This window comes from Mirounga leonina, unplaced genomic scaffold, assembly GCF_011800145.1.
Source record: "Mirounga leonina isolate KUSES-001 unplaced genomic scaffold, KU_Mleo_1.0 Mir_173, whole genome shotgun sequence".
NCBI classification, from domain to species: Eukaryota; Metazoa; Chordata; class Mammalia; order Carnivora; family Phocidae; genus Mirounga; species Mirounga leonina.
This window is the reverse complement of record NW_023270447.1, coordinates 87,720,763-87,791,935: the sequence shown is the minus strand read 5'-3', so window position 1 is coordinate 87,791,935 and position 71,173 is coordinate 87,720,763. Positions and strand designations below refer to the sequence as shown.

Here is a 71,173-nt window from a genome sequence, read left to right as displayed (position 1 = left end):
CAGGACGTAGACTGAAACTAAGTCACATGTACAAATGGCGCTGAAGGATTTTAGAGTAAATGGCAGGCACTCGAACACCCTTTTGAAACCCTTCGCTCTTTTTTTTTTTTTTTTTAAAGATTTTATTTATTTGACAGAGAGAGACACAGTGAGAGAGGGAACACAAGCAGGGGGAGTGGGAGAGGGAGAAGCAGGCTTCCTGCAGAGGAGGGAGCCCGATGTGGGGCTCCATCCCAGGACCCTGGGATCATGACCTGAGCCGAAGGCAGACGCTTAACGACTGAGCCACCCAGGCGCCCCCAGAATCTTCTGTTTAAGAAGACAGGAAATCGAGTGCTGTTTTAGAAAGCATTTCATCCAAAATGGTTAACGTATTTATAATGGGGGCTTACGGGAACATTCATTTACGCCAAGCAGCTCTTTCTCCACTGTTGTTAAGTCAAGAATATTTTACCGTAGAGGGCGCCAAATACATCCCCTCATTGTTTTCTCCTTTTAAAGAAAACATGACAAATTAGTGACCCGGAAGATTTGAATAAAAAACACACCAGGGAAATCATTGTTTTGAGAGTTATTTTCAGCTTAATTAATTCACTTTGGCTGTCCAAACTCATTTTAGGTCTGCAGGCTATTTTCGAACAAAATGTTATGACAGAGCTCATACGAAAGATTTGGGGCAAGGATTTCCGTTTGCTGAACTGTCACCTCAAGCTAAACAAATGTCAACAGAGTATCCTTAGGCAAATTAACTTTCCCCTGAATGGGTTCTTTTATCTCATCCATCTGCATTCATTCCCGTGGGTACTTTCAGGCTGGGCTAACGTCTTTAGAAACAAATGAATGATGGAAACTTAAAAAAAAAAAAAAAAAATCAGTGGGTCATTTGGGAAAAGTTGGTCCTGGTTTAAATAAATAAAATTCTTCCTCTATCAATTTCAAAGAGTCTAAAAAATCTATTTCAATTTCTTCTATTGATTTCAAGGATTCTAAAATTTTTTTCTTCCAAGAGTTAATTAGAATGACCATGTGACCTAGGGATTCCACTCCTAGGTCTATGCCTCAAAGAATGGAAATCAGGTGTTGAAACAAATACTCACACACAGATGTTCACAGCAGCACCATGAGCAGTGGCCGAATGGTGGGAACAGTTGAAATGTCCATCAACAGATGAATTTGATAAATATACCAAATGTGATATATTTATGTAATAGACTATTACTCAGGCATAAAAAGGAATGAAATGCTAATACAATGCTATAAATGGATGAACCTCCAAAAATTATGCTAAGTGAAAGAAGCCAGACAAAAAAGTCAAATATAGGATGGTTCCATGTATATGAAATAAGCAGAATGGGTAAATCCACAGAGAGAGAAAGCAGACTGGTGGTTGCCAGGGAGTGAAGGAAGGAGGGGTGGGGAATGACTGATTAATGCGTACAGGATTTTCTCGGGGGTGATGAAAATGTTTTGGAACTAGACAGAGGTTGGTGGCTCCACAACATTGTGAATATACTAAATGCCACTGAATTGTACTCTTCAAAAAGGTTAACTTTATGTTATGTAAATTTCACCTCAATTTTAAAAAATTAAAAAAAGTTTTTCACTCTTTCTGTAACCGCGTATTGGATGGTGTGGGGAATGGAATTTTCTTTTTTTTTTTTTTTTTTTAAGATTTTATTTTATTTATTTGACAGAGAGAGAGAGGAGGGAACACAAGCAGGGGGAGTGGGAGAGGGAGAAGCAGGCTCCCGGCCGAGCAGAGAGCCCGATGCCGGGCTCGATCCCAGGACCCTGGGATCATGACCTGAGCCGAAGGCAGATGCTTAACGACTGAGCCACCCAGGCGCCAGGGCAATGGAATTTTCTAAATAGCCAAAAGACCTTTTATGGGCATCCGTCAAATAGGTTTCCCGGGTCAGCCTGGACTCTTGCTAACCTTGCAGCAGGGAGACAACAAACTCATTCCTCTTTCATTGTGGATCCTTTATTCCTCTACAGAGCAACTGTTTGCAATTGCACTGAGGATCGTGTATGAAACTAAGATAAATAAATAAAAATTCTGCACAGTATTTTTCTGACCACTGGATGTCATGAGCGCACAGTATATACCTCAGCTAGAAAAACTGCCCTCGGAGGAACTCAGCTTCATTCAACATGGCGGTGGTCGTCCTCCGTATGTCTGAGCAGAGGGCATGGGGCAAGGGATGAGCTGTAAAAGTTTTGTTTGTGCAAGCATGACATTGAGAGGCATTAAGAGTACCTTTTGGCCTTAGACGGTACGAGCTTCACTCATTTAGCAAATTAAAATAAGGACAAGTAGATGCTTGTCACTATCTTATTTCCCATTGAATGGTCTTTAAAATTTTTTAAACTTTATTCTTTTTAAGTAGGCTCCATGCCCACCACAGGGTTCAACCTCACGACCCTGAAATCAAGAGTGGCATGCTCTACTGAGTGCGCCAGCCAGGTCCCCCGCGCCCACCCCGGCCTCCCCACTGAATAGTCTTTAATTCCTCTAGAGAGTAACTTCTGTGTAAATCATCCCGAGTGCAGTTGATCCCACTTCAGAATCGGACAGCTATGGAATGTTCAGATATACCCACCTTTGATATCAGTATTTCCTCATTTATGAAAGTACTCTTGTTCCCTCTCGAAGCTGGGGCAGTTAGGGAGGCCCGAGTGTGCCAACCAGCAGCTCTAATTATTCCTCTTGGTTGTGGGAAATCATCTGTGTCAATAACATTGCTAACTTTTTTTTTTTTAATTAGGAAGGAAGGTCAATGAATTGAGTAGGAAATAAATTTGGGCTCTTGATAGTTTAAATCTCATACTTCCAAGGACACCAGGTTTCTCCGCCCCCTCCACAGGTGGGTCTGTCTGCAAGTTATAAGGATTTGAATGGTTTGTTAAAAGCCAATTCAGGTTCATGAAGATGGAAGTGTTGAAATCTGGGCTTAGAGAAATTGGAAACAGGGGGCTGGAAACAAACAATATATCCACAAAATTAGATAAGACATCTAAAAAATACATTTTTCTTCCTTTCTTGTTTTAAAGATTATTTATTTGAGAGAGAGAGAGAGAGAGAGACACTCCTAAGCAGACTCCCTGCTGAGCGAGGAGCTGGATACGGGGCTCAATCCCACGACCCATGAGCTCATGACCTGAGCAGAAACCATGAGTTGGATGCTTAACCGACTGAGCCACCCAGGCACCCCTACATTTTTATTTCTATGAGGTATTCAATAGTAGGTGATGTAAAGTAGCAGCCCAGCACCTGAGCAAACCCAGGATGAAGGAAGGGAAGCTTATACTTTAAAAATGCACTTAAATTCTCCCCATCCTTCACACTAACAACTTCTAGTATGGAATAAAGATCAGATTCGGAACTTAAAAAGAAAATCTGATCATTCTTTAGAATGATGGTGCAAGAAGAAATAGGAAGGACCGGGAGTGACAGGTGTATGTTTTGGGATGAGTGGCCAGAGTTACCTTCTCTTAAGAGTAACCTGTAACCACCAGTAACCTGAATGGGATGAGGGAGGAGTCATATGAATATTTAGGGAAAGAGCCTTCCAAGCAGAGAAACAGCAGGTGCAAAGGCCCTGTGGTGAGAGCACATTTTATAGGAGAAGAGCAGGAAAGGGGGGCAGAAGGTGGTAGGAGATGGTGTTACCCTGAGTGAGACCAGAGCCACTGGATGGCTTTGAGCAAGGATTGCCCTGAGCTGGTTCATGTTTTAGAAGGTTCTCTATGGCCACTTGGAGAATAGACTATAAGGGAGGACCTGAGTAGAAGTAGGAGACTGGGTGGAGACCACTACAGGTGTCCAAGCAAGGGAGCTGGGACACTCAACAGACTGAGCCACCCAGGAGCCCCTAAGATTTTATTTCTAAGTAATCTCTACACCCAATGTGGGCTTGAACCCACAACCCTGAGATCAAGAGTGGCATGCTCTACCGACTGAGCCAGCCAGGCGCCCCAATTTTTTAAAATTTATTTTCTATTTATTTATTTAAAGTTTTTTAAATATTGGCTTCCTCCAACCAGAATGTAAGCTCTGTGAAAGCATAGCTTAGAAAAGTGACAGAAATATTGCATATTTGTGGATGTATCTCTTCGGAATGCTTTCATATGCACGTGACGGAACTCCCAACTACCAGAGACTCAGAAAAAAGGGGTTATTTCCTCGGATAACAAGAAGTCCAGAGGCAGTTTCTGGCAGTGCCTTAGCTGCTCTATGAAGCCGTTGAGGACCCAGATTCTTCCTCTCATTCTGCTCTGCTGTCATTAACATGCTGGCTTTTTACCTTCGTGGTCGCAAGATAGCTGCCACAGCTCCATGCATCAGACCTGAATTTTAGTGCCAAAGAAAGAGGAAGAAACAATGTTGGCAAGCTCTGCTCTCTTCTTGCCTGTTTTTGTAAGAAAGCAAGAGCTTTGGGGCACCTGGGTGACTCAGTTGGTTAAGCGGCTGCCTTCGGCTCAGGTCATGATCCCGGGGTCCTGGAATCGAGCCCCGCATCGGGCTCCCTGCTGAGCAGGGAGCCCGCTTCTCTCTCTCCCTCTGCCACTCCCCCTGCCTGTGCTCTCACTCTCTCTCTGTCAAATAAATAAAATCTTAAAAAAAAAAAAAAAAGAAACTGTTATAAAAAAAAAAAAGAAAACAAGAGCTTTCCTAGAAGTCTCCCCAGCTGATTTCCCTTTATGTCTCATTGGCCAAAAGTGAGTGGTGTGGCCACTATTAGCCACAAGAGGGGCTGGGACGTGGGCGAAGGAAAAGGGACAGTTAGTCAGCAATGGTGCCTTCCACGGTTGAGTAAATGAACTAAGAGATTGATCAATAACAAAATGACACTCCCATAAGGAACCAAACAGGCCCAGGGAATGCAGACTGAAAACTCAGAAAGTCTTTTTTTTTTTAAAGATTTATTTATTTGACAGAGAGAGACACAGCGAGAGAGGGAACACAAGCAGGGGGAGTGGGAGAGGGAGAAGCAGGCTTCCCGCGGAGCAGGGAGCCCGATGTGGGGCTCGATCCCAGGACCCTGGGATCATGACCTGAGCCAAAGGCAGTCACTTAACCAACTGAGCCACCCAGGCGCCCAAAAACTCAGAAAGTCTTAGGAAGCTTGTTTGTTCACTCGTTAGTTCGTTCGTTCTTTCATTCATTCATTCATTCACTCATTCATTCATTCCTGTTTTGTTTCGGGTTTTTGTATCTAAATTCATGAGTGATATTATAATTTTTCCTTATTATGCTGTCCTTGTTAGATTTTGGTGCCAAGGATATACTAACCTTATAAATGAGTCAGAGAGAGTTCTCTTTTATTGGCAAATGTTTTCTGTAAAGGGCCAGATAGTAAACACACTAGGCTTTGCAGATTCTATGGTCTCTGGCGCAACTGCTCAGCATGCTAGTTAGTGTTTGTGGCCACAGACGACGGGTAGAACAGACAGGGCCAAATTCAGCCTGCAAACTGTGGTTTACCTATCCCCGCTCTGGGCTATGTTTTGCGTAAGTTTAGAATTACTTGTGTCTTAAAATGGTTGAGAAAACAGTCTTGTGATACCTCATGGACCTGCTTTTGATTTGTGAAGATGTGTTTAAACTGTTGATTCAATTTCTTATATAAATTATATTTATATAATTATATCTAAATTATATAATTATATCTAAATTATAAGATAATTCTGCTTGTCTCTTTCTAAGAGACATTACATTATATTCTTGTAGAGAGTTGCCCATTTGATCTGTTTTCACACCAATGGACAAACAATTGTTCATAATTAACTTGTTTTTTTAATTTATTCATGAAAGTCAGAGAGAGAGAAAGAGAGGCAGAAGGAGAAGCAGCCTCCCTGCCTAGCAGGGATCCCAATGTGGGACTCGATCCTAGGACCCTGGGATCATGACCTGAGCCGAAGGCAGACGCTTAACCATCTGAGCCACCCAGGAGCCCATAATTAACTTGTTAAATTGTGGTTATAAATATATATATATAATATTATTATACACGTAAATTTTACTATATCTTACTACTCTCTATAGAGTAAAATTTACCATTCTAACCACCAAAAAGTAAAAAAATTTAATTGTGGTAAAATATTCATGACATAAAACTTACCATCTTAGCCATTTTAATTTTTAAATTTTATTTATTTTTTTAAAAGATTTTATTTATTTATTTGAGAGAGAGAGCGAGCACAAACAGGGGGGAGGGGCAGAGGGAGAGGGAGACGCAGACTCCCTGATGAGCCGGGAACCCGACGCGGGACTCTATCCCAAGACCCATGAGATCATGACCTGAGCTGAAGGTGCAGAACTGACCACTGGAACCATTTTTAAGTGTACAGTTTGGTGGCATTAAGCACATTTACATTGTTGGGCAACTACCACTACCATCCATCTCCAGAAGTTTTTTCTCCAGAAGTTTTCCATCTTCCCAAGTAGAAACTGGACCTACTCAACAGGCCCTGGTAACTTCTATTCTACTTTCTGTGTCTATGAATCTGTCTACTCCAGGTACCTCACGTAAGTGGAATCATACAGTACGTGTCCCTTTGTGTCTGGCTTCTTTCACTTGGCACGCTTTCCGGGTTCATCCTGGTTGTAGTGTGTATCTGTCAGAATTTCATTCCTAGCTCCCACTATGGTGGTGATGATTTTGTGATACATACATATATCAAGTTAATATACTGTCCACCTTAAATTTACACAATGTTAGATGTCAGTTTTATCTCAATAAAGCTGGAAAAAATAAATAAATAAAAATACTTTCATTCCTTTTAAAGGCTGAATAAATAATATGACATTGTATATATATATGCCACATTTAGTTTATCCATTCATCTGTCAAAGGACATTTGGGCTGTTTGCACTTTTTGGTTATGATGAATATCGCTGCTGTGAACATGGGTGTGCAAGTATCTGTCTGAGTCCCAGCTTTCAATTTTTTGGGCTGTGTATCAAGAAGTGGAGGGGCTCTTGGCTCAGTCAGAAGAGCATGAGACGCTTGGTCTCCGGGTGGTGAGTTCGAGCCCCACGTTGGGTGTAGAGATTATTTGAATGAATAAATAAATAAAAACTTAAAAAAAAAAGGAATTGCTGGATCAGACAGTAATTCTATGTTTAGCTTTTTGAGGAATTGCCAAATGGTTTTCCGTCATTATTAACTGTTTAATTGAAGTTTTACGCATCGGTGATCGCATAAATCAGACATGCACACTTCACTCAATCATCTCAAATCAATGCCCAGGTCAGAATCCTTACTGGCTCTCCAGGAGGCTCCTTGTGTTCCCTTCCAGTCACCCCCACCACCGGAGATGAGTTTTGCTTGCTTTGGAACTTTATATAAATAGAATCATTTTTCATTTATTCTTCTGTGATTACCTTCTTTCATCTAACATATTGTGAGCTTCCTCCATGTAGTTGCCTGTAACCGTAGCTAATTCATTCCCCTGTATAAATATACCACCACTGGGGCGCCTGGCTGGCTCATTCGGAGGAGTGTGCAACTCTCCATCTCAGGGTTGTGAGTTTGAGCCCCAGGTTGGGTGTGGAGTTTACTTAAAAATTTTTTTAAAGTTTCATTTTCTGTTTGTTGCTGTTATATAGAAATATAATTGCATTCTGTAGACTGTCCTTGTATACATCAACTTTGTATACTCCCTTATTAACTGTAATAATATATTTGTTGATATTTTGGATTTTCTATGTACTCAGTTATGTCATCTGTGAATAAGACAGTTGTATTTCTGCCTTTCTAATCCCGAAAACTTTCCCTCCTTTATTTATTTATTTTTTTAAGATTTTATTTATTTATTTGAGAGAGAGAGAATGAGAGACAGAGAGCACGAGAGGGAAGAGGATCAGAGGGAGAAGCAGACTCCCCGCTGAGTAGGGAGCCCAATGTGGGACTCGATCCTGGGACTCCAGGACCATGACCTGAGCTGAAGGCAGTCGCTTAACCAACTGAGCCACCCAGGCGCCCTCCCTCCTTTATTGCGCTGGCCTGGAGTTCCAGGTAAATTTTAAATTTTAAGTTGGGGTAGCAAGTATCCTAGTCTGTTTCCTAACGTCAGAGGAAAACTTCCAATGTTTCACCATTAAGTATGATGCTTGCTGTAGAATTTTTTGCAGATATTCTCAATCAGATTGAGAAAATTCCCCCTTTCCCCTAGCTTCCTAAGAGGCTTTTTAAAAAAATCATAAGTGGATTTTGATTTTCTCTTTTGGATGGTGAATTTTATTGATTGATTTTCTCTGCATACGCTGAAATGCTTTTAATATCTTTTTCTCCTATTTTTTGTTACGTTGATTTTCGGTTGTTAAACTCACCTTGCATTCCTGGGACAAACCCAACCTCTGGTGACGTATTATCCTGTTTATATATCCCTGTCTTGGTGAGCTCTGATGTTTTCCAAGAGGTTTTTAAAAAAACGAATTTGCCCTTGGGGTGCCTGGCTGGCTCAGTCGGAGGAATGCATGGCTCTTGATCTTGGGGTTGTGAGTTCCAGCCCCTCATTGGGGGCAGAAATTACTTAAAAATAAAATATTAAAAAAAAAACAAACTCGAGGCACCTGGGTGGCACAGTCGTTAAGCGTCTGCCTTCGGCTCAGGTCATGATCCCAGGGTCCTGGGATCGAGCCCCGCATCGGGCTCCCTGCTCCACTGGAAGCCTGCTTCTCCCTCTCCCACTCCCCCTGCTTGTGTTCCCTCTCTCGCTGTGTCTCTCTGTCAAATAAATAAATAAAATCTTAAAAAAAAAACCCAAAAACTAATTTGTCCGGCATTTCTAGTTTTCCTGGTGGAAGTATTGGTAAAAAAATAAGTTGGGCTTCCTTTGCTGAAGCAGAAAAACCTTAAAGATTTTAAATTTCAGTCTACCCGTTACACTCTCCTTTTCACGCTTCGATCGATATCGCAGAGGTGTGTGTGGGCACAAGGCAAAGGACACCCTATTTCTGATGTGAGCACCGCTAAGGCTGTCCCTCAGGCCAAAGGTGACTCCTCTGTCCCTCTTGATGCACATCAAGGGGTGCTGGTCCTACCCGCTCCTGGAAGACTGACCACACTGGGTCTTTGATACCCTCTCCTAAAGTGCTAGAGACACTTGTTCAGGTTACTGGGTTGCTGTACAGTCCAACCAGCTGACCCTGGTCACACCGTGGTGACTGTTAAGAGCTCAGAGAAGTGCCCAGCAATAGGTATTCTCCCCACAGATCAGCCCTGGTCCATCTTGCTCCCCCACAGCCCCTGTTGGGGGGACACACATTCCTGGCGTGTTTCGTGACATTGAGTCTAAATCCAGTTTTCAGTGGCTCCAAGTTTCATTTAGCTTGGTGGTAGGCTGAATATCGCCTACCTTGTGGTAGGCTGAATATCGCCCCCTTACCCAAACGACCATGTCCTATTCCCCAGAACCTGTGACTGTCACAGGAGACTTGCAGATGTGATTAAAGACCTTGAGATGGGGAGATTATCCTGGATTTTTGGGGTGGGTCCTATATGCAATCTTAAGGATCCTCATAAGAGGGAAGCAAGAAGACCCAAGGGGGATGTAGGAGGTGTGATGGTTGAAGCGAGATGGGAGGGATTCTGGGAGGAAGGCCAGTGGCTACAGAAGTTTGAAAGGGTGAGGGAACGGATTTTCCCCTCAGGGCCTCCCTAAGGAACCAGCCCTGCCAACACCCTGACTTGAGCCCAGCGAAACTGGTTTTGGATTTCTGAGCTCCAGATCCGTAAGAGAATACGTTACGTTGTTTCGTGGCAGTTTGTTGTAGCAGCAATAGGAAACTGATACGGTCTACTTTCATAACCATTCTCTTGGGTGTAAGGGGAGTGTCAGGACTCAGCATAGATTTGGAATTGTTTACTGACTGGTTTCGGGGTGCAGCTGAAAGGCACGCACCTGTCCTCCAGAAGGCAAGTGGGCGTGGAGTACGTGAAAGGGATATAAGCAAGACTCTGGCCTGCTCCAAGAAGTAGAAGGTCCATCCAGCAGGTGCAAAAGGGATGACCAATTCCAACAGCAGGTCCTATGGTGAGTTTACACAGATAAGGGGCTCCGAATGTTGAAGGCAGGCTGGCTGCAAATGTTGTTAGGAATTTGATTCCAGTTTTGTTAATACCTAAACTAATAATAGAGAAGAGAATTTCCACCAGGGTTTTGGTCTGGGTGTTTTTTTGATGTGGGTTACTGGAAGAAGGGTAGAGATGATGGAGGAACATGCCGGCTGGTAGACACCCTAAGTGCTGAATTCTAGGGGAACGGATGAGTTGGAAGATACCCTGTGAGACTGGGTCTCTTCCCAGGGAGGCTGGTGAGAGAAAGCATGAGCATCCTCACTGATTGTGGGTGGATATGGCTGAATATTCTGCAAGCAGATTATTTAACATGACAATTTAGTTATGTTAATGCTTCACTTATATGGACATAGCTGAAAGTCAGAAAGGAAATAAAAATCTTTTGGGTAGTCAAAAAAGATGTTTCAGGGGTGCCTGGCTGGCTCAGTTGGTCGAGCATACGACTCTTGACCTCAGGTTGTGAGTTCAAGCCCCATGTTGGGTGTAGAGCTTTCTTTCTTTTTTTTATTTTTTTTATTTTTTTAAGATTTTATTTATTTATTTGAGAGAGAGAGAATGAGAGACAGAGAGCACGAGAGGGAAGAGGGTCAGAGGGAGAAGCAGACCCCCTGCCGAGCAGGGAGCCCGATGCGGGACTCGATCCCGGGACTCCAGGATCATGACCTGAGCCGAAGGCAGTCGCTTAACCAACTGAGCCACCCAGGCGCCCGGGTGTAGAGCTTTCTTAAAAAAATAAAATAAAATAAAAGATACACTAAAAAAAAAAGATGTTTCAGGGTTTGCATATTTTGTTTTTAGTACATTCTGTGGGCTCTCAGTTCAGCTCTATCCATTCTTCTTGTGCATGTAATTCTAAGATGCGTAGTCATCTGATTTCTGGCCAAACAGATAAAAAACAGTACTTCTTAGGAAGCCGGAAGATAAGGGCAGGCAAACAGACAACCCTAAGAGGAAACAGTTGACAACCTGTGTGAGCAATGCTAACTGCAAAAAATAAACATATACACAGTGGTACCTCCAGACCCTCTTGCTGCCCAGCCCGGCTCCAGCCTCACAATCTCCATATAGTCCACCAACGAAAGGGTTAACTCCTGGCAAAGCACGGGGCTTCCAGACCTTGCTACAGAACCAAGTATCACTTCTGTCCTGATTGGTCATGCTTTGGCCTTATCGATGTTAATAATTAGAATATCACTCAGGAACATCCAATGTATATTGCTTTAATAATTAAGCTAGCTAACTTTCCCCCCTCAGTATCTAAGAAATCCAAAAATAAAACAGTTAGGGATTGTTTCATGTAGGGAGAACAGTCTTATATAGTTATGGGCCCGTGGGCATTTAATATATGACAATGCAGGATAATTGATTTTCATATCAGTGAGCCTCAGTCATTAAGAAAAACTTAATTACATTAGCTTAATCTGTTTAAGAAAACAGGCATGAGGGGCGCCTGGGTGGCTCAGTCGGTTAAGCGTCTGCCTTCGGCTCAGGTCATGATCCTGGAGTCCCTGGATCGAGTCCCGCATCGGGCTCCCTGCTCGGCAGGGAGTCTGCTTCGTCCTCTGACCCTATCCTCTCTCATGTGTTTTCTCTCTCTCATTCTCTCTCTCTCAAATAAATAAATAAAATCTTTAAAAAAAAAAAAAAAAGAAAACAGGCATGAGTGTGATACATTTGAGAAATTAATTTTAATCCAAAAGAGACTGTGTGTTGGTACTTATATAGAATTGAGCCTTTAACCATCTAGAAAGTTCACTTGTCCAGAATGATTCATTCTTCAGAATTCCAGAGCTAGCACTCCTGAATGAAACAAAATGATGGCCCGTCTGTATTACCACAACCAGAATGTGCATATTCTTGGGTAGCCAGATCCGTTCCTCTATGCTAGTCTTTTTTTTTTTTTTAAGATTTTATTTATTTATTTGAGAGAGAGAGTGAGAGAGCGAGAGAGAGCACAAGCCAGAGAAGAGACAGAGGGAGGGAGAAGCAGACTCCTCAGTGAGCAGGGAGACTGATGCGGGGTCCTGGGATCATGATGCAAGGATCATGGGATCATAATGCAGGGTCCTGGGTCCTGGGATCCAGGGTTCTGGGATCATGACCCGAGCTAAAGGCAGATGCTTAACTGACTGAACCACCCAGGCGTCTTATGCAAACCTGATCATTGGCTCACCTGGGCTGACCTGACCACCCCTCCCTGCTCACCTGGGCTGATCATCCCTCCCTGCTCACCTGGGCTGACCACCCCTCCCTGCTCACTTGGGTTAATGGTGCTTCCCTGTTTGCCTAGGCTGACCACACATTCTTGCCTCTTCCTTTTCTTTGTCTCTGTGGGTCTTGTCATGGAGCTGTGGTGGCACTCAGGAAGAACAAAGCTCCCTTCTCATTCCTGACCTGATGTTATGATGAAATTGGCAACCTGACAGCTCGTCTCAGCCAGTCACTCAAGCCATAGGCCTAGAAAAACAGGCGTTTAGAATAAGACACAGCCTTGAACCGGAGATGTGGTCGGATGATGGCAAAAGTGAGTTCAGAATCAAACGCGATACCCCGAAGAAACAAATTAAAATGAAAGAAAAACCCAAACCAAAACAAGCAACGTGCTTTGCAAATACAAGAAGGAGGAAACTCATGTTCAAAGTTAATGGAAAATTTTATGGTTGAAGAAGACAGTGAGTTAGAAAGTAGGCAACGGAAGGGACCCTGCTTGACTCTGTCCACTATGTCCTTGGAGTCTGCCGCCAAGGAGAGGGAGGGACCCTCTTTCTCCAGTAAGGCGCCCTCCTTAGCAGGTGGGTCCTGCCTGGTCTGATCACTTGGTTAACTCAATTACTCACTCTAACCCCCTCTTGTCCACATTGGCCAACTGCACAGCTTCCCAGCACGCCCCGGCTCTTGCCTGAGCCAAGGATTCGGAGAAACCAGGGCAAGGCTACGGGTCTGATGGATGAGTATATTGCAGGATGGCTCCATGGTGAGGTGGCTAAGATTACAGACTCACATGCGCTTACTGTGAGGACTCTGTGGGGCAAGAAAAGGGCCGGGGCTCCCTGGGCATCCCCAAAGCACTAAGCGCAGGACGGGGGACCCGTGGGAAATGGAGTCATGGGTAGTAACAGACGCCCTCCAACTCCCTGGCAGGCAGCGGACACCTGCTCCTGGAGCCCTCCTTACTGTGAGCACGGGTCCTGTCTCCTCCCTCCCTCCTTCTGCAGGCCGTCCCGACCCCTCACTCAGGACCCCCCCCCCGCCTCCCCTGCTCGGGCTCTGCACCCCCAGCAGTCAGCAGGCCATGACCTTTCAGGCTCCCTCTGCATTCCCTCTTTCCCTGAGTCCCACTTCAGATTCCCAAGAAAAATGCTCAGACGCCTCGGTTTGTGTTTCCCTGCCCTTTGAACGTCAGGGGTCCCTGGCCCATGGGAAGGTCCCTGGCGTCCTTGCTGTCCTCAGGAGAGGCAGGGTCTCACCCTGGGCCGGGGCCCAGCAGGCAGGGCATGACTCACTTTGCAAAGACAGGAGAGTGGGCTTCCAATTTCTGAAAATGTGGAAGAGAGTTCCAGGAGGGGAAGAATGAGCCCCTCGTTTTTGTCTCTAGCTCCCTCACTAACAGGCTGGCTGATGATGGGAAGTTCCTTCCTTTCTTCATAAAGGGAGGGATCTGAACAGAGGATACAAGCCATTCGCCACGCACCCTTCCTATCGTGGAAGCCTACTCAAGGTGGGGAAACTGAGGCATAGAGCGGGTGAGGAACTTGCTCAGGGCCACACACAGCTCGTCAGTGGCAGAGCGGGGATCTGAACCCTGTCAGTCTGGCTTCCGAGGACCCTTGCTCTGGGCCAGGCTCCTTTGGCCTTGGCAAGTAGCGGGTCCCGCATCCCCGGGCTCCAGGGCTGAGCTCGGGTAGCAGGGGTCGCGTCAGCGCTGCTCTCCAGAACAGGACGGTCCTCCGTGTCTGGCCAGTGCCCCACGCGCCCTGTGAGGACGCTGCCTGCCCTGTGCCTTTGCCCTTTCGGAAGGGCATGGGAAATGCTGGCCTGTCAGCAGGTATAAACTCAAAAAGTTTCTCCCTCAGCTGGTTTCAAGGACTGTTTACCCAAGTAGACATAGGAGGATTAGGCACGCGGCTGACCCAACCCGTCTGGGTGTGACCAAGCGCCTGCAGCTGTCAGAACGAAGGCTTTCCGTGGAGAGACAGGATGCCCACGCTCCATGGCCCCGAGGCATGCCCTGGGACGTGGTTCCCGAGCTGGGGCTCCAGGGTCTACAGGCGATTCAAGAGTGAGGCTAAGGGGCACCTGGGTGGCTCAGTCGTTAAGCGTCTGCCTTCGGCTCAGGTCGTGATCCCAGGGTCCTGGGATCGAGCCCCGCATCGGGCTCCCTGCTCCGTGGGAAGCCTGCTTCTCCCTCTCCCATTCCCCCTGCTTGTGTTCCCTCTCTCGCTGTGTCTCTCTCTGTCAAATAAATAAATAAAATCTTAAAAAAAAAAAAAAAAAGAGTGAGGCTAAGAACACAAGGGCCTCCAGGTGGGACTCTCAGGTCCGTGCCCAAGCCCAGGGGGCCAGGCCATCTCCCAGGACAGCCCAGGTCTGCAGGGGCAGCCCGTGTGGACTGCTGAGATGGGCAGGAAATAGCAAGCCAAATCCAGCTAGGGCTTCCAGGCCCCCAGGGACGGCCCTCACCCACTCTCAGAGTCCCCGCTTGCTGGGAGCAAGGGCACAGGAAGTGTCATTGTCCCGGGAAATCTTCCCCATCCTGATTCTCTGCCTTGGGCCTTTGCCCTGTCCTGTCGCCACTCATCCACAAAGCGCGCACTGTGTGGTCCTTCAAGTGAGTTTTCATAAGGTAGGGCACAGAACAATCCAGACCGTGGGCGCAGGGCCCAAGGCGGTGACGCCAGTGGGGCTCGGACCAGTGCGCCACCCGGCCCCGCCACCCGAGTCACAAGGACCTTGTGGGAAGGTGTTATTGTTTTAGTGGGTGCAGCTGAGGGTGGGTCAGTCGGTGAGACTCGGTAAATTGTTGTTTACAGTTTCTGAGCTTTTAAAAGAAGAGTGCGGCCCGAGAATCGGCGTGATTCCAGACCCGCGGCACCATGAGGGCTTCGGCCCCGCTGCTGGCCCTGCTCCTGCTGGGGGCCCGGGCCCAGCACAGTTCCGAGTGGACCTACTCCGGTAAGCCCCCACCCCAGGGGCTGCGCCTTTCCTCGTTACCCTCACCCCTGCTGGGCCTGCCCTCCCTGCCTCCGGAGAGCGCACTGACCTCAGACCCCTGATCGGGACAAGGCGAGTCTGCTCTCCTTCCCCGGACCCCCGCTGCCCCAGCCGGGGTTTCTGCTTTAGAACCTTCTCTGGCCACGGTGCTGGCTGGGAGCCCACCTGCCGCCTCTTACTGCGAAGCCCTTTGCTTTCCCCGGCTCTGCAGGTGGAGGAGGAGGTTGCTAGAAAGGGCTTCCTGCCATCTCACAGAGGGTGTGTGGGTTTGTGAGAGCTTTCTTCTTGGGGAGTTCATGGTCTGAGGTTTACCCAGAACATCCCGACTTGCCGAGAACCCGGCGACTTTGCATGACCCCTGGACTGCCGTCTCCCAGTGGCCATGATCCTGCTGAGGCCCAGAGCTGCACATCTGGACCCGAGTCACCCCTCCCACGGGGCGATGAAGAGAGCTCCTGCCCCTGCCCCCCTTTTCTTGCACTGCACCCAGGGATGGGGCTCTGGAGGACCCTCAGGGCAGCTGGCTGACCCACTCTCCACATGGCACCCCCCAGCTTTGGACACCAGGGGAAGCATACATTCAGGGTGGATGGATGTCCTGTTAAGTCAAGGGCAACAGAATTAGGGACATCATGGGAGGCTCAGAGAGTCCAGCGTCAGAGGGCAGGGGCCCCCAGCTCTGACCAAGCGCCCCACTCTGGAGCAGAGGAGGCCATGTGCGGCCAGTGCCACGGAGGCCCTGGGCCTCTGCTTCGTGTGGCTTGTTGGTACTCGGGATGGTTCAGACGGGTAAGCGAGAGAGAGCGAATTCCAACAGTCAGGACTTGTCCTTTCCAGGCTCAGCCCAGCCTCTGAGACTGTGGGCCTTCTGGAAAGCCACAGGGCCCAGGGAACACTCAGGCGGGTGGGGGGTGGGGGGGGTGGGCAGCTACTTCAAAGGCCTTTCAGGAATATTTGAGAAACCCACACCACTGCCATAGGGACACAGGCCAAAGCCTCTGGATCCATGCAGGGGGCTGTGCTCGGGGCCTCTGGCCTTGATCCTGGCATCCCACCTCTGGGAAAGAATTGTTTAAATATTGGTTTGTAGTATTAAATCAAGAAGAGCAGAGAAATAAAAAATTGACTTTTCTGTTGATTGCAAAACCAAGCAGCTGTGACGGGCCCCAATACAAACATCTTCCTTAAAACAAGCCATGCACTTGCCATGCAGCTACCCCCTAATAGGGGAGAGAGCTTGGGTCCTCCACTGCGAAGGGGTGGGCCTGTTAATACGACTAGCTTTCCTCCTTCTCTCCCTAGAATTATTGCCCACCTTAAAAAAGAGACATTTCCTTACTTTGATTTTTTTCAGCTAATCACTTTGGTCATCTTTGAACCTGATGCTTCCCTTTCTTGCCCTGAATCCACAGGTGAAGGCACCCAGGTGGTCTCTACCCTACTGGGACCCAATGAAAGGGCTGGAGCAAGTAAACAGGTTGGGGGGGGGGTCCTGCAGTTGGGGAGGGGACTGCAAGATTGTTGGGGAAGGGGAAGAAAAACTGTGCCCTTAGGAGGAAACGGGGACAGGACCCCTGAGAGTAACACAGCAATGCCAAGCCCCAAGGAGCCTTCCAGTGCATTTATCAGCACATTCCCATTCCAGGGGAAAACTAAAGCTGTATATTAAAGACCTTCGTTGTTTTCCAAACGCCGACTGTTCTCGGCGACAGAGACAGCAACAGGGGAGTCTGGAATCCGTGTCAAAGCCCCTGAGACGCCAGCTTCCACAGAGCGGACTTTGACAGTGTCCTTCCCGCCTCCTTCTGGGGGTCAGGCTCTGTTTTCCAGAAGGCAGACCTCTGGCCTTGATCCTGGCCTCCCGCTGGGCAGACCCTGCTGAGAGCTAACTGCCCCCGAACTCTGACCCCCCCTTGGCTCTCTCCTGTCACAGAGGGGGCACTGGACGAAGCGCACTGGCCAAGGGAGTACCCCACCTGTGGGGGGACGAGACAGTCACCCATCGACCTGCAGAGGAGAAAGGTTCAGTACAACCCGTCGCTGAAGGCTCTGAACCTGTCAGGCTACGAGGTCCCGGCGGGCGAGTTCCCCATGGTCAACAACGGCCACACAGGTAAGGGGCAGGCGGCAGGACGCTGTCCACGGGCGCTCAGCAGTGGCAGCAGGTGCCGGGTAACAGAGGGGCATGCGGGGGACGCAGAGCGCAGGTTGGGAGCTGCAGGCCCCAGGCAGGTGGCGGCCTCCACCCCAAGCTGCATGGGAGGGCCTCTGTCCTTGGCCTCAATTCCTGGCTGGCTACTTCCTTCTGCGCATTAACCTCTCCCCAGCTCAGTCTGACCCAGCCAGCATGCAATCCAGCTGACCGAGGCCCTGACCCGCCTGCCATCTGTGATCTGTGCCCTGCTCTGACTTTTCCATATTTTCTGTATTGAGTCTGATTGGCTCAAAATGCCTGACAGGCGGGCCCAGTATTTCTCAAAGGTTTTTTTTATTTATTTGTTTGACACAGAGAGGGAGCACAAGCAGGGGGAGGGGCAGGCAGAAGGGGAGGGGCAGGCAGAGGGAGAGGGAGAAGCAGGCTCCCCACTTGATCCCAGGATCCTGGGATTATGACCTGAACCGAAGTTCACTCAGACATTTAATCGACTGAGTTCTCAGCGCCCTCAAAGGTTTTGCAAAGAGGCTCTTGAGGTCTTGAATTAGGTCTTCTTCTAGGAAGGGGGTGGAGGCCAGATAGGAAAAGGCTGACCTGGGTCTTGGAGACCCCCCCGCCCTGCCTTTAGAAGTCTGGACTGGACAACTGGAAAATCCATGCTTTATGTTTACTGAACACACTTCTGAGTTTTCCAAGTGGGCCCATCTCCTCCGAGCTTCATGATACCTCCCACCCCTGGCAGGGGGCGTTGTTTAGGCTGGAGGCCAGGGGCCTCGGGAGGCTGAAGGACTTAAGGTCACACAGTCTCTGGTGGCTGAGCCAGACCCAGGCCCCTCCCCTCATGTCTGATTCCTCAACCACGTCCTCCTTGGACACCCCCCCACTTCCACCTGGGCTGGGCCGATTTACTGCCCACCCACAGAGGTGCATGGGGGTCATAGGACTTAGATCTCCCATGTGCACAAGTGAGAAGATAAAACCAGTTGCCCTTAATGGAGCTGGTGGACACAGGAGAGTGAAGATCTATAAAAGGCCTCAGGCACACGTGGCCTAGATCCCTGAACTCCACAAATAATTCATGAAAGCCTGATTTTATCATTAATGTCAAGCTCCTGTTTCCAAAGTTGCTCCCTGAAGCCTCCAGCAGGTTGGCAGGTTGGAGCTTCCCCTGCTCTCCTTGCCCTCAAGGAAGAAGGGCCAAAGGTGGCAGCTGAAGGCAGGGGAGAAGCTTGGTTGACCCCACCAGGACAGGCAGCCAGAAGTATCGAAGGATTGAAAACCCCCACTGGTAACATGGGCTGTTTGTGTTGCATGTCTGCTTGGTAGGGTTTTGTGCTGGGGACCCAGGAGAGGGGAGGTGTTAGGAAGATCCCAGCTTCCCCGGGGAAGGCGGGGGGTGGGGGTGGGGGACGAAGCTTACAGCAGCTCCCTCCTCCCAGTCTGGAAAGGGCCCTGGACCTTCCTCTTATGGGCTGTACTGGGCTCTCTGAAGGCTGGAAGCCAAAGGTCCCCAATCTACCCTACATCATATCAAACATATTGGAATGCACTCAAACAGCTCCCATTACTTATATTTTTTTGATGTCAAGGATTTTGAAAGATTTTTAGAACTCTACAATTGGCTTTACATTGTCAGCAAGCTCCGAACTTTAAGAATTCTACTGAAAGAAAAAACACCACTACCTTAATCAACAAATTTTCAAATCTGATAACATTTTGGTGAATAAGTTTAACAATAAAGTTGATATGATATAAACATTTATTAATTTTTATTTTGCAGGGTTCTTTCTAGATCTTGGAACCTAAGATATAAATGTATATATGTATTTATATATACATATTTTTAATTGACTTCATTTTTTAGGGCAGTTTTAGGTTCATAGCAAAATTAAGAGGAAAGTACAGAGATTTCTCATACACCCTCTGCCCCCACATACATTGTCCCCCCATTATCAATATCACTCACGAGAATGGTATGGTTTTTTAAAAAGATTTTATTTGTTTATTTATTTATTTAGCGAGTGAGCAGGGGGAGGGGCAGAGGGAGAGGGAGAACGAATCTCAAGCAGACTCTGTGCTGAGCAGGGAGCCCCACACACGGGGCTCCATCCTATGACCTGAGCTGAAATCAAGAGCCAGTTGCTTAACCGACTGAGCCCCGCAGGCGCCCCCAGGATAGTACTTTTTTTTTTTTTTTTTTTTTTACCACGGATAAACCTACCTTGACACAACAAAATCACCAAAAGTCCAGAGTTTGCCTTAGGGGTTGCTCTTGGTGTTATACATTCTATGGGTTTGAGCAAATGTAGAATGACACTATTCATCATTACAGTATCATACAGAGTATTTTCACGGTCTTAATTATCCCCTGTGCTCCGCCTGTTCATCTCTCCCCGCACTGCCATCCCGGCAGCCACTGATCCTTCTACTGTCTCCATAGTTTTGACTTTTCCAGAATGTCACAGAGTTGGAATCATACAGCATGTAGCCTTTTCAGATTGGCTTCTTTCACTTAGTAACGCACTTAGGGTTCCTCCATGTCCTTTCATGGCTTGATAGCGCATTTCTTTTTAGCATTGAATAATATTCCATTGTCTGGATAGCCCACAGTTTATCCATTCACCTACTGAATGGCATCTTGGCTGCTTTCAAGTTCATAATTCAGCAATTATGAATAAAGCTGTCATAGACATCCAGGTGCAGAATTTTGTGTGGACATAAGTTTTCAGCTCCATTGGGTAAAGACCAAGGAGCATGATTACTGAGCTGCATTTGGTGTTGTCCGTGTTCTGGATTTTGGCCGTTCTGATAGGTATGCTGTGCTATCTCACTATTGTTGATTTGCATTTCCCTGATGACATACAATGTGGAGTCTCTTTTCACATGCTTATTTGCCATCTGTATATCTTTGGTGAGGCGTCTGCTAAGGTCTCTGGCCCATTTTTTAATTAGGTTGGTTGTTTTCTTATTGTTGAGTGTTAAAGGGTTCTTTGTATATTTTTGCTAGGAGTCCTTTATCAGGTGTGTCTTTTGCAAATATTTTCTCCTAGCCTGAGTTTTACCTTCAAAGTCTCCTCATAGTGTCTTCTACAGAATAGAAGTTTTTATTTATTTTTTTAAAGATTTTATTTATTTGAGAGAGGGAGAGAGCACAAGCAGGTGGAGGGGCAGAGGGAGAGGGAGAAGCAGACGCCCCGCTGAGCTGGGAGCCCGGCGCGGAGCTCGATCCCAGGACCCTGAGATCACAACCTGAGCCGAAGGCAGACGCTTAACCAACCGAACCACCCAGGCGCCCCTTACAGAATAGAAGTTTTTAATTGCAATGGAGTCTAGCTCGTCAATTACTTATCTCATGGATACTGTCTTTGGTGTTATGTCTAAAAAGGCATCACCGCGCTCATGGTCATCTAGGTTTTCTCCTATGTTCTATTCTAGGAATTTTATAGTTTTGCATTTTACATTTAGGTCTGTGGTGCATTTTGAGTTAATTTTGGTGACGGGTGTGAGGTCTGTGTCTAGACTGGTTTCTTTCCACGTGGATGTCCAGTTGTTCCAGCGCCATTTGGTGAAGACTCCATTGTAGTGTCTTTGTTCCTTTGCTAGAGATCAGTTGAGTATATTTATGTGGGTCTATTTCTGGGCTCTCTGTTCGGTTCCATTGACCTATTTATCTCTTCTTTTGCTGATACTACATTGTATTGATTATTGTCACTTAATAGTAAGTCTTCAGGCCAGGTAGTGCCAGTCCTCCAGCTTTGTTCTTTTCAATATTGTGTTGGCTATTCTGGGTCTTTTGCTGCTCCATATAAACTTCAGAACCAGTTTGTTGATATCCACAAAATAACTTGCTGGAATTTTGCTTGCATTGACTCTATAGACCCCCTCTCGTGCTCTCTGTCTCTCATTCTCTCAAATAAATAAATAAAATCTTTTAAAAAAAATTCTACTTTATGTTTACATTTTTAGGCACCCATTTTCTATTATTAGATCCAACAGATATAAAATTATATTTCAGTAAAAAGAAATTGAAAACATAGTTTGGTATTGAGACAAACTTAAATTGCTACAAAGGTTTCCAAAACTTCTTCTCAATTTCCCTATTTAGGTGTGGACTAGTAACAGTGGGTGGACCAGTACTCATTGATTAATATATGTATTTTTTATCCCCCACAATATATATTCATAGGCTCCAGAAAAGCTTACAGGCCTGAGACATTGGCCTCTACAGGTCGGTGGGAGAAACAACACTGTTCTCTTAGTAGGTACTATTAGCTAGTCCATTTCTTAGGCTCCTTGAAAGGATCTCTCATTCACCCTTCTATCTCCGTACCTGGCACAGAGCCAGACATGGGTCAGATGCACTTACGTGTGAGAGGATAAATCCCCAAGTAGATGCCCATGAGTGATGTAGGCTTCTCAGCAGGTTTCCATCTCTGAAGGCTGAGGGAGCAAGGCTGGTTTTGTCTTTAATAAACAAGAACAAACAAAAACAAAACAAAAAAAACCCACTTTCATTTTGAAATAGTTTTAGACTAGAAAAACAGCAAAAATAGTACAGAGTTCCCACATACCCTTCTCCCACTTCTAATATTAACATCCTATAACTTTACTACCTTGATAATACAACACGATCGACTACTTCACAGACCCATGTGAATTTCATCACGTTCCCACAGATGTCCTCTCTCTGCTCTGAGACCTCATCCGGGATCCCACAATCCATGGAGCTCTCCCATCTCCTTAGTCTCCTCCAACCGCGGTCAGTTCCTCCATGGTTCTTTGACCCTCACGACCTTGACGCTTCGCTGTCATTTTCTCGGGCACAGAAAATGCTTAAATCACGTGGTTCTTCTGGCTTGAAAAGAGCTTGAAGAACTTAGTTTCAAACAAAGAGGAGCACCTTCTGCTAACAGTTAAATCAATGTTCAGAATCTGGGAGGCTCAGCAAGTTCACCTTTGGGGACAGGTATTTGGCTTCACCTTTCCAAAGGCACGGTAACATGCTCTGAAGTAACATGCTGCCATTTTTCAATCCAGCCCGTGCCATCCTGTTGATAAAACTTGAGGGGCAAAACACTCTGTCTGCAGGGAATTATATTTGGGGGAAACATCCCCGTCAGGAGTTTTGTCATTGCGCACGTGGGGCTAACTGTCCAATTAGAAAGTTCTGGTCTGGTGTTCTGCTTTCCAATCTCTTGGCAGAGATGACTCTGCATATCTTCTTTTAAAGGCTTTTCCATTTTTTTTTTTTCCCTATGAACATTGATTTGGAGGCTGGCTGCATTTTAAGCACTAAATAAATACAAAGCTCTGCCAAAGAACATGTTAAACTCTTTGGGGTCAGATTCCTGTTTTATAAGCATATGAACTTAATCACAGCTCGCTGCTGCTTTCGACAAATTGGAAGGGAAGAAGGGGACATTATGGATAGATATCAAATCCCTAACACTAACTCTTTAAGAAAGCCTGCTTGTTTATAATCCTCTTTGATGACTTTAAATAGAAAGACCTGGCTAACAGCATAGATGCTGCTTGTCCCTGTCCCAGTCCTAAATTATGTACATCCTCATAGATCTTTTTCTTCGTCACTCTCTGCTGTCACCCTCCTGTGTCTCCCTTTGGCCTGGCTCATTCCAAAACTTAGCGATGTCTCTGAGGCCTGAGCCAGTGAAGGGAACAACTGTAGCTAGGTGACCAGAGTGACCTCCCTGGGGCCAATCTGTAGGGCACAGGGCAGGAGGAGGAAGTGGGATGAGTGGCCCATTTTCCCGTCGGCAAGAACTTAACACTTGAACGCATCCACTGATAAGAATGTCAAGTTAAACCCCAGGCCAGGGGTTCGTGCGTTTCCCAATTTGCTGTAGAATTTGGTCTCTAGTCTTCCGAAGACAGGTGGAGGCTTGTAATACAGGTGACATCCTATCCCGGCCACACCCCGCTCTTGGCCTGGTCTGACCCCCCCCCCCCCCACCTCTGCGCCTCTGAGCAATCTTTCCACCTTCCCAGGTTGGCTTCCTTGTCCAGAAAATAAAAGCACTGAAGCCTGCAGGGATGCTCCCTTTTATGGAATGGAGTTGGCTGTTCGTTGGGCTATTTCTTTTATTTATTTATTGTTTTTTTAAAAAGATTTTATTTATTTATTTGAGAGAGAGAGAGAGAAAGCATGTGTGTGGGGGGGGGGCGAGGGAGAAGCAGGCTCCACGCTGAGCAGGGAGCTCAGTTGGGCTATTTCTGAAAGGCTACCCAGGATGACTGTATTAAACACCTCAACTTGGCCTCATAAACAGTACTCTGGGAGTAAAAGTCATCAAACTAGTCCCAAGAGGCCCCCAACCCTTTCCTATTCCTATGCTGTGGGCAAATTACAAAATTGGCCAGAAGTGGAGAGTGCAATTCTGGGGCACACCCACTGGCCATATTTTTTAGGGCACCCTCCTTCCCTAGGGCTGACAAGCTGGCCCTGCCACTCCGTGGTCCTGTCCCAGACCTCCGGTTCTGGGTAGGAGGGCGTGTGCCCTGACATGGGTGCCTGCCCAGCCCGGCTCTCCCATCCTGTCCTGTGTGCCAGTCACATCCTCCCCATGGGCGACCCTGCTTATGGTGTTCTAAGCCAGTGTAGTCCTGGCTTGCACCAGAAGTGGGCAGGGGAGCGGGGGAGCTGCCTGGCCGGTAGACCTGACCCAGCCATACCCATCGGCCCCACTTGCAGCCCTCGCTCATTTTCTCTCCCAGTGCAGATCAGCCTGCCCCCGAGCATGCGCATGACGGCCAGCGATGGCACCCAGTACATAGCGGAGCAGCTGCACTTCCACTGGGGTGGCGCGTCCTCCGAGATCAGCGGCTCCGAGCATACCATCGACGGGATCAGATTTGTGGCTGAGGTACTTTGAGGACCCCGGCCAGGTCCTCTTTCCTCTTTCAAGTCTCACAGTCACTTTCCTTATGAAAACAGCCACAGAGACTGCATGATGACAGTCAAGTCACCCTAAGGTTGGTTTTTTTTTTTCATTCATTCACAACTATTTATTGATCCCTGCTATGTGCCAGGGGTTCAAGCAGGGTCCCCGCTCTCACAAAATGCACAGCAAGGCAGGAGTTTACAGCCCATAGAATGGGGCAAGCCCTCTTTGATTTCAGCTGAATTTCTATGTGTTAGATTTTCAGGGTTCTCTCTCTTGCATAGATCTGTCCTCAGGATGACCATGGTTTACAGTGTCCTCCAGAGCAAGGTGACTCATGCCCACTCTGGGAGACCCCAGGAGAACCCAGTGGCCTCATCTGAGCCCTCCGGACACTGCCAGATATTCTGCCTGGAGGGAGGTGGGGTCAGGGAAATGCCTTTGAATTGCCATCTCCCCAGAATCCCACTCATGCTCTTTCCATTCTTAGAGGACTTTCTGGTCTTGATAGATCTCATACCCAGAAAGAAAGAGGTCGGAGTTGTTTAGGAGGGACAGCATCTTTCTTTTCATTCTTCCCTGGGAACCTGAAGCATTTGAAGTCTGTATGGACTGCCCTTGACTTACTCTTTCTTGCTCCCACAGATTCACATCGTTCACTACAATTCTAAATACAAGAGCTATGATATAGCCCAGAGTGAACCGGATGGTTTGGCTGTGCTCGCAGCCCTTGTTGAGGTAGGCTGAAACAACACATGTGAAGTCATAGATTGGTGTCCAAAGTATCAAGTGTAGACAAAGGGTCTTCCTCCCTGTCCCTCCTCATCTGTGTCTGAGCTCACCGTTCTTGAAAAAACTCTGACTCAGTGAAGCCCTTGCTCCCAGTCACTGGGTTCCTTCTGTGTCACCAATCTTGGAGACCTTGGATAAGTATGACAACTGACTTAAAAGAGCTAGGATCACAGCATGGTTGACCAAACATAAACCAGCCTGAGGGCAAGGGGAAGCCAGATAAAGTGAACACCTCTGCTCTTCTCAGAAAGTCTGGAGGGCAGGACTTGTGGCTAGGTGGCAAGAAGTGGTCAATGAACTCAGTTTCCCCCAAACAAGCATTAAGTTGGATAAAATGGCCAAAAACCACTATATCCCTACTCTGGAAATGGACTAAAGGCAAACAACGCATTGAGGCATTTATTTATGAAAAGTGACTAGAATTTTGAGTAAGAACAATGGGGCTATTCCTATCCCCACTCCCTAGCTTGGTCAGCAAGGTATTTTTCCTGGGGCAGGCTGGACAGGAGAACGAGCAGCCTCACTGCCTGGGGGCAGGCAACTCACTTGATTTGGAGTGTGAGTTGAAAACTCATGCCCCAGGCTCTAACAGTAAAAGTAGTGGAAAGCAAAAGCTGAGGCTGACCTGATAACTGGCTGATCTCTGAATGTGCTTCTCAACTCACACACAAATCCATCAGCAGAGGGTGTGAATCTGATGGGCTTGAGGGGTTTGAACAACAACTTCTGCTAAAATCATTGACCGACCACAAAGCTATACTGACCCTAGGCAGTTCCTAGAGGGCTCTAGGAATCCAGGCTAAAAATAAGATTTAAGAACAGAGTGGAGACATCAGCTGGTGTACATGGCCAGGGAGACACATCCTGCAGATGAAGGCCAAGCAAATTATTAAACAGATACACAAACAAACAAAAAAATTATCAGGACAATTTTAAAAAATCAGAGTTCATATTTACTGTCATATATTATTTAAATGTCCAGTTTCCAAAAAAAAAAAAAAAAAGTTGGGCATGCAAAGAAATAGGAAAATATGATCCATATTTAGGAGAAAAAATGTAGTCAACAGATAATGACTCTGAGTGGACTCAGTGATTAGCAGACAGGATTTTCAAACAACCATCATAAACGGGTTCAAGGAACTAAAATAAACTGTGTTCAAAGAATTAAAGGAAAGTATAATGACAATGACTAAAAAAAGGGAAATCTCAATAGAGAAACAGAAATGATAAAAATGCACCAAATGGAAAGTCTAGAGTTGAAGAGTTGAAAAATCATGACATGGTCTCAAAGCAGATATGAGGCAGCAGAAGAAGGAGTCAGTACTTTTGGAGAGAGATGAAAGAAATTATTCAATCTGAGGAACAAAGGAAAAAGATTGAAGAAAAATAAACAAAGCCTTAGAGATTCACGGGAACAAGATCACACGGCCCAACATATACCTAATGGGAGTCTTGGAGAGGAAAAAAAGAAAGTGATAGAAAAAATATTGAAGAAACAGTGACCCCAAATTCCCCAAATGTGATGAAAAAAAAAAATTTACTAAACCAGGAAACTGAACAAAGCCCATGTCTGATCAGAGTCAAAGTCAAACTGTTGAAATCAACAAGAGAAAAAGGATTTTTTTTATAAATAGGGGACTGACAGTACAACTAATAGCCAACTTCTCATTAGAAACAAGTCATCGGAAGTCGGTGAAAAGACAGTCAGCCAGGAATCCTAATCCAACTAAACACCCTTCAACAATAAGGCGAAACAAAGGCATTCCCAGATAAAGAAAAACTGAGATAATTGCTAACAGATCTGTCTTGCAAGAAATATTACAGAAAATCCTTCTGGCTGAGAGGCAATGACAACAGACAGTAACTCAAATCCACAGAAAGAAATGAAGAATGCTGGAAATGGTAACTACAAAAGACTATGTACATATATTTTTGTCTTGTCTTTAAAAAATTTCTTTTAAAAAACCCATAGGATTGTTGAAAGCAATCATTATACCACTTATTGTTGGGTTTACGATATAGGCAGATGTAATGTCGATGACAAAAGTGGGAAAAAATAGAAATAGAGCTAGCTTGGAGCTAAGTTGCTATATTTTATGGGAATGAAGTTAGTATTAACCTGACGTAGGTTGTGATAAGTTGTAGATTGAACAGTAGTCCCCCCTTATCCGTGGTTTAACTTGGTTTTAGTTACCCTTGGTCAAGTGCAGCCCAGAAGCAGACGTTCCTTCTAGTGACGTATTCCAGGAGCCTAATGCTAGGTCACAGCGCCTACATCATTCACCTCCTTGCATAGGCATCACCTATCATTACGCGTCATCACAAGAAGAGTGAGTGCAGTACAATAAGATATTTTGAGAGAGAGAGACCACGTTCACATAACTTTTATTTCAGTATATTGTTATAATTGTTCTATTTGATTATTAGTTATTGTTGTTAGTCTCTTACTGCATCTAATTCATACACTGAACTTTATCACAGGTATGTATAGGAAAAAATGTGGTATTATATCTGGTTTGGTGTTACCTGTGGTTTCAGGCATCCCCTGGGGGTCCTGGAATGCCTTCCGTTCAGATAAGAGGGGACAGCTATAACCAGTAGAGCAACTACTAATAATTAAAAATGACTAAATGGGGGACACCTGGGCGGCTCAGTTGTTAAGCGTCTGCCTTCGGCTCAGGTCATGATCTCAGAGTCCTGGGATCGAGTCCCACATCGGGCTCCCTGCTCCTCGGGAAGCCTGCTTCTCCCTCTCCCGCTCCCCCTACTTGTGTTCCCTCTCTCGCTGTCTCTCTGTCAAATAAATTAGTAAAATCTAGGAAAAAAATGGCTAAATGGTACATGGAAAGTATTGGTTTCACACAGAAGGTGGAACAGAACAAAAATCCACGAGGCACCTAGCCAAACAAATAGCGAGCGACAGTCATAGATCCAAGAAATCGGAATTCATACACAGCGGAAAAAGAACTGGATCAATACCACTCACTGAAAAGAACCATTGAAAATTCACCTTTTTCCACCAAAAGCAATTTTTCTGACTTCTAAAGAGTCAACACTTACACAAAACAACGGTGACCCAACTGAGGGCAGAATTGGAGCAGTTTTGCCTTGGACAGAGGGCTGTCCCCAGCTCAGTCACGAGTCCTGAGGATGAGGAAGGGGGCACATGAGACCAAGCCCCCCTGCCTGAGGTGAACCCTGCCCAGAGTCCCTGGGGGGTATGGTGACAGTGACTTTGGGCCAGGCCCTGAGGGCCTCGCCGGTCACCGCCGAGAAAGCTCTTTCCCTGGAAGCTGTAAAATGCTTCCGTCCTGTCTCCCTGGAAGAGACTAGTGAGCCCAGGCAGTTGGTGGCAAAGAACAGCCAGACGATCTCTCCCCACACAACGGCGGGGTGGGGTGTGGACGGGCTGCCTCCTCCCTGCCCCCCAGGCTCTGCCCAGGCAGCAGGGACACCAAACAGCTGGGTTACCAGACGGAGGTCCCTTTTCCATTCGATGCACCGCTCTGTGTTTCTCCTCCAGGTCACGGATTTCGGTGAAAACACTTACTATAGCAACTTCATTGCTCACTTGAACAACATCCGGTATCCAGGTGAGGAAAGGCCACAGCAGCGGCAGGGGGGCCGGGACGGGGGACGGGGGCAGACAGGGTGGCACACAGGCCCCGCCAGGGGAGCGCCCCCTCCCCGCGCCAGGGCTCTCGTCACAGCAATTCCTGCTGTCGGCTCAGGCTGCGAACACCCCCGAGAAACGTGTTCACAAACCCACCTGCTGATTCCCACAGCTGGAAGCCGGGGCACCACGGATGGGGGTATCTTCGCTTCACCTCTGGCTCCAGCGAGTAGGGATGACTGTGGGCACTAGAGAGAGAGACAGAGAGAGAGATGCCCTCCTTAGCTTCAGGCTGAGAAAAAGACCCTCATCATCGTGCCTGGACAGGGCTGGTCTCCCTTTCCCCTGCCTCCAGAAGGCAGAATTCTTGTCTGAGAGGCCACCTACCCCTACAGCCTGTGACCCGAGCAACAGCCACATCAGCTTTGACACCTTGGCTTTGTGCCTCTGACTTTGGCCCCCTCGCCCAGACTCCAGCTCCCTGACTTCAGGTCCCGCCCCCCCAGGGGGCCCCTTGACCTCTGACCCATGGGCCTTCTGTTCTCACCAGTGCATGAGTGGGGGTGGGGGGTGGGGGGAGAGGCAGGAGGAGAAGCAGGGGGAGGAGCAGACTCCCCTCTGAGCGTGGAGCCTGATGACGTGTGGCTCCATGCCAGGACCCTGGGATCATGACCTGAGCCAAAGGCAGATGCTTAACCCACTGAGCCACCCAGACGCCCCCAACGGCTGTTATTTTTATTCATAGCTACAAATATGAGCATGTATTAACACTGCCTGGAAATCCTAAACTACTCATCTGGGCCTTTGCTTTTCCCTTCTCCAGAATGCTTATTTCACATTTTCTCCCCTCCCTCGAAGCCCCTCTGCCCCGGCCCCAGCCTCCCCCTTGGAGCAGATCAGATGCCTTGTTCCCGCTTCATCGAGAAGACGGTTAGACGCTTACTCATCTTCTTAACCCATGGGCACCTGCCTAGCCCTATGTCCCCTCCTCTATTACAGTGGATGAGAGTCCCTGCTCCCGACCAAGACCCCAAGACTGGCCCTCCACACGCGCGCCCGCCGCCCCTCCCTCTTAGGGTCCTTCCACCTGCTCGCCTCTCTCCTGTCCCGCAGCGCCGATTCCTTACTGTTATCTGTCATCCCGCTCAGCACACAAATCTGTGCTCTAACACCTCCCGGTTCAAAACACAAGCAAACACGAGTGTCTTTTGACCCAGCCACTCCCTCACCATCCTCCCAGCTCCTATTCTGTTCTGTTTTCTCACTTGCCCTCGGCTGGCCCCGGCAGGCCACCATCCCTTTAAAGACACCTCTGTTAGACTGTCCGGTCCCTTCTCTTTTCTCTTAATTGACCTGGAAACAATGATCCATCGCACCTGGCTCTCGTTCTGGCCACACTCCGGCTCACCCCCAGCTCTGCTCTCTTTCTGCCCCTGCTCTGATGGTGGGGGGCACCGGCCCTGCCTTCCCCGGGGGCCTCATTCAGTCCCAGGGCCTCGATTGCCCTCTAGGGGCTGTGGACTCCAAAAATCCGTGTCTGGTCCTCCATGCCGTGACAGTATCAGATGGGACAGGAGAGGCAAAGCAGATGCAAAAACCAGCCGGCTCTTCTACGGACCATTAGCAAGGCCAGCAGGAGAAACCACAGGCCTGTGGTCTAACTGAGGCGTTGCCTTGAATGCACGGACCTCAGATATTCTGTTTCTACGAACTAACCCAGATCCGTTTCCTTTTCCAATTCAATAAATTGTGCTTCTGATCAATACTGCCCAAAGCACTGGCCTCCCTCTCAACTCTGGATTCCTCTGTCCAACAGCTTGCTTGATATTGCCCTCTGAATCTAAAACTTAACACGGCCCAAACCTAACTGGGTTCCCTACCACCCACCCCCAGGCTTGTCCCTAAACCGACTTCCTCCTCTCAGCAAAGAGCATCATAATCCATCCCATTGTTTAAGCCCCAAATCCCAGAATCACTCTTTTTTTTTTAACTTTTTTTTTTTATAAATTTTTTTTTTAAGATTTTATTTATTTATTTGAGAGAGAGAGAATGAGAGACAGAGAGCATGAGAGGGAGGAGGGTCAGAGGGAGAAGCAGACTCCCTGCCGAGCAGGGAGCCCGATGCGGGACTCGATCCTGGGACTCCAGGATCATGACCTGAGCCGAAGGCAGTTGCTTAACCAACTGAGCCACCCAGGCGCCCCTTTTTTTTAACTTTTTTAAAAAAAATTCTGTTTAAGGGGCGCCTGGGTAGCTCATGACCTTCAGCTCAGGTCATGGTCCTAGGGTCCTGGGATCGAGCCCCGCGTTGGGCTCCCTGCTCGGTGGGAAGCCTGCTTCTCCCTCTCTCACTCCCCCTGCTTGTGTTCCCTCTCTCCCTATGTCTCTCTCTGTCAAATAAATAAATAAGATCTTTAAAAAAAAATTATTTTTAAGTAGGCTCCACCCGCAATGTGGGGCTTAAACCCATGACATCAAGAGTTGCATGCTCTACAAACTGAGCCAGCCAGGCACCCCTCCCAGAATCAGTCTTGATTTTCCTCTTTCCGTTATCTCTCACGTCCAAACCATCAGCAGGTCTTACTGTTTTCACCTCCCTGCTTTCAATCCTCTTGTGTATAAGCTGAGAAGTAGAATTGCTGAATCATATGGTAAGTCTATGTTTAATTTTTAAAGTTAAAAATCATATCATTTTCATAGCGGCTGCACCATGGTTCTGGAATTCTTGACTCACTTAAATATATTACAGTGATGAAACTATGTGCTAGAGCCTTTAGAAGGTTGTATCTTGAAGCCTTTCCAATAACATTAAAATTTAGAATTCTTTTTGCCTACTCATGGGATTATGCACTACCAGACTCTGATGCCTTGGTTTAGCAAGCCTATTTACGTCTATGTAAAAACTATAACCTCTTTGCCATTAAAAAAGATGCAAAGTGCTCAGGGAAAGTGAAGCAAAATTCAGCTCAACTCCACGTTTCTTCGATGGTGTCATGCTGAGCTCAGGGGCTCGGAGTCATGACAGGAACGGAAGAGGGATTCTCTAGATGCACTGATGGGTACCAGTGGCTGGGAGTCTCCGGACACCCTGCCGAAGCGCCTCTCCCCACACCCCACCTGTGGCTGAGCTTGGTTCCCTGGGGGCGTGGCAGGGCGGGGTGCCTGCACCCCCACTTGGTTCTGAGTCTGCCTTTCTAATCTCTATCCTCCCATTTCTTTCTTTTTTTTTTTTTTTTTACAGATTTTGTTTATTCACTTGAGAGAGAGAGAGCACAAGAGGGGGGTGGGGCAGAGGGAGAAGCAGACTCTCCGCTGAGCAGGGAGCCTGATGCGGGACTCGATCCCAGGACCCTGGGATTATGACCTGAGCCGAAGGCAGACTTTTAACCAACTGAGCCACCCTGGCACCCCTCTATCCACCCATTTCTAAGTAAGCCCAAACCAAGGAATTTTGTTCTTTCTTGGAGAGTTCTTACCCAGGAGCCCCTAGCAGTCATAATTCTTTTCTTTCATTTATCATAAAGCGTATTCTCTGCCAACAGTTGTGATGAGAGTTAGGCTCATGAGTACTTTCCTACGTTCAAGTTCAATGGCCAGACTTTATAAGCACACCCCTCCCCCTTTATCCTCGTAGCAATCCTATTGAATATTCCCTTGTCACAGATGAGGGAGCAGCCTTTGAGGAGTGAGCACCTGACCAGTGCCATGCGGCTAGGAGGAAGTATCTGAGTGGGTCTCTCCCCAAAGTCTTTGCTCTTACCCCCTTCTAGGAAGCAGCAGACTGGGGAACTGTTTCTAATGATCAGCTTCTATGTTCTGGTGAATCAGGAGATTCAAACATGGAGAGGTCTGAGCCTGAGCTGTCCTCCCAAGGGACATCGGTGGCCCCTCACCTTCCTTTATCTTTTGTCCTCTCTGTTAGGACAAAGCATGGTTCTGAGTGGCCTTGACATTCTGGACATGCTCCCCGAGAACGTCCACCACTACTACAGCTATAGAGGGTCACTCACCACTCCTCCCTGTACTGAGAACGTCCACTGGTTTGTGCTGGTCCGTCATGTCCCGCTCTCCAGCGCACAGGTAAGGCATGGCATCACCTCCCAGTCTCCCCTTCTGACTGCCTGGCTGACAAGAGTGCTCCTCTACATCTCACCTCATGCCAACACCTGGCTCCTAGGGCGCCGTCATGCCCGGGGCTACTGTGCCTCCCCTCTGTTGCCATGGGTGATCTTACTAGCCCTCTGGCAGAGATGAGCAAGTTGAGGCATCAGGGAATCCAAGGAACCCTGAGACCTTGGATGCAGCAAAAGGACTGGGACCTGACCTCAGAGCTGCATGGTGAAGGCAATATTTACTGAGCGGATGCTCCCACCAGGTACTGTTCTAGGCCCTTGATGGACAGAACCCCCGTCCTCACGGAGCTTACATTCTAACTTCATAAATGGCTTTAGGCAAGGACATATTGACATATTGACATCATTAGCTCTTTACCATGCTAACACTCCTGTAGCCCTTTGAGGAGAAGAGCTGTATCCGCTACCTTTTGTTCCCCAGCATAGCACGGTGCATAATAAATATTTGTTGCGTTAATGAAAGGACAAATGTAACTGAGGTCACAGAGGCAAAGCTACATTTCCTTCTGGGTGATGTTCTTCCTCAGGAACAAATAGATCTTTTTCTTAAACTTTTCACTTCCCCAATGCAGGAAAAGGTGGAAAGACCCCTATTCAAGGATACCCACACACAAATCTGTTTGCTTCTTTTCCTCCTTTCTACTGGTGATCAAATATTCATAGGAAACAATTAAAAGAGATGGTTGGAAGAATGGATGGATGGTTGGAAGAATGGATGGATGGAAGGAAGGATGGATGGATGCATGGATGGAAGGATGGATGGATGGAGGGATGGAAGGATGGATGCTCTGCCTGCCATGTAGCAGAACTTGAGATCTTCTCATACCTGCTTTATCAGGGTTATAGAAGTAAACCCAAGCTCTAGTTCAGTGGCTAATTATGCTCCTTTAAACCACCCAGTACCTCTTCCCCTCCATAATTCACTTCATGTGGCCTGTAGATTTGGAAGCTAGAGAATTCCGTAGTGGATCACCAGAACAAGACCCTCCACAATGACTACCGGAGGACCCAGCCCCTGAACAATAGAGTGGTGGAAACCAACCTCATCAATCTCCCTAACCAGGGTAAGATCAACTCTTGTTTATCCTTTGCAGTTTTTTGAGTCCTGTTTTCTTCCTTCCCTGGGTGGCCGCATCTCTTTTGGCAATAGTAGGGAAGGGAGAGTCATCTAAAGGGCAGGAGGCTCGGATGGGCCAATCTGTACAGGGCATGTGTGGGCAGAGGAGATGGCTCATCTTCCCAATCCAGGCAGTGATGCCAGTGGGTAGAGCAGAGACAAGGATGGACAGTTACATGATTTATTTCCTACTTAGTCTTGGCCAGAGACAGTAGGAGAAGCAAGATGCTCAGCAACATCCTGATGCTCCCGTAAGAGTGTAGGCTCAAGGTAAGCTTATTAAACACAACTCAAAATTATTTCCCTCACACCTTTATCTTGGTCTGTTCCCAAGCCCATCCCCAATTCCCACACATTCCCTCAAGGTGGGGTTTGCTAGAGCATGTATTGTTTACTACATTTTCTTGGGGACCATGCCCCAGATACCAGGGTGCTGGAGGTAGGCATGACCAGTCCAGCCTCCCTGGGACCCTCTAACTCACTGGGTCAGGCTTCTTGGCTCACCTTATTGCTGTGGTTGCAAGATGCAATTATTCTGCAATTTTCCCATCTTTATTTTGTCTGTTTCTCTGTAAAATTGTGGTGATCTGTACACATTCCCTGAATTCATTGTCTTTACAGTCTATTTCTCCTAACCATTCCTGAAACCTTTACATCCTCTAATACAATAGAATTGGTCTCCAATCAATATTGCCCACTCAATATTACCCCAACTAATTTTTTTTTACCCCAAATGATTGTATGTATTTTTCAAAACTTTTAAATATCCAGACATGCCCTCCCCTTCCCTCCTCATCAGTAAAGGCCCATTTGTGATTTTCTCCCGATCTTTCCTTCCTGGTTCATTGATTGTTTTCCCTTGCATTTGTTTGCTTCTCCAACAATACTAACAGAGGAAAAAGGACACCAGTTATAATGATCATTTCCCCATATTACACTATATACGATATTAACAGTGCCCATTCCTTTTCCAAAGGGTGACATCCTGCTAAGAAGGTCCAAATGCTAGCAGCCTAGCCAAAGGGAGTATAGACCCCTGATCCGCCTCCTGTTCTAATCCTGCCATGTTCCCATTTTCCCTGCAGATTGTATAGTTTCCCATATGCCACACCCAAATGCTCTTTCCATGAGAGGGGCGTGTCACTCCAATTCACCCTCAGGAGGGAGCTCAGGTGGTTTAGATATCCGACCAAGATGCCCCACATTGCAGTTTGCCTAGATGTCCATTGTGCCCACCCTGAGACTCGCTGTTTAAGATTATTACTTCAGCTCCCAGTAGATAGTAAGAAGGCTTCTTTTTTTTTTTTTTTTGACAGAAAGACAGCCAGAGAGGGAACACAAGCAGGGGGAGTGGGAGAGGGAGAAGCAGGCCTCCCGTGGAGCAGGGAGCCCGATGTGGGGCTCGATCCCAGGACCCTGGGATCATGACCTGAGCCAAAGGCAGCCGCTTAACGACTGAGCCACCAGGCGCCCCTAGTAAGAAGGCTTCTTCCCCCACTTGCAGCCAGGTGACTGGAACGACAGCCTCCCTTTGTGTTAAGACAACAGAACTGGGCATAATCTTGCCCCACCTGCCCTCAGACCCAGACTTCTAGGTAGCAGCTCTGGTCTCTTGTCAGTGAAGTTGTGTCACCCACCTGATGCCTCATAGTTCCACTGAATTCCACCCCCTGATGGGTTAATATGATCAACCCATCAATAAGGAATGACCTGACAAAGAAGCAAGATTACAAAAGCAAGATAATGGTCAAATATAGATGTTTTGCAATTCATTTATTAGAAAACACCCACATCCCCTTAAGGTCAGGGCTCCTGCGCATCACATGAGAAACCAAGGTCCAGGGGTAGAACCACCTTTGACATCTTAGCCCTTGGATTCTGGCAGCTTACACGCCTAAACTCAGTGTGAAGGTGCTTGAAGACAATGGGATGGGAACATGGAGGGCATTCTAAGGAACCTAAAATCCTTCCCCTAAGTACAGGTGTGGGGAACGGTGTCTGGCTGTCCCACATTCTGTTTTCACGAGTACCACCAAACTTTTGACCTTTCTGTATTAACTCTTCTTTTTATAGGATATAATCCAGGTCCTTCCTGAGTTCCAGCTTTATATAAACAAGCTCGACGATAAGCTGGAATACTTGAGAAGACTTACTGAAAAGAAAAACAGGAAAGAAAAACACTACAGGCGGCGAGCTTGAAGAGGGGGGTGTACAGGACGAGGTGGTCCTCCCCTGAGCCCACGCCCTGCCGGGCTCCCCCTGGGTCCCCCCGGCTCTGAGAAATTCCATGTCGGAATGGCAGCCTCCCCGAGGCTTCTGTTCAGTTTCTGAGTTAAAACATGGGAAACTGGGGCGCCTGGGTGGCTCAGTCGTTAAGCGGCTGCCTTCGGCTCAGGTCATGATCCCAGGGTCCTGGGATCAAGCCCCGCATCGGGCTCCCTGCTCCGCGGGAAGCCTGCTTCTCCCTCTTCCACTCCCCCTGCTTGTGTTCCCTCTTTCTCTGTGTCTCTCTCTGTCAAATAAATAAATAAAATCTTAAAAAAAAAAAAAGACATGGGAAACCATCATCCATGAGAGTAAATGAGGTAGTTTAAGGGTATGAGAAGGGGTTTGTTAGATGACACCAATGGGAATTGATTGGAATAGAAATTTAAAGGAAATGGAGCCCTAAGTATCTTCCTATCAAATCATGCATGTTGATCTGTGTAAATTACAAAGCAGCCCGGCCTGCCCTGTGGGATTTAGGTGTAATAAAATGTCTTTGGGAATTTGTCATTTGAAAATTTCTCTTTTCTCTTCCTAGTACCACTTTGAATATGCCTTCTTTGCCATCCCCCCAGGGACACCGGGGATGGGACAGAGATCAAGGTGGGAGGGGTTCCAGGACCAAGTTTAGGAAAAAGGAGAGAGTCTTACCTTGGGAACTTGTCGGTGGGAAGGTCTGGAGCCCTGGCCAGGCTGTGTGAGCAAAGGAAAAATAGAGGAGCAGGATTGCGGGCTCCCAGGAGAGATGGGGAGGAGAGGAGAGAGGACCTCCCTGCAGATCTCATCCTCATCAGTCAGATGGTGGCTGGGCCTTGTCAGTAGAGCTGGGTTCAAGGGCCAGTCCTGCTGCTCACTGTCATAATCTCTTACTGCGATAATCACCGAGGTTTGGGTACACTGATGCGTGTTTTTGACTGAGGCCCCTTTCTCACCACTCGCTCTTCGACTCCCCCGTCTCCGGCCCAGCCCCCCATGTTCTTCCCAGTTCCTTTGTCCGCTCTCCTTACTGGCTTTGTTCCCGCACACACTGTCATCCATCACCTCTGACTTCCTTTACCCCTCAGGGCGGTCCTCAGCGGAGCTGCATTTCCCCCAGTTTACTGAAACAGAAGCCAAGATGCAGGACAGCCCGGTGACTCGCCCACCATCTCCCGGGGAAAAGATGGTAGAGCCAGGATCTGAAGCCTGGTTTTTTGTATCCAAGTTGTTTCAGCTACAGAAGGCTTCCCTTTCATTTATCCAAGCGTCGTAAAGCACCTGCCACGTGCCAGGCGTGGGGCTGAGGACCGGGCCACAGAGATGGGGCGGGAGGGATGGTTTCCACACTGGGAGCTCAAGTCCTGTGAGCAGGACAGACATTGAGCTAACCCATCGCCCTCTCCCCAGAGAACAACGGTTTGTGACCTCCGCAGAGGGGCTGGGGCTTGGCCTGGGTTGAAGAAGTTCACCTGGGGAGCCCAGCGGGAAGGCGAGGGGCGCCGCAAGCGGGGGTGCGGGGGTTGGGGGCGTGGTAGCTTGTGCTGAAGGGAAAACACACGGGAGGGAGAGTTTGGTGCTGCTAGGGAAAGGGGGTACGGGGGAGGTCAGGCATACCAGCACCTCTGTGCCACTGAGGTGTTTTGGATCTTCTCCTGTGGGTGATGGGCGGCTGCTGCAGGATGGTCAGCAAGGAAATGGCATTCGCTGTGCTAAGATTCATCCTTTCCACCAGCAACGAGGGTCCGCGATGAACTGCAGTGGAGACAGTGAACAGCACAGCCCAGGGGTTTACGTAAACAAGCGAACGAGAGACATAAACAGGATTACACATGCCTGTCTGTGCTCAGAAACAAGGGGAAAATGAACCAAAAATTAATTATAATGGTTACCTAAAAGGGGAGGCAGAAGAAGAGTGGAGGATGGGGCTGGAAGTTGGGCTTTTCTGAGCGCACCCTGTTCCGTAGTTTTAACTTTGGAAACTTCCTTTTTACATCCTTTTTTTTTAAAAAAAGATTTTATTTATTCATTTGAGACACAGAGATACAGAGAGAGAGCATGAGCAGGGGGAGAGGCAGAGGGAGAGGGAGAAGCAGGCTCCTTGCTGAGCAGGGAGCCTGATGTGGGGCTCGATCCCAGGACCCTGGGATCATGACCTGAGCCGAAGGCAGACGCACAACCATCTGAGCCACCCAGGCGGCCCCCGTTTTACATCCTTATAAAACAAAATTAAATTTTAAAGATCTCTTTAAATCCCTAAAACTTAACTTAAAATGTGAAAACATAGTAAAATGACCAAACGGTTGTATGTTGAGTTGGTAGCATCATAGAGAAGAATTTTTTCCAAGTTATTTTAATTTACTAATTTTATTTTTTAAAAGACTTTATTCATTTATCTGAGAGAGGGGGAGCACGAGAGGCAGGAGGGTCAGAGGGAGAAGCAGATTCCCCACTGAGCACAGAGCCCAGTGTGGGGCTCTACCCCAGGACGCTGACATCATGCCCTGAGCCAAAGCCAGACACTTAACCAGCTGAGCCACCCAGGCGCCCCTAATTTATTTTTTTAAAGATTTTATTTTTTAAGTAATCTCTACACCCAACTTGGGCTCCAACGTATAACCCCAAGATCAAGAGTTGCATGATCTACCGACTGAGCCAGCCAGGCTCCCATCCAAGTTATTTATTTATTTATTTTGAAGATTTTACTTTTTAAGCATTCTCTACATCTAATGTGGGGCTTGAACTCATGACCCCAAGATCAAGAGTTGCATGCTCCACCGACTGAACCAGCCAGGCGCCCCATCCAAGTTACCTTTAAACATGGTGATTTTACTGTCACACCTAGTGGGGTAGGTATGTCCTAAGGACAAGAAGAACTGCAAAGAAATCCAAACAGTACTCAGGAACCTTGTCAGTATCTGGTCGGTATTAGTATTGTTACTTTGAAGCTGTGTGTGCCCAGGGGTGTGTAATTGCTACACTATGTTACTATATGGACATAATTATGTTTATGCCCTCAGTAACAAGATTTTCAGGATAATATAACAGAGATCCAAACATAAAAGCAAAAAAGCTAAGTAAAAACCCTATAATTGTAAATTCGAATTGGAAATGTCAGCGTGACTTGATAAATTCTGTTTTCTAAGGGGCATGTATTTTATAGCCTTATGTAGTTCTCAGGCCTGGAAACAACCATGAGGAGCAACAATGGACACCTTGTGCCTGGACAGGGGTCTCTCTCTTTCCCACCAGGAGGAACCAGGGCTCGCTGGAGAGATGCCGAGTCCAGATCTGGGGCAAGGATATACAGGATGGGTCCGGGATATCTTTTTAGGCCAGAAAACAAGAAATTTACCTAAGACTACTGGAGTCATGCCCAAAAGACACAGGGGCCATCTGGAATGGGCTCTTGGGAAAACCTAAGCGTCAAAAAAATATATATATCAGAGAAAGAATAAAACTGCAGTGGATCAAAACATATCAAATATATAGAAAATTCATGAGCTCATATGGTGCTAAAACAATGAAAGAAAACTCATTGGTCAACTTTGGAGGTTGCTAGGGGAACAATTTATTATTCTGTAAATTGAAAATAGAGGGGAAGAAGCAAGTGTTTGTCCTGCCTTTTCTGTCCAAATTGTATTTTGGAGAAATCTCATAGTGGGTCCTAGGCTGCTGTAGCCAATGACCACAAACTGCCTGGCTTAAAAGAACAAAAATGTGTTGTTTTTTTTTTCCACAGTTCTGGAAACCATAAATACGAAATCAAGGTATTGGCCGGGCCAAGGTCCCCCCAGGCCTCTAGGAGAGAGACCTTCCCTGTTTCTGCCAACTCTGATGCCTCCAGGCTCTTCTTGCCCAGGGCTGCCTGCCTCCAATCTCTGCCTCTGTCTTCACATCACTTCTCTCTGTGTCTGTGTCCCTCGGTCTGTATCTTACAACACTTGTTGTCGGTTCTAGGGCCTACCCGACAATCCAGGATGATCTCATCTCAGAATCCCTCATTAAAATAAAATTAAAAATCCTTAATGACATCTGCAAAGATCCCCTTTTTTCAAATAAGGTCACATTCACAGTTTCTGGGTGGATATATCTTTTTTGGAGGGGGCACCATTCAACCCACTACAGGTGGTGAATGGAAATTCTTCTTGGAGCAATTCCAGCTAATAAATTCAGAAGGAATCGTTTTACAACCGCAGTGGAGTGGTGGACCCAGGTGATGATCGTCATCAGCTCCTAGCACCTGTGGGTGGAAGGTTGAGAAGGTCTTTGTCCAACAGCCTGGTTGGGCCGGCCACCTTTGGAGATACTCAGCAGTTTTAACATCACTCCGCGTGAAATAAGCTAACATTCTGTGCCTCTTGGCATACACAGCAGTGTCAGTGAAGACGAGCTGCAAAAGAGAATTTTTTTTTTGAGCCTGAATCTAATTAAGCCTGTAGCTATGAGCAGTTTTCGGAAAATGCAGGGGATAGAAGACAAGGTGTTCACCGGGAAGACAAAGGCTCCATGAAGACTGTCCTTCCCAAGAAACTATTCCAAATACCTGAGAAGAGTAGCTGGCGTCTAAAGGTGCTCAATGACAATGTGCTGAATGAATGAATCTAGACCACAGAAAAAATTCCTAAAACTCAGCAAGAAAAGGACTAGCGACCTACAAGAAAAATCATAAACAGGGAGAAGCTGACAATTTACAGGGGAGGAAATGGGAATGCCAATACATGCGTGAAAAGGCTCATTCTCACTAGTAACGAAGGTAATGGAAAGGAAAACCACAATAAGCTGCCGTTTCACACCCCCAGCCTGGCACAAACTTCCAAAAGTCTGACAATGTCAAGAACTGCTGAAGACGAGGGGCCACCTTCATCATCAGGCCTTCCAGGGGCTCCTGGGGGAGTGGAGGCCTTGGGCCTGGGGGAGACCCCTTGGAGGCACCAGAAATGAAAGGGAGAGACCAGGCAGTGACCCCGGGAGGGGCTGTCCACCCTGCAACACTTGCAGGTAAAATTCTTCTATTGAAGTTTTTATTTTTTATTATTATTATATTCTTCTATTAAAGTTTTTAAACACCTTAGTACGTTTCAGCCCATTAGCTTGCTCAGTTTTGATGTAGCAAGAAATTGGGAATTTTGCAAATGTCTAACCCTAAAGAATTCATCTGAAGACCAGGCGGGCATGACATTTGTGTGTGTGTGTACAAAGAGATCCGGAAGTTTCCACACCAAGGATTTAAATCATAGAGTCTTCTTGGGTGGGTTAGAGTATGACATTTTCCTGCCTCATGAACAAGCATTACCTCTGTAATGAGGGGGAAAAAAAACACACACACACAACAAAAGAAAGAAGGAAAAATCTGGAATCTTCTAGCAGGACCAATTTTTCCACTTTTCTGTAGTCAATTAAATTCTGTGTTAATTGTATTGAAAGGTTGAAAATGAAAGTTTTTAATCATCCACTGACATTTTTACAACTTCTCTGGAAACTATAAATATTATCGTCTAATTGTGTTACTGCTTTACTGTTAATTTATGATCCCAGCTGTTCACTGTTGCAAACAACACACAGCAGGAATCTGGCTGAATTTAGTTTAAAAACGAAAACAAACAAAAACACTCACGAAAAAAACTTAAAAGGCTTCAGGCGGTATTAATTTCAGGCTGATGTTGTTTTCCCTCAGAGTGTCCTTGTGAACACTTTTTGAAGTAAATTGCTGGGGTCAGTTTTGTTTCCCCTGCGCTTTCTCCCCTGGCAGCGGCAGAAGGTCCCAGGGCACATCCTATCCCGGGGACAGCACAGAGAATCTGCTCCTCAAACAGCCTCAAAACCAGCTTCACGCTGTCACTGGAAAAAAGCCACGGGCGGCCGCCCCCTCGGGGCCAGACGGGGCCGGTCTGGGAGCAGAAGCGGGAAGACCCCCTGGCAGGCCCTGAATCCCAATCCCAATGTTCCAGGATGGGGTTTCTGTGCCTTCAAGGTCCTCGAGAGCAGTCGTGAGTAACACAACATCCCTCAGATACCGCCTGTTAGCAGTTCCAGGGTGCTCTCAGCCGGGTGTTCCTCTCGCCAGTGCCAGAACTTTCCACAAGGCCTTCTGTGTTGCTGCCATTTTGTGAAAACTAAGGAAAGCAAAGGTTTTGCTGCAGACGGATGGGAGGGCTGAGCAGGCGGGCTGGGTTTGCAGATGAGGTGTTGCCCCCCAGTGGCCACTCTGAGGATGGCGGGGCCCCTGGGAGAGCTTTCCTCCCATTTTTCACATTGGTAAACTGAGGTACGGGGAACCCATAAAGGTCTCGGGGTAAGTTACAACCACCACAGCGCATGTCCCTGAACTCCTGTTCTTTCTCACACAGGAAGGCGGACGTGGGATTGCCCTGGGCTGTGGTCCCTCCTGCCTCCACTGTTTTCTGAATATCAAAGCACCTTCACACCTGGCTGACAGATGCCCAGTTCTTCCTATCCACCCTCTTGTCACCACGGGCTGCCTCCCCCCAGCTGAAAGGGACAAGTCGGCCATTCAGATGCCCCTCTAGAGCCCCGCTGCCATCTGAGTGCCTAGGCCATTCAGAGGGAGCCCGCACGGGCAACCCCGGGCCTCCCACAAGTGGATGCTCGGGTTGCAGACACCAGGTCCTTCCAGGGACAGCTGCTGTGCAGAGAGAGGGAGGGTCAGTGTGGCTGAGGGTGGTGGGCAATGAGCTGCTGGTGACGGCTGGATGCCCGCCCTCGGCTTCCACAGAAATTCCCCACAAGGCCTCCATGGAGCCGATTTTATTGCATTTCTGATCCTCACAAACACACACTTTCCAACGAGGACACAACACAGCTTTCATTTTGTTTGCGCCTCAGAAACAACCATGGAGGCTGGAGGGCCTGGTTAGGAAACTGAGACCAGAGAGTGTGCTCTGACACACAGCCTCTTAGTGGACAAGTGGGAACGCAACTCCAAGTCCTGTGTTCCAGCCACTTTCTCGCTGACGCTTCGGCCCCCTGGGACTGGCCTAGGGAACAAGTCAGCAAGAAGAAGAGGGTGCATTGGGGTGCATACCAGCAGCCTCACCAAAGGAGACCCCTTGGGCTGAGTTTTTGGGTGTTGGGACCTGAGCATCTTCCGAACTCGTGTTAGATGTTCCATTGGCCCCTACTCCAGAGTTCCCTGCCCCGCACCTGGCAGCCTAACAGACGCCTGTGGATGCAAGCTGAGGGGAGAGGGATCCCCAGCCAATCCAGGGTGGGCCACTCAAATGTTGGTCTCTGTTTCAGTGCAGACATGAGAAAAGCCTACTGACGCACATTCTTCTTTTTTTTTTTTTTTAAGATTTTATTTCTAAGTGATCTCTACACCCAATGTGGGGCTCAAATCCACAACTCTGAGATCAAGAGTTGCATGATCTACCGACAGCCAGCCAGGCGCCCCTGATGCCCACCCGTCCTAGAAGCAGACAGAGATGGACAAACAGAGCCCTGGACCGGGAAAGTAAAAATTCAGATGGGACCGCTAGCCCTTGTCAAGGATAAAAGGCCCCACGTTCATGGAAGGGGCATCTGAGGCAGTGCCCCACTGCCCATGCTCAAGAACAAGGGCACCATATGTTCTGCTCACTCTGTCCGCCAAACCCAGTCCACCTGGTGAGCTCTCCACATTTAAGAACAAGGAACCGAGGTGCGAGGACATCAAGCAACTTGATCCAGGTGCCTCGGGTATGAAACAGCAAAGCAAGATCTAGAACCTAGGTCTTCTGTTTCTCAGGCCAGTGATCTCTCTACTACATTTCCCACCTGAGTGGACCTCGTAGGGCTCCTGTCACAAGTTCACCATCAGAGATTAAAAATCCCTTATGGTCAGGGTGCCTGACTCTCTTGATTTCAGCTCAGATCTTGATCTCAGGGTTGTGAGTTTAAAAAAAAAATCCGGGGCACCTGGGTGGCTCAGTCGGTTAAGCGACTGCCTTCGGCTCAGGTCATGATCCTGGAGTCCCGGGATCGAGTCCCGCATCGGGCTCCCTGCTCGGCGGGGAGTCTGCTTCTCCCTCTGACCCTCCTCCCTCTCATGCTCTCTGTCTCTCATTCTCTCTCTCTCAAATAAATAAAATCTTTAAAAAAATTAAAAAAAATTAAAAAAAGAAATCCTCTACGGGCGCCTGGGTGGCTCAGTCAGTTAAGCGTCTGCCTTTGGCTCAAGGTATGATCTCAGGGTCCAGGGATCGAGTCCCGATTCAAGCTACCTGCTCATCGGGGAGTCTGTTTCTCCCTCTGCCTCTGCCCCTCCCCCTGCTCATGCTCTCTCGCTCACTCATTCTCTCAAATAAATAAATAAAACCTTTAAAAAAATCCTCTATGGTCAACAAGCTTCTCTTTGAAAACGAAAACATTACAGGGCAAGCTAATAGAGTAGGTCTAAATCTCTAGCTGGCCGTGAAATATTGCTCTGATTGGCTTTGTTCTTTAGGGAACTATTTTATATAAGACTGTTTTCAGAGACAGCAAATCCAGATCAAACAGGTTTCAGCAGCAAAGGAAGTCTATTGGTTTACCTAACTGGAAAATTCAGGTGAGGTCTGGCTTCGAGCAGAGCTGATCCCAGTGCTCACACCATGTCATCAGCGTGGAGCTCATTGTCCCTCAGCTCTGCTCTGCCCTCTGTGTGTCTTGTTCTCACGTAAGCCTTCCCCCCCAGGGTGGGTCCCAGCAGCTGCAGGATTCCCTCCTCTCAGCTCCACAGCCAAGGGGGAGACCTGGAATAGAGATCCCCATCCAAAGTGGGACCCTGGAGAGAAGATCTTCAGCAAAAGGGAGAGCAAGAAAGAAGTCCACCCAGTAACAGGAAATGGCGAGGAAACCTGACGGTCCAGGTCTCAGACACTGGGGGAGGGGTAAAAACATAGGCCTTAGGGGGGCACCTGGGTGGCTCAGTTGTTAAGCGTCTGCCTTCGGCTCAGGTCATGATCCCAGGGTCCTGGGATCAAGCCCTGCATCGGGCTCCCTGCTCAGTGGGAAACCTGCTTCTCCCTCTCCCACTCCCCCTGCTTATGTTTCCTCTCTCTCTGTGTCTCTCTCTGTCAAATAAAGAAATAAAATCTTTAAAAACAAAACAAACAAAAAAAACGTAGGCCTTGGCATTCCAGAAGCACAGGCCAGCCCTCTGCTGGCTTTAGGGTTCAAATGCACATGATGTGCATGTTAAAAGAATACAAAAATAAAAACAACAGGGAAGAAAAAAGTAAACCAAAAGTTTAACAACTTCAGGTGACTGACAGGAACAAACACAAAAATATTTTGGGCATAATTGCAAGTATTTAATAATGACTGGGAATCTTAGGTGACATTAAGTTCTTTTGAATTTTGGTATATGAAATAAAGGTATTGTATAAAAACAAGGCTTTATTTTTTTTTTAAGATTTGTTTATTTGGAGGGGGAGGGGCAGAGGGAGAGAGAATCTCAAGCAGACTCCTTGCTCAGCACAGAGTCTGACGTGGGGCTTGATCCTACATCCCTGAGGTCATGACCTGAGCCAAAATTAAGAGTCAGATCTTCAACTGACTGAGCCACCGAGGCACCCCAACAAGGCTTTATTTTTTAGAGATCCATAGTGTATTTCAGGATGAAATGTCATGATGTCTGTAATTTACCCTTAAATATTTCAGCAAAGAAGGAGGAGGAGGAGAGGAAATATGGCAAATTTATAAGTTTTTTTTTTTTTTTTAAGAATTATTCCTGAGGGGGGGGAAGGGTCATTACAAGGACGTGTCTAGGAGTCATAGGTGTTTGGAGCCTTTCTAGACTGAGAACAGGAACAGAGACAGCAGGGGAACAAGAAATGGGGCCCGGGACCCTCATGGTTGGTCACATCCTGTCCCCTTACAGGAGTGAACAGGTGAATTGCAAAGTCAGGTAAATTGACAGGATCCCTGACCCCTGTTCATGCCCCGTTTCCAGCCTTGGCCAGTGGTGCTGACCCGTCCCTCTCAGAAAGCAAAGCACTCAAGTCCTTCCTTCCCTGGTGACCCCGAGACAGGGCCAGGGTGCTGGCACCCACCAGTCCATGTAGGTACAGACCCTGCATCACCCAAGAAAAGGCTTTCACTCTGAGGCTCCCGTCCGGAGGATGGGAATGATCAGTGGGGCTCCCTTTCCACTGATGGGGGCAGACTCTGGGGACAGAAGGTGGCTGAGATGGCAGGTTCCCTTGGACCTGAATGACAAAGGAGGGTGTGATGTCTGCGCCCACCCTCACTGAGATGCCGAGCAGGGGTCTAGGACGGGACCAAGGGACGGGGGCCATACAGAGGTGGGGACGAAGGGCTGGGCTCCGAGCAGGAGGGCTGGGGACCCATGCGGGAAGGACATCCAGCTGGGGGAAGCTGCCTGTTCTCACTCACACTGAATACGCACACACTTGGGGTCACCCACTGCGAGCAGCACTCTGCAAGCTGCCTGAGTTGGCTTCCCCCGAAGCAGAGCCTGATCGAGGATTCCAGGGCAAGTCTGTCATTTGGAAAGGGGAAGAAAATCAGCAGGCGCCGCTGCTTCATCCCCCAGAGTTGCGCAAACGTGTAGAACACCCTCGGACTGATCCCACCGGAGGGATGAGGGCACCCCGGGGCGTCTGCACATCAACTCCACCGGCCAGTGGGGGGCAGGGCTGCTGCAGGGGCAGCCACCCCCAGCTCTCGTGGGTCACCCTGGGCTCAGAAGAACGTCTTCGGGGAAAGAGGAGAGCAGAGCCAGTCATACAGAGTCTCAGCCAAGGAGCCCCCAACCCCGGACACGGACATGGTCAATCTTCTCAACAATACTACAAGGTAGATACAAATCCTATTATTATCCCAATTTTTCAGATTGGAAAATGAGGCAGAGAAGTAACTTACCCGAGTGGCAGAGCCGGGATTCAAAGCCATGCTGTCTGGCTCCAGAGCCCGGCTGGAATGGGCTGTGTTTAGAGGTGGTGAATTGCCCATCAATGAAGGCATTCAAGCAGAGCCCTGATGACAACGGTAGGAATGTTGAACAAGGGATTCCTACCAGAGACAGGGACTAAGAGACAAAGTCCCTTTCAGTATTGAAATCCATGATCTTTTGAATGGGTAGGGCTGCGGAGAGGCTAAAACGCCCCCCACCGCTTGAGTGGGCTCTGAGAGTTCCACGAATACACCCCTGCCCCCTCGAGTTCACACAGGACTCGCCGGGCAATTAACTGACATGCGGGCTGGTTTTCTAGCGGACTAGCCACCAAGCAGGCAGTGAGGGCCTGCCTGGGAGATACCTGGCCCCACACCTGGGGGACAGCACATCGGAGCCCAACCCTGCTAGCTGTGCAATCAGCCAGTCCGGAGGCCTCTCCCCCAAGCCCTTCCTGATGCCCGTGGGCCCTGTTAGCCTCAGGGAAGCTCAGGGCAGTCCAGACCCCACGTGGACAAGGCTGGCTCCACCTCACCTCCTGGGCTCAGGGTCCTCACCTGTAAAATGAGGACAGTGACGAGACCATCACCGAGGTCCCAAGTTCGGGGACTGCGGGGTTCAGGCAAGGGAGTGGCGGCCAAGCTTGGGCTTCTAGAACAGCTAAGTCACTCTTGGTCAAGCCGAGAACGGCACAGTCCGAATTACAAGGAAGCCTGAGTTGTGGAATCCTTACAATATGCTGTATGTTTTCTTCATTCAAGTACACAACATATGGCAGATTGTTAATCAAGTAGTTAGAACCCCGAGATCTCGGCTCACGCCCTTCCTTCTGGGAACCTTGACCTAGGCATCCTTCTTTATCTGCAGAGTCACGTCCTTGCGGCACCCGGCTTAGGCATGAAGATTGCAGTGTTAACCGAGCAAAGTACAAAGAACTATTCTTCATTCTCACACGAAGCACGAGACGGGGGCACGTGCAGTGACTCAGTCTGAACCCCAAACCTCAGAACAACAATGCTGCCAAGGCCGCCCAGGGAGGGGCTGCGGCTGTTACAGCTTGGGGCCCCGGGTCACCTGGTTGGGAATTAAACCCGGTCAATAAGCACTTATTGAGCACCTGCTGGAAGCGCTGGGAAGGCATACGCTAAGTGCCGTCAAGCACTCTGCTCTCCAAGGCTGTGCCACCTCCATGGGGTAGCTGATGGAGGGAACGCTGTCGGTACAATGGACATGGGGAAGAAATCCCGAGAAATTCAGGGGCTTGCTTCTAGGACATGGAGTCTGTGGCCGAGTGGGGACCAGACTTTAGGCCTCTTGATTTCCAAGATCACAACCAACTCCCCATCGCAGGGACAATTGCCTAGAGACAGGTGGTTTACCAATGTGTATTTTAAAAATATTTTTATTAATCATTTCTTTTATTTAAAATGTACAAATTGATATTTGGACATATGCATACATCCATGATACCACCCCACAGTCAAGATAATGAACATTTCCATTATTCCAAAAGTTACCCCCAGGTAGCGACTGATCTGTTTTCTGTAACTTTAGATTAGTTTGCATTTTTAAGAGATTCTATTTATTTGAGAGAGAGAGAGGAGCAGAGGGAGACAGAGAGAGAGTCCCAAGCAGACTCCCTGCTGAGTGTGGAGCCTGACTCGGGGCTTGATCTCACTCACGACCTGAACTGAAATCAAGAATTGGAAGCTTAGGGCGCCTGGGTGGCTCAGTTGGTTGGGCGACTGCCTTCGGCTCAGGTCATGATCCTGGAGTCCCTGGATCGGGTCCTGCATCGGGCTCCCTGCTCAGCGGGGAGTGTGCTTCTCCCTCTGACCCTCCCCACTCTCATGTGCTCTCTCTCGTTCTCTCTCTCTCAAATAAATAAATAAATAAATCTTTAAAAAAAAAAAGAATTGGAAGCTTAACTGACTGAGCCACCAAGGTGCCCTGATTAGTTTGCATTTTCTATAATTTTACATAATTGAAGTAATACAGTATGTACTTTTTTGGGGGGGGAGGTTAGCTTCTTTCACTCACCAGAATTACCTTGAGATTCATGCATATTGTAGCACTTGTCCATCATTCCTATCTTTTTACTGCTGAGCAGTACTCTGTTGTATGGATATACCACAATTGGTTTATCCACTCACCTAGGGATGCACTTTTACATTGTTTCCAGTTTGGGGCCGTTACAAATAAATCGGCTATAGATATTTGCATACAAGCCTGTGTAAGGACAAATGCTCTACTTTCTTTGGGTAAATACATAGGAGTGGAATGCTGGCTCACTCGTAGATGTACCATTCCCTTTTTAAGAGACTGGCAAACTGGTTTTGAAAGGGGTCGTACCATTTTACAATCCTGACAGCAGTGTTCAGGGGCTTCTGTCTCCACATCCCATCGACACCGATGTAGTCAGTCTTGGTGAGTTCAGGCATTCTAACAGGTGCGTTAAAGTAGCTCTTTGTGGTTTTAATTTGCATTTCTCTAATTACTAATAATATTGAGCACCTTTTCCCATGCTTATTTATGATCTATTTCTTCTTTGGTGAAGTATCTAAAACTTTTGCCCATTTTTTTATTGCATTGTAAGTTTTCTTATTATGGAGTTTTGAGGATTCTTTATACTTTAATCCATCTAGATGCCAGTCTTTCTCAGCTATATGATTTGCAAATATTTTCTGCTGGTCTGCTTGTCTTTTCATTATCACAACAGTCCCATGTATCAATATTTACTTTTACGAATTGTGCTTTCGGTGCTGCCTTTGCATAAGCCAAAGTCTCAGGTATTTATCTCTCATGTTCTATTCTACAAGTTTTAGAGTTCAAGGTTTTAATTTAGGCCTATGATCCATTTGGAGTTAATCTTTATATATCGTATGAGGTATGGATAGAAGATACTATTTTTTTACATGTGGATATAATCACCCAGCACATTTGTGAGAAATACTATCCTGGGTGGCCTGGGTGGCCCAGTTGGTTAAGTATCTGACTCTTGGTTTCAGCTCAGGTCATGATCTCTGGGTCCTGAGATTAAGCCCCAGGTGGGGCTCCGTGCTCAGCATGGAGTTTGCTTGTCCCCCTCCCTCTGCTTCTCCCCTTGCTCTCTGTCTTGAATAAATAAATAAATAAATAAATAAATAAATAAATTCTTAAACAAACAAACAAAAAGAATTACTATCCTGTCATGGGGCTCCTGGGTGGCACAATGAGTTGAGTGCCCAACTCTTGGTTTTGGCTCAGGTCATGATCTCAAGGTTATGAGATCCAGCCCCAAGTCGGGCTCCATGCTCAGCATAGAGTCTGCTTTGGTTTCTCTCCTTCTCCCTCTTTCCCTGCTCCTCCCACTCGTGTTCTCTCTCTCTCTCTCTCCCACTCAAATAAATAAAAATAAATCTTAAAAAGAAAAGAACTATTATCCTGGTACCATTCAGTTGTTTTTTGTCAATATCTGTTGTTACATGTGTTTATTTCTGGATTCTTTATTGTGTTCCATTGATCTACTTTCTACGATGTACTGTTCTGATTATGGTTTTATAGTAAGTCTTGACATTAGGTCATACAGTCATCCAACTGCATCTTTTTCAAAGTTCTTTTGGTTATTATAGGTTCTTTGCATTTCTACCTAAATTGTAGAATCAGCTTGTCAATTTCTATCCCCCCTAAAAAAGCCTGCTGAGACTTTGGTTGGAATCGTGTCGCATTTATAGATCAATTGGGGAGGATTAAGCCAACCTTGCATTTCTAGAATAAACTCCAGTTGGTCATGATATTTTATGATCCTTATAACATATTACTGGATTCTGTTTGCTAAAATTTGGTTAATATTTTTGTATCTATGTTCACGAAGGATAGTGGTCTGTGGTTTTATTGTAATGTCCTTAGTCTGGTTTTGGTGTAAGAGTAACGCAGCCTCCATAGAATTACCTCCCTTGCCCAGCTGTCCCCGCCATAGGGTGAGTGGAAGCCGCGTCCCCAGAAAGGCAGTGGAGTCCAGAGCCTTGGCCTCTAGCTCTTTCAGTTCTCTAACCAATGCATTAATCAGGAGTCAGGCCTCCACATCAATCACTGAACTTGAAAAGTTTTACTTTAAAGAAGTGCATCCAGGGGCGCCTGGGTGGCTCAGATGGTTAAGCGTCTGCCTTCAGCTCAGGTCATGATCCCAGGGTCCTGGGATCGAGCCCCGCATAGGGCTCCTGGCTCAGCGAGAAGCCTGCTTCTTCCTCTCCCTCTGCCTCTCTCCCTGCTCATGCTTTCTCTCTCTCTCTCTCTCTCTCTCTCTCTCTCTGTATCTCTGTGTCTCAAATGAATAAAAAATAAAATAAAAAAAATAAAAAAAAAGAAGTGCATCCATACATCATGTGGGTTTTGGTGCTAATGTAGAATCAGAGAATGGAGTTCTGATTGGCCAACCACTCCTCGACTAAATCAGGGACTCAAGTTTCCAAAGTCTTCCAGTTGCCAAGGTGGAGGGTCCAAAGCCTCAGAGTTCTCACCCTCCCTGAAGACCTGGGGTGGAGTCCTCAGAGAAGGAAGGCTTGAATGCACCACCTGGGGACATGCGTTTCCTTGGCGAACAGACAGTATGCGAGGCCTGACATCTGTGATTTCCTCTTGCTTCTCGGGAATCTCCCCTCTGTTCCTCTTGGCAAAAATTCGGTTTACTCCACAAATGTTTGGCCCTTGGTCTCAGAAATAGCCACGCAGATGTAAATAGCAGTGAGGAAGCAGACTCTAGAGAAGAATGAAACTGTAGGCACCAATGACCTCCTAAGCCAAGGGACAGGAAAACGGGGGAATGGAGGAGGAAAGTAGTGGCAGGGACAGTTCTGGGCGAGGCCTTTGTGAGTCACAGAGGAATTTCTTGGTGGCCAATTTTACTTTACTTCTGAAGGAGGGAAACAGCTAGAAAATTGGGTCCCACCCTCGTGTCAAAAAGGACTTGTTAGCCCTCTAACGACAGGGACGTGATGTTCTCTGGGACGCTGTGCACGTCCTCAGGACAGGGGAAGGAGACTGGGGTGGGCCATCTGTTCCCTTAGCTCCAGCTCGATTTCTATTGCCTTTGAACGTGGCAGACGAGAGGTCCCATGTAATTAGTCCTTCATTATCTGAGCGAGGGAGCTCCTTTCAGTAAGTAGGAAACGGCCTTATTTACAGAGTTTCAAGCCGTGCTACGTGTGTTTTGTGGACCTTGGAAGTGTCTAAGAGCTGCCCCCTTGTCGAATTAGTAGAAGGGGAAGCCCTGCATCTTTCCTGGAGCCCCTCTGCCTCGGGGGTGGCAGGGTGGCCTGGGAGTGGGGTAAGGGGCTGCCCACACTGCTTCCCGCTGGACAACCCCACTCACCTGGATGGAAGGGACAAGAAGCCCACCGTGAAGTTGGAGAGCCAGGGCAGTCCCATCTACCTTGAAGGTGACCGTCGGGAAGACTGCAGGAAGACCTCGGTCCTCACCACAGAGGGGATGACCTTGAGGCAGAGAGCACAGGATGAGTGGAGCAGAGAGGGGCTCAGGGGCCCTCGAGGACTAGTGGTACCTGGCTGGCTCTGGCCCCAAACCGAGACTTCCCAGAGCCCAGGCCGCTCCAGGTGGCCAAGGGAAGAAGCTGACATCTCTCACCCTGCTTCCTATCCTTTGGTGCCACCCCTGGGTGCACTCACAGCTGTGCGGCATGGGGACAACCTCCGTGCGTGGGCCCCAACGTCACACCAAGTCCACTCTCCCCTGGTGTTGGCGCAAGTTTGAAATTCTCAGCGAAGGGGGAGCAGACTCGCGGAGAGCTTGTGCCTGGGAAGTGCTGCCCCCCTGTGGTGGCTGTGGGAATCGCGGGCACCTGCTGCTTGCACCTTGCCTCGGGGTGTTTCTCAAACTTTCTTCGTTAAGATTTGTCTAAAATGTCCTCAGCCATTTTTTCCCCCAATCACCATCCCTCATATCTATAGCTTTATGTATAAAAAGAGCAACGTTCTGTCCCTCCCCCCTAGCCACCTTCCAACCCTTGAAGATGATATGGCCACAATGAAACCGTACCACCTCACTGGATGGAGATGGACAGGAATTCAAAGCCCCAGAATAAGCTGCCCTGAGGAAGTCAAATGTGAGACCCCTCTAATCCAGTGAGGAGGGGGCCCCTTCTTCAAGGCTCTGTACCCCAAAATGGTGGGGGCAATTATCTGTGCTGTCCACCCTGTCTTGTTTCCCTCTCCACTTCCAGAAGACTGACAGCCGAACAGTCCTTTAGAACCTGGCTCACCTGTCAAATCCGTGCACCATCTGATCCTGAGTCTGTGGGCACGTCTGATTACCTACATTCTTGAGGCAGGAGCCCGAGGCCCAGAGAAAGCCCAGGCAGGAAGGGGCAGAACTTAGGTTCTCGACACAAACACCAACACTCTTCCCACTGGGCCCTCCTGCCTCCACATTCGAGGCTCACCAGGAAGGCTTCCGGCCGAAAACCCCACTTAACTATCCTTAAACACGACTGTGTCACTCTGTGTGTCGTTCACAGCTGTATCCCACGGTACTCCATCAATCTGTATTGAACAGATCGATACCTTTGTTTTGGCGTTTGGACGGCTCTCTAAAACCAAGATTCTGCAGGGAATGTTCTTGTGTTAGGAGTCAGATGCCTTTCCCCAGGCAGTGAGAATGGGGTTTGATTCTCAGGAGGACCACAGGGGAGAGGGAGCCTAGAGTCTGGAAGCTCCTGAAGCTCCTGAAGCTCCTGAGAGGTAGGCTGAGGGGAAGGTCTGAGGCTGCGAGCATGCGGACATGGAGGGTAAGGCCACAAAGGACTGTAGCCGGGGGTCAGGGGACCAAAGACAACTGAGCCTCGGGTGGCTGGTGGGCCTGGAGGCTAAAGCAGATGAGTCGAAGTTTTGGCTGTGAGCTGAGGTGTCCCCAGGGGGTTCTGGTTGTCATGAGCTCCTTCTTTGCAGAGGCTTATCTCCTGGTTGAGCATCTCTGGGAACCCCGGCCTGGCTGTGGCCCAGGTTGGCACATGGTAAATGTGTGTTGAATGAATGAGTATGAACTGGAACGGCCGTCAAGAGAAAGATAAACTGAGCTGAGCCTTCAAGTAAGGGTGGGGTTTGTATGGGAACAAAGGAAAAAGTGGAGAGAATGTCACAAGCATCACAAATCGAGGACATCCGTTCATTCAACAAGTATTTCCTGAGCACCTGCTATATGCCAGGCCCTGGAAGACTGGTGGGGTGTGCAGGTGCTCACTGCGCCCAAGGGAATGTCCCGTGATGTAGGTGAACACATGGGTGATGCCAAGGTAAGGTGGCACAGGGACCGTACTCTGTGGGGAGGCTGAGGGGGCTGGCCTGGGACCACTGAGAGCTTGAGGCCAAGAGCCCCATGTCCAGATGAGTCCACCTGCTGGTCCCACCTCCCCGGCACCGAAAGGAGCCACACCGAATTTCTGAGCACCTGCTTGGGCCTCAGGGGCTCTGTGGCAAGAGAGAGAGGAAGATGAGAACCAGGACGGACGCCCAGCATTCTCGTTTACAGAGAGAGGGCTTCCACACGCCTTACCTAATTGAGAACAGCGGAATAGGAGCGCCCGCCATGTGTTTACTCTCTGCCCTCCACAAGTATCAGCCCGCTCAATTCACAACACACCTCCGAGTGAGGGTTTTATCCTTTCCATGCCACAGATGTGGGATCAGAGCACAGGTCACAAGGATGCTGGGCCTCTCGGGGATCAAGCAGTGCCCCAAGTCAGACGATCAGCAGGGGCTGGAGGTGGGTCCTGGGCTCTATGCTACCAGACAGAATCCTTCTAGAAGCCACCAGACCGAAGCGAGCTGGCAGACCACCATCTCCGCTCCCCACAGCCAGGGCTAGGCTGGCTGCAAAGACAGCCTCCCGGAATGCAGGAGGCATGTAGGGTGACACGGGGACAAAGAGCCAGCGGAGGCTTTCGCGCCACGTTTCCACAGACAACTGTGAGCGAGAGCAGGAGAAGCAGATGAGGAGGTGGCTGAGGCTGGAGGGGCCGCCCCGGACACAGAGCCACAGAGCCACAGAGCCGGCAGGATGGAGGCGGTGAGGGAGAAAGGGCTGCTGGGGACGCCACCAAGTTTTCCAACACAGACCCAGCAATTCTCTCTGTAGGTCACGTCCAGTTTTATCTGCTGCTTTTCACTCGCCCCAAGTCCCCAAATGTTCTAGATTAGATTCGTTTTAAAATAAGGAAGTCAGGGGCGCCTGGGTGGCTCAGTCATTAAGCGTCTGCCTTCGGCTCAGGTCATGATCCCAGGGTCCTGGGATCGAGCCCCACATCGGGCTCCCTGCTCCGCAGGAAGCCTGCTTCTCCCACTCTCCCTGCTTGTGTTCCCTCTCTCACTGCGTCTCTCTGTCAAATAAATAAATAAAATCTTAAAAAAATAAAATAAAATAAAATAAGGAAGTCAGGTCTTTAAAAAGGAAACTTGAATCAAACTAGGAATGTAGCCGGCATGTTCCTCTCCAGCTCCATCAGTCACTATGCACCCTGCCGGTCCCTCCACCGGCCCCCGCCGGGCTACCCGAAAATACAGCGTTCCTATGAAAACTTTCATAAGCTGAAATGGTGTGAAGCAGAGGAGCTATTACTATTCATTTCATACCATTCAATGGGAAGAATGTCGAGGGTTCCCAGACCCCCCAAAATAACCTCTCTTCAGCTTTTCTGATACCTTAGGACACGTCTTGCTTATGGATGCACAAAATCAATAGAGCTAAAGCACAGATGTTCACGGACACGGTTCGAAGCTCCAGCAGCGAGACCCTGAACTGCTAGACTATTTCCCGGGGGAGGAGCTCAGCGGGGCCGCTAGCTGCCGGGGAGTGGGGGGGGGGGCTGCCTCTAGAAGGGCCCACTGCAAAACAAACGCTTTTTCATAAAAGTGAGAATCCTCTTTGGATATCTTTCTCTACCTGTTAGCGAAAACAGGTACTAATGCAGGTCTTTGGTTAAAGGGAAGTGGCATAACGGAAACTTTCGAAAAGCAGGGGCACCTGTATTTCTTGTTTGGGGGGCCCATTATGTTTTAATCTTACTCAGACACTGCAGCTGGACCTTGAGCAGCACGGGTTTGAACTGAGCGGGTCCACACGCACACGAGCTTTTATCGACAAATACGGTCCAGTGGTGTAAATATATTCTCTTCCTTAGGATTTTCTAAATGACATTTTCTTTCCTTTTGCTGACTTTAGCATAAGAATACAGTGTATAATACATACTACATACAAAATAGGTATTAATCGACTGTTCTTGTTATTGATAAGTCTCCTGGTCAACGGCAGGCTGTTGAGTTTTGAGAGAGTCAAAAGTTATACTTGAATATTTTTTAAAGATTTTATTTATTTATTTATTTATTTATTTAAGATTTTATTTATTTATTTGACAGGGAGAGACACAGCAAGAGAGGGAACACAAGCAAGGGGAGTGGGAGAGGGAGAAGCGGGCTTCCCGCTGAGCAGGGAGCCCGATGTGGGACTCGATCCCAAGACCCTGGGATCATGACCTGAGCCAAAGGAAGATGCTTAACCAACCGAGCCACCCAGGTGCCCCTATACTTGAATTTTTGACTGCATGGGGGGTCGAGGCCCTTCTAACCCCACGTTGTTCGAGGGCCAACTATAATCCCAATGACTTTCCAGCTTCTCATACTAGTTTCATTTCCCACTTCGTTCCCATCTGATCCCCAAGATGGTTTTAATATCACAGACGGGTACATAGCTTGACATGTGGTAGGATTTTGAGAGGAGAGCTTGGCCTCACTTTACAACCTGGGCAGGTGTTTTACTTGCAGGTCTCTAAATCAGACCAAGCGCATTTGCTAGAACATCGTGTCCTTCCTCTTGTGCTCTGTCCTAACCTTCTCATGTGCCTGAGCATCATGTTCCTCTCTCATCTCAGATCCCGACATGAGCTCGTTCTGCCATTCATGCTGGCCGCCGCTCTGTCCTCTTGTATTTCTTCCATGGAACGACTTCGGACCTGTCTTCTCCTGAGCCTACCCCAGTTCATCCTGGCCGCCACTTTCTAGCGCAGTTGGTGCCTGAACATTTACTTATTGAAATACCTATTTTAGGAGCGCCTGGGTGGCTCAGTCGGTTAAGCATCTGCCTTCAGCTCGGTTCATGATCCTGGGGTCCTGGGATCGAGCCCCGCATCGGGCTCCTTGCTCTGCGGGGAGCCTGCTTCTCCTTTTGCCTCTGCACCTGCTCGTGTGCTCTCTCTCTCGCAAATAAATAAAATCTTAAAAAAAAAAAAAAAGAAATACCTATTTTACTGAAAACGTTTCCTGTTTTGCCTTCACATTATGAAGCATCACATTTACCCACTTGTTTGCCTGTATGTGTGTAGGTGAGTGAAGCTCCCCCCCAACCTCACTTCAGGACGGGGCATCACAGACGACTCGCATCTGAGGGGTGTGGGGGCCACCTGGTCTAGCGGTGCTACAGGGTCCCCCCCACCCTGCTGCGTGCTCCCCACCGAGCCGACCAGCAGGAGGGGCCGCCTCCCTGGCTGCAGGATGCCAGCCTGCAGGGGAAGGGTGGATGGTCAGGAGCCTCCATGGCACCGGGACCTGGAATTCTTGGGCCTCTGAGTGGCTTCTGGCTCCACTCCCTCCACCAGCCCCCCCCCCCTTACGGGATCTCTCTAAGCCCTACGGCCCTTAGTGGATCCCGTGGCGGCTTATTCTGACAGCAGTGTGATGTCCGTGCGGTCAGACTCATCACCACTCCCCTCCCTTGTTCCCGTGATCCACAGACCCCAGATTTCTGCTCCCTGACCCCCAAACCCTCACGTAGGAACACATAGGGAGGCACCAAGTGGGTCAGGAGGCAGAGGGAGGGGCAGAAACGTGGGCAGGAGCCTTTACCGCGGTTTCAAGGGAAAGGCAGGCTGAGTGTTGGCTGGTCTGAACAATCTCAGCACGTTCTGGGGGCACAGGGGCTGTCCCTGGCTGTCCCGCACCTGCCCAGGGGCGCTTCCAGCTGGTGGGTCGTGGCCCAGAGTATGAGAGCCTGCAGAAGACATGGTTGGGGCTGTGGGCTCTGGATCGGCTGGTTTCTTATGGAAGGTGCACTCGCTGGCCAAGTTGTTTGCTCTTTCTAGAAATTGGCTAATTGCGGGAGCCGGGGGCTACGCCTCCAGGGTCAGTAAGGCCCCAAGAGGTCAAAGCATCAAATATGGAAACTAGAACTAGCTACCCCTCCCTCGGGAGCTGTGACGGTCATCTGATTGGCTGTACTCCCCTTACCCAAATGGTCATAAAACCTGTATTAAAAAATAGCTCCCCCGCATTTCCTGCTCCTTCGATTCATGGTGTGGCCATCAGAGTCTGGCCTCCCATCGTGCAGGCCCCACTCAACCCACACATACCCCCTTTCCACTTCCTGGACGGGCACGTTCCTTCTTGAATATTCCAAGCTTGAGTCCTGCTCTTTCCAGCTAACTTCCCCTACCTCCTTCCATTTCCCATAACACTTCCGGTTCTACTCCAAGCCTGGACCAGCATCAACAACAGTGCCCCACTGAGGGCCGACCCAGTGCCAGGCCCCATGGGGTCACTTCCAATCCTCCCAACAGCCCTACAGACTGGGATTATTGCTGCCCTTCAACGAGGGCCTGACAGCAGCAAAATGGCAACCCTGGTTTGTATAAAAAGTTAGAGAAAGAAGACCAGTTTTGTGGTGGAGGCCCAGCACCGGGGGCTGTTCCTCCAGGGAGGTGAGGGTCCGGGGCAGGATGGTGGGCGGATGGAGGGTTCTGGTTATCTCTTAGAGGGGAGGGCTCTAAGGAGAGGGTGGGACCCTCCCCCCGCCCAGAGGAGGGGGACCCAAGGGAGTCAGGGGGGGGGGGGGGGAAAGAGGGCCCCCGGGAGGGGGGGGGGGGCCGGGCCTGGTCCCTCCTGTCCGTCTGCCATCACCCTCCCGCTCCTGCCTCCTTAAATCCCCTGGAAGTTGACTGGGGCTTAAACCAGCTCTGGAGGAAATTCGAGAAAGTAATTCATAACTTCCTAAAATACCTTTAACCTCACAGCCAACTCAAAAGAAACAGCAACCGAAACAAGGGTAAAACACCCGCAGAGGTTCTAGAGAAAGGAACGCTGGGGTCGCGGCTACCTGACCTTGTGAATGAGCGTTCCTCTGTTGATTTACTTTCTTAACACAGCATCTATAGCAAGGCGTGAGTGGTTCACAGGTTACATATAAAACTCTGAGATAAATTTTACTGCACAGCCACCGCGACCACTCTACGAAGGAAGAAACTTGAATTTGAAGGAGAAGTGGCCTGGTCAAGGTCACAGGAGGGGTCCCAGAGTCCACGTCCTTCAAGTGACCCCAGGACCAGTGCCACCACACCTCTCCGCGAACCCCCGGGGTTCCTGTGTGCCTGCTGGGCCCCTGCTCGAGACCCGCGAGGGGAGGGGCGCTTCCGGGTCACTCACCGAGATGACAGTCATCACCATGTTGACCATGGCAATGCCCACTGTTACATACTGGGGGTGAGTGGCCTCCACGCCCGCGGACATGTAGATCATGTCTGCATAGTGGTTGATCTAAAATAAGGGCGCAGGGGTCGTGAGGAGAGGCCCAAAGTCCCAGGCCCCTGGCTTCCCGACTTGACAACAGTCCTGAAAGCCTAGGGGACCCCTTGGACAGGAAGGAGGCGGTGGGGGTTGGGGTAAGAAGGGCTGTGACCTGGAGTCTGGAGGCCTGGGGTGGAGCCTGGCTCTGCCCGGCCCCCCGGGGGCCAGCGGTGGCCCCTCTGAGCCCCAGGATCTGCCTCTGTGAAATGGGAGCTGACTCAGAAAGTTGAAAATAGAGCTCCCCTATGACCCAGCAACTGCACTCCTGGGTATTTACCCTGAAGACACAAATCCGAAGGGGCACCTGCACCCCAATGTTCATAACAGCAATGTCCACGATAGCCAGACTATGGAAAGAGCCCAGATGTCCATCAACAGACGAATGGATAAAGAAGATGTGGTACATATGTATACAATGGAATATTACTCAGCCACCAAAAAATGAAATCTTGCCATTTGCAAGCACATGGATGGAACTAGAGGGTATTATGCTAAGCGAAATAAGTCCATCAGAGAAAGACAATTATCACATTATTTCACTGATATGTGGAATTTAAGAAACAAGGCAGAGGATCATAGGGGAAGGGAGGGAAAAATGAAACAAGACGAAACCAGAGAGGGAGACAAACCATAAGACACTTAATCATAGGAAACAAACTGAGGGTTGCAGGAGGGGAAGGGGGTGGGAGGGTTGGGGTAATTGGGTGATGGGCGTGAAGGAGGGCACGTGATGGAATGAGCACTGGGTGTTATACAAGACTGATGAATCACAGGCCTGTACCTCTGAAACAAATAATATATGTTAACTAAAAAATAAAAATAAAATTTAAAAAAGAGAAAGAAATGGGAGCTGAATGAGACTTCTCCACGACTCCTCTGTCATTTTGCTCTTCTACCATCTCGGGCCCTCTCGGCAGACTCTTTGCTGCTCAGTCTGGGCCCCGCTGACCCCAGGCTCAGCCTCTCCCGGCCCAGCCCACAGCACGTGGCACACACGGCACTTCTGAAGGCCACGCCTGGCGGTGTGGCTTCCGTGGCTCCTGCTGGGGCTATCCGCCACTCCTAACATCACATAGTTTCGAAACGTCCACAAGTCCCTGAAGGCCTGACCCCACCTATTCCTGACACGTTCCTGGAACCCCAGCTGGGCTACCAAACAGCCTGCGATGTTTCTGGACCCGACACTCTTCTCCCTTTTTTTCAGATCTCCTTCCTGCCACACCACGGGTAGAGTTACAGCAAAAGAACCATGTTTGCGGTGAGGCCACCATCGGCCACATTGAGTGAGTCCAAGGCGGGCTCCTGACCCAAGCTGTGTCAACTACCCACCATCCCCCGGGAGCCTGAAATTTGTTTGACCCCCAGCTCATTCCAGCCTAGCGGGCCTCCTGCAGAGGAGGGGGGGAGGACTATGGGCAGGAGACTGGGGGACTCTTGGGGACTGAGCGGGAAAGAAAAAGTTTCTGCAGCAAGAGAAAAGCAAGGCAGGCCCGTGGGGAGCGGTCGATCTGGGAGACAGAACCTCCGGGCTTCCTCCCATCGGTGTTGGAACAGTATCCACAGGACAGAATTTCCAGCCCCTCGGCACCAGAGCCAGAACCCTATTGCTCCGGGGGGCGCAGGGAGACTTTGGCAGCCGTGAGGAAGTCAACCGGCTTTCAGCGGGACCGGAAGTTCTGAGGGAGAGCCTTGCACAGACGACAGGCCCGCAGCCCCCACAGGCCTCACCCCTGCCGCTCGCCCACCCCCTCCTGCTGCTGGGTACACCGGCTGCCCCTCACGGCCCAAGTACCGCCTTGATCCCGGAGAGCTGCACAGGCCGAAACAGAAAGAGGTTGAGCGCAGTCAGGCCGCCCTGGGCCTTCTCGGGCCGGTCCTCCACGTCGGTGACTGCTCATCGGCATTAGGGAGGCAGGGGGCGCTCCCCAGGAGCTCGGCCCACCTCTGGCCACAGCCCACTGTTTTCCTGGTGTGGTTTGCTCCCTTGACCCCAACTGGGTCCCCAACACTGTGATGGTGCCCACCCGGGTCCAGCTCCCAGCTCCCAGCCCTCAACACCAACCAACCATGAGGCTGGCTCTGACCTTGACCGTGTTCTCCACCGACCACGCGCGCCCCTGAGCGCGGCACCAGAGCCCCTCCATCCCGTCCCACTGGAGCCTGCATCTCGGAGCACCTCTCCCATCCTGGAAGCGGTCAGTCCTCTGCTTGGGCACCGCCGAGGGCCGCCTGCAGGCATGGGGAGGCGGCAGGGGGGCCAACAGGGCCACCGGAATCTTCCCTACCGTGCCGAGCTGTTTCATCACCCTTCTGAACGACCCTGGAGGCACCGGGCACCCTCCCGCGGACCACCCCGTGTCCTGACTCCCTCTCTCAAAGTCATTGGCCCCCCACATTCTGTACCCCCCCATGAGAGCCAAGGGCAGCAGAGACCGAGTCTTTGCCAGGATGGGGCTGCCCGGGACCCAGCCACAAAGGGGCTCCACATTTAAAAGTGGAGAAAATCATTATAATATTTAAAAGATATGTTATTAATTCACTTTGCAGGAAGAGCATCGTTTTTCTTCCTAAGGGTATGATTTAAAAGTGTGAGCCCTAAAGGAAAGGAAGCTGCGTCTCGTTCCTAATGTTATGACTGGAAATGGCATACGCTCTACCTCACGAGAGGCTGGGGTCGGGAGTGGCAAGGGCCCAGTGCTGTGGCTGTGGGAGCCCCTTCTGGAAGGTCTGGGGTACAGGGCGCTGGCAGGGAACCGGCGAACCCCTGGAAGCCAGGACAGGGGACCAGGCTGAGCCAGTTAACCTCGCTGAGCGGGCGTGTGTCTCCAGGAACAAAGATGAGCGGCCGCCTCTGTGAGGGCAGGGAGGGCGGCCAGCCGGCCAGGGGCTCTTGCCGGGGGGAGCCCCCTCCCAGATTCCCGCTGAAGTTCAAACCACACTCAGCCGCTCTGGGATCCTTACTGTTAATGGCCTTTCACTGAGCACCTACTGGTTCTGAGTCTCTTCAAAGTCCCGTGGTGGTGAATCCACCCATATAGGAATCTGTGTGGAATTTGGGTAATTTCAAAATGTTTATGAACAAAACAAAATAAATCCCACTTTTTTTTTTTAGACTTTATTTGACAGTGAGAGAGAGAGGGAGAAAAAACACAAGCAGGGGAGGGGCAGAGGGAGAAGCAGACTCCTCACTGAGCAGGTAGCCCTACGTGGGGCTCCATCCCAGGACCCCGAGATCGTGACCTGAGCCAAAGGCAGATGCTTAACTGACTGAGCCCCCCAGGCGCCTCCCCACACTGTGTTCTTGTAGGCTTTTTGTCCCCCCACCCCACCCCACCACAATGGCCTTGTCTCCTATTTCCTGAGGAAATAGAAGCAACCAGAAGAAAATGTCCAAGGGGCCCCTCCACTGCTGCTCGCTCCTGCACCCACTGCCCGGCCCGGGGTGTTCCACTAGCAGCCAAGCACCCTGCACCTTTCCTGCTGGAAAACCCTCTTCCCTCCAGCACCCCCATCTTCTCTACAGCAGAGCCCCTGAGCTGTGTGCCCCTCATCTCCAAGTCTCCCCCTTCCATTCCCGGGCACCGTCTGTCCCCCTCACTCACCAGAGCTGCCCTCCTCACCCCGTCCCCCAAGCTGCTCATCACCCAACCAGAGGTCACCTCTCGGCCTCACCTATGTCCTCCAGTAACCTGGCAGAGCCGGGCGCTTCGGCCACCCACTTCCCCTTCGGCCTCGGCGGGCCGCAGTACCCATAGGCTTGCCCAACACGGCCTGCAGCCTAAAGAATTGTCCCGTGCTTGGTGGGATTCAAGAGAGACTAGGCTAGACGAAGGTCGTCAAGAATGCCAAAGAGGGGACTCCCACAGCAGATGTGATACAGAGTTGGACTAGATGATCTGTAAGACCCCTTTCAAGGCTGGAAAGCCATGAGTCTGTGAAGGAGAGTGTCTGAAAACAGGGAACTGTGCTGGATGTATCCTGCCTGCCCCCAGGGCCCACCGCTCCCTTCCAGACCACTCCATGCCCCACGCTGACTTGCAACAATAGCATCCTTGCCTACCTCACCCCCCCAACTTTGGCGCAGGTCTTGACAAAGGGGGTCAGGAAGGGAGAGGGAGCTGTGGGGTGGCTGTGGGCTCTGCACCACCCTTTGTGGTCTCCGCGCTCCCTGCCCACCTTTGAGAACCACAGGACCCTGATGGACACAGGTGTGCTGAGTCAGTGAGCAGCAGGTGCCAGGAGCGGCTGTGTGTGGGGGGGGTGGGGGGCGTCTCCAAACAGAAACCCAGAAACCCCTCCTGACAGGTAGCCATAGGAGTGCTACAAAAACCACCTGCTTGGCAACGCTGAGGGCTCACTGGGTATGCACACTGGTTTTCTCAACCAGCTGGGGTGGCCACAGCCCCGGAGAGAACTGCCACCAGAGCCCGAACCCTGAGAGCAGGTGATCAGCCAGCCCTGGGGCCCAAAGAGAACAAACAGCCCACACATGCCTGCCCCACCTCCAGCCCTTCCCGAGGACCAGAAAGCCTTAGCTTAGCTCAGGGCTGTCCAGACCCCACGTGGACAAGGCTGACTCCCCCGCCCCTCCTGGGCTCAGGGTCCTCACCTGTAAAATGAGGACAGTGATGAAACCATCACCGAGGTCCCAAGTTTGGGGACTGCGGGGTTCAGGCAAGGGAGTGGCGGCCAAGCTTGGGCTTCTAGAACAGCTAAGTCACTCTTGGTCAAGCCGAGAACGGCACAGTCCGAATTACAAGGAAGCCTGAGTTGTGGAATCCTTACAATATGCTGTATGTTTTCTTCAAGTACACAACATACGGCAGATTGTTATTCAAGTACTTAGAGGAAGAGGTCCTATGGTCCTGCTTTAATAAAGAATTAATTTTCGGGCGCCTGGGTGGCTCAGTTGGTTAAGCGACTGCCTTCGGCTCAGGTCATGATCCTGGAGTCCCGGGATCGAGTCCCGCGTCGGGCTCCCTGCTCAGCGGGGAGTCTGCTTCTCCCTCCGACCCTCCCCCCTTTCATGCTCTCTCTCTCTCAGTCTCTCTCTCTCAAATAAATAAATAAAATCTTTAAAAAAAAATTAATTTTCAATTGGCAATGTTTTCTTTTACGTGTGAAAATTGAATGGCTATGGTTTTTTAAATGTTAGTTTTCTTTAGAGGGCTTTCCATTCCCTCCTACTAATTGCCACCCTTGGCACATCAAGTCCAAGTGTAATTGTGAACTTCAAAGAGTGGGATCTAAGTGTGCCTGGCTGGCTCAGTCGGTAGAGCCTGTGATCTTGATCTTCTAGTTGTGGGTTTGAGCCCCACACTGGGTGTAGACATTACAAAATACATTACAAAAATACATACAATACATTACAAAAATAAAATATTAAAAAAACAAAAACAGGGGCACCTGGGTGGCTCAGTTGGTTAAGCGACTGCCTTCGGCTCACGTCATGATCCTGGAGTCCCTGGATCGAGTCCCACATCGGGCTCCCTGCTCGGCAGGGAGTCTGCTTTGTCCTCTGACCCTATCCCCTCTCATGTGTTCTCTCACTCTCATTCTCTCTCTCTCAAATAAATAAATAAAATCTTAAAAGAAAAACCAAAAACAACAACAACAACAACAACAACAACAACAACAAAGGGTGGAATCTGGCCAAAGGGAATACCATGGTGCCTGCCCTTAGATCTCGGCTCACGCCCTTCCTTCTGGGAACCTTGACCTAGGCATCCTTCTTTATCTGCAGAGTCACGTCCTTGCAGCACCTGGCTTAGGCATGAAGATTGCAGTGTTAACCGAGCAAAGTACAAAGAACTATTCTTCATTCTCACACGAAGCACGAGACGGGGGCACGTGCAGTGACTCAGCCTGAACCCCAAACCTCAGAACAACAATGCTGCCAAGGCCGCCCAGGGAGGGGCTGCGGCTGTTACAGCTTGGGGCCCCGGGTCACCTGGTTGGGAATTAAACCCGGTCAATAAGCACTTATTGAGCACCTGCTGGAAGCGCTGGGAAGGCATACGCTAAGTGCCGTCAAGCACTCTGCTCTCCAAGGCTGTGCCACCTCCACGGGGTAGCTGATGGAGGGAACGCTGTTCGGTACAATGGACATGGGGAAGAAATCCCGAGAAATTCAGGGGCTTGCTTCTAGGACATGGAGTCGGTGGCCGAGTGGGGACCAGACTTTAGGCCTCTTGATTTCCAAGATCACAACCAACTCCCCATCGCAGGGACAATTGCCTAGAGAACAGCGTGGTTTAAGTGAGGTCAGCATGTCTCCTCTTTACCTGCTGCACCTGTCAACCAGCAGGCCGACTCTCAGCAACCCCAGCAAGCCACTGAGAGGAAACATGGACAGAGTGCAAGACCATTCTTGTCCATGAAAGTTCTGTGTCTCTCCAAGTAGGTTTTATAATGAAACCTCATAATGACTTTAAGACCTGGAAAACATTGTTCCATCTGCAGCCAAGAACACTGGGCATCTCATGAGAGATGATGATGTAATGTTCACAGCTGCCCCTTGTCATTGTACTGAAGGGTGTTTCTACCAGTAGCCCTAGGACACAATTGAGTCTCTGCTGTTACCTGAGAATAAAAAAGCCTACTGTAGTGTGCGGTGAGATGAGGAAACAGACTGCACAAAAAGTTGCTAAAAAGTTACTGTTAGGGACATCTGGGTGGCTCAGTCTGTTGAGCGTCCGACTCTTGGTTTTGGCTTAGGCCATCATCTCAGGGTTGTGAGATCGAGCCCCACATTGGGCTCCACGCTCATTGGGGGAGTTGGCTTGGGATTCTCCCTCTCCCTCTCCTTCTACCCGCCCCAACTCACGTGCTCTTGCTCTCTCTCTCAATAAAATCTTTATTTTTATTTTTATTTTTATTTTTATTTTTTTATTTTTTTATTTTTTTAAGATTTTATTTATTTATTTGAGAGAGAGAGAATGAAAGACAGAGAGCATGAAAGGGAGGAGGGTCAGAGGGAGAAGCAGACTCCCTGCCGAGCAGGGAGCCCGATGCGGGACTCGATCCTGTGACTCCAGGATCATGACCTGAGCCGAAGGCAGTCGCCTAACCAACTGAGCCACCCAGGCGCCCCTAAAATCTTTTTTTTTAAATAAAATATTTTTTAAACATTTTTTTAAGGTTTTATTTATTTGTCAGAGAGAGAGCACAAGCAGGGGGAGCAGCAGACAGAGGGAGAGGGAGAAGCAGGCTCCCCACTGAGCGGGGAGCCCAACATGGAGCTCCATCCCAGGACCCTGGGATCATGACCTGAGCCGAAGGCAGACGCTTAACCGACTGAGCCACCCAGGTGTCCCTAAAATCTTTTTTTTTTTTAAGATTTTATTTATTTATTTGAGAGAGAGAGCGAGAGCATGAGAGGGGAGAGGGGCAGAGGGAGAAGCAAAAAGCAGGCTCCCTGCTGAGCCAGGAGCTCAATGTGGGACTCGATCCTGGGACTCCAGGATCATAACCTGAGCCAAAGGCAGTTGCCTAACCAACTGAGCCACCCAGGTGCCTCTCTCTCAAAATCTTTAAAAAAAAAAGAAATCATGCTTCAAAAAAAAAAAAAAAAAAAAAAAGAAGGAAAAGAAAGAAAGAAAGAAAAAGAAATATTGTTACTAACTGTGTGACTTTGGGCAAGTGATCCTACCTCTATAAGTCTTAGTTTCCTCATTGGTTATAGACACAATATATGTCTAATAGAGAATTCATGAGCATGCAGTGTGATATGATGATGGTACATTCATGACAGAGAAAAGATCATTGTAGGTATATTAACACACACCATGAGCAACTAGTACAGTGCCTCCTATAAAACAGTTGTGAAAAAATACAGCTATAAACGAATGACATCATAAAAGTATGGCAGAACTCATATACCCAAATGAATGGTAATAGACCGTGGGTCCTGTCCTAGCTCTTTCTGGGACTTTCTCCCTGCAGTTGTCCCCTCTGTGTCCTGCATCACTGCTCCTTCCTTTTTTTTTGCCTACTACCTCTCAGTACACAAACAAGACTCCTGCCTTATAAAACCTAACATGACTCCCTCACCTCCCTTCACTGAGCTTCATCTTTTGTTCCCTTGTGCAATAAAACTCCTGCAAATAGCTGCCTGTCCTCCATCCCACCCACTGTCCCTTGAACCCACTCCAGTCAAGCCTTTGCCCACTGCACCTGCTCTTGTCAAGGTCATCCATGCCCTCCATGAGGTCAAAGCCATGGTCAGTTGTTGGTCCTCATCTTTTTTTTTTTTTTTAAGATTTTATTTGACACAGAGAGACAATAGCGAGTGAGGGAACACAAGCAGGGGGAGTGGGAGAGGGAGAAGCAGGCTTCCCGCCGAGCAGGGAGCCCAATGCGGGGCTCGATCCCAGGACCCTGGGATCATGACCTGAGCCGAAGGCAGACGCCTAACGACTGAGCCACCCAGGCACCCCGGTCCTCATCTTGACTCATCAGCAGGGGCTGTCCATCCCTCTTGACTTGTATGTCTTACGAGGCCTTGGGGACACTCTGCCCTCGGGATCTTCCCCACTCAACAAGGACCCCTTCTCCTTTTCCTTTGCTTCCTCTCACCCCAGTCCCGATCCCTAGATGCTCCATGGTTCAGGGAGGAACCTGAACCTCCACAGTTCAGTCCTTGACCGCATTCTCTTTGCCATCTGCAAGTGGCCTTCTCAGGGGAAGGACAGTGGGACGAAAGCTCAAAGCCACTGGCAGGGAACTCAGGTCTACTTCTTCCCCACCCCTCTGTCCCAGTATGACTGGAAAGGATGATACTTTGGGGAGAAACAACTCTAATCATCCCCTGGTCTCCAGAGGTGGGCATCCAGGGGAGTACAACAGGAAGAAAGATGGCGGCAGCCCCCCACCCGCCCGGTGCCCACCGTGTTGGGCTTGTTGACCTTGGCAATGTTGTAACTATACTGGAAGGCCAAGCCAAAGGCTGCGCTCAGAGTCACTAGCACCAGCGTGGGCTGGAGCCTCTGTGGGAGACAGGGCTATGGTCAGGGACTCTGGGGGCTTGCTCTTGGCCCCTGGAAATGGGGATGTGGGGGAGAACAAAACCGGGTAGGGGCAGGGGCTGGAGGGAAGGTGGCAACTCTGATGTGCCCCAGCCTCCCATACTTCACTAGCTCTGGACTCAAGTCCCTGTCCTGTGTCTGAGCTGGGATGTTAGGGGAAGCTGCTTCCCCCCACTGCTCTCCCGGGGCTGGCCACCCCTCCAGGCAAGGCAGGAGCAGTGCTGGCCTCTCCTTGCTAGAAGCATTTCTGGAGCCTTCCCCTTCCCCCACAGGTGTCCTCTTCCCACGGGACAGTGACAATAGTCTCAGCTCTTACCCCCTCCTTGGTGGAGTGGACAGAGAAGTCCCTGTCTCTTTTCTCTCCATCCCCGTTCAGATGAGAAACAGGTGCGCTCTGTGACACCTGGGTCCCGCCTGGCACTGAGAGCTTGTAGGACCAGCCGTTTCTCCCCTGGGGGCCTGCGTGGCTTTATTACCCTTCCGGTCTCTGGACGCTGCTAAGGGAGCACATTTTCCTTGGACATGTTGGCTGATAAGAGTCACACACAGCATGAGTTTTGTCTTTGCCTCTGCCAAGCCCCAAACCAGACGCTCCCCAGGTGCACCAAGGAGGGGAAAAAACACTCTGCACCGTTGTCCCTGGAAATGAGGAGTCCTAGAAACCAAGTTGGGCCTGACTGCCTGGATGTGTTATGCTTCTCCTGTGTTATTTCCCCATCTGTGCTTCCTCATTCGGATCTGGACTAATTTTCCATTTGGAGGAAAGAGAAAAGTAAATATTTTTTTAAAAATACAACCTATTTGGGCGCCTGGGTGGCTCAGTTGGTTGAGCGACTGCCTTCGGCTCAGGTCATGATCCTGGAGTCCGGGGATCGAGTCCCTCATCGGGCTCCCTGCTCGGCGGGGAGTCTGCTTCTCCCTCTGACCCTCCCCCCTCTCATGTACTCTCTCTCATTCTCGCTCTCTCAAATGAATAAATAAATCTTTAAAAAAAAAATACAACCTATTTATATCTAATTAAGCTTAGTAATATTAAATAAGCCATCAAAATAGTGAACAAAGGTTCATTTCAGAATTACTCTATTAGCTAAAAAAAAAGAGAGGGTTGCCTGGTTGGTTCAGTGGGGCGCCTGGCTGGCTCAGTTGGTAGAGCGTGCAACTCTTCATCTTCGGATCGTGAGTTTGAGCCCCACGTTGGGTATAGAGATGACTTAAAAATAAAGTCTTTAAAAAAAAGAAAAGAGGAAGCGTGATTGAATAAATTATGACAAAACACCTGACTGGAAGGCCAGGCTGCCATTTCCAGGGAGAATTATGAACACGTTGTGAACGTTATATGAAGTGACCCACGCAGAGCCCAGCGGTGCGCGCAGGTCATGGTGCGCTGAGGACGCACCCCAGGGAAGAGGGGGCCTGAGTCCTTACGTGCCCTTATGGTCTGCTCACGATAGTTTAGGTATTCTCTAAAGGGCTGTGTGTTCTCTGCTGCACCCCTCATTGCTTCTGAGGCCTGGAGTCATTACCTGTTAGGAAAGGCACAATCTAGGGCGCCTGGGTGGCTCAGTTGGTTAAGGAAAGGCACAGTCTGGGGCCCCTGCTAGCTCGGCTGCCTAAGGATGGGCCGTGAGCCCCGGACACCTCCTTCCCACGACCTCCAGAGCCCTAATAGCCTGTGCTGGCTTATCACCCTGTGGGGGAACAGCTTTCCGTGTTTCAGGCTCCGCGTGTGGTCCTGTGTTCTGCCTCCAGCCGCCGCGGCCAAGGCCCTGAGGCATGCCCCAGCTTTCTGTATTTCCGAGCATGGGGGAGGAGGCGGGGGTCCTTCCGTGGCAGCCACACTGTCCTCCACGGCTGCAGAGGGGATCCGCTGGCCACGGAGGGGAAGGGCTCGGGCACTCTCCACCTCCTCCCTTGCTGAAGGGAGCTGCTGTGCTGGGCTCTGTTGTCATGACCTTGCATCATGCTGGTCTCTCCCTTGGGTGGCACTTACCTGCCTTTTCCCGTTGGCTGCACCGCCTGGCCCCCCCAGGGAACAATGAAATATTCACAGTCGTGCTTCTGCTAACAGTCTGAACAAGGCAGTCTGGGCTGTTTCCGTCATGCTTCTTGGAAGTCTCCCAGCCTCTTCCCATTTCTATATTCCGTGTCAGCTTCCTGTGGTTACTCGAACAAATCATCACAAACATCGTGGCTTAAATAAGACGATGTATCACCTTACCTTACCCTTGTAGGGGGTCAGAAGTCCGAGCTGGGTCTCCGTGGGGCTTACATCAAGGTGTCAACAGGGCTGCATTCCTTTCCCCTCCTTTTCAGGGGGAAATCCATTTCCTTGCCTTTCCAGCTTCTAGAAGCCACCCGCATTCCCCGCTCATGGCCCCCTTCACCATCTTTAAAACCAACG

At 49.1% G+C, this 71,173-nt stretch overlaps 1 protein-coding gene across 1 annotated transcript; it reads left to right on the top strand.

Moving 5' to 3' along the window:
* The first annotated feature begins 15,000 nt into the window (after nt 1–15,000).
* On the top strand, nt 15,001–36,207 carry CA6 (carbonic anhydrase 6). Its single transcript, XM_035020252.1, has 8 exons — nt 15,001–15,260; nt 17,233–17,412; nt 24,187–24,335; nt 24,999–25,091; nt 28,669–28,738; nt 32,681–32,838; nt 33,832–33,958; nt 36,101–36,207. The coding sequence occupies exons 1-8, from the start codon at nt 15,182–15,184 to the stop codon at nt 36,205–36,207; spliced, it is 963 nt and encodes a 320-aa protein (XP_034876143.1). The 5' UTR covers nt 15,001–15,181.
* The last annotated feature ends 34,966 nt before the right edge of the window (nt 36,208–71,173 follow it).

Bases quoted from the DNA above. Each gene is read 5' to 3' on its own strand.
- CA6 (XM_035020252.1), top strand. From the start codon at position 15,182: ATGAGGGCTTCGGCCCCGCTGCTGGCCCTGCTCCTGCTGGGGGCCCGG. The intron at 17,413-24,186 runs GTAAGGGGCAGG...TTTCTCTCCCAG, and splicing joins GGTCAACAACGGCCACACAG to TGCAGATCAGCCTGCCCCCG. The intron at 32,839-33,831 runs GTAAGGCATGGC...TGTGGCCTGTAG, and splicing joins TCCCGCTCTCCAGCGCACAG to ATTTGGAAGCTAGAGAATTC.